At 34.1% G+C, this 71,856-nt stretch overlaps 4 protein-coding genes across 20 annotated transcripts; 2 read left to right on the plus strand and 2 right to left on the minus strand.

Annotated features, from left to right (window-relative positions):
- Positions 1-1,061: 1,061 nt before the first annotated feature.
- Positions 1,062-4,274, plus strand: LOC112283137 (uncharacterized). Of its 7 annotated transcripts, XM_090251133.1 has the most exons (10): positions 1,062-1,387; positions 1,690-1,787; positions 2,027-2,324; positions 2,449-2,511; positions 2,674-2,713; positions 2,906-2,970; positions 3,232-3,348; positions 3,547-3,675; positions 3,863-3,964; positions 4,056-4,274. In XM_090251133.1, the coding sequence occupies exons 2-9, from the start codon at positions 1,720-1,722 to the stop codon at positions 3,923-3,925; spliced, it is 843 nt and encodes a 280-aa protein (XP_090107259.1). In that variant the 5' UTR covers positions 1,062-1,387; positions 1,690-1,719; the 3' UTR covers positions 3,926-3,964; positions 4,056-4,274. The 7 variants fall into 7 exon arrangements, with proteins under 7 accessions (XP_090107259.1, XP_024377259.1, XP_024377264.1 ...); XM_024521491.3 differs by having other exon boundaries at positions 3,863-4,274; XM_024521496.3 differs by lacking the exon at positions 1,690-1,787 and adding an exon at positions 1,601-1,689 and having other exon boundaries at positions 1,116-1,387; positions 3,863-4,274.
- Positions 4,275-6,720: 2,446 nt separating this feature from the next.
- LOC112283085 (phytepsin) lies at positions 6,721-10,047 on the plus strand. 2 transcript variants are annotated; one of them, XM_024521381.3, is made up of 9 exons: positions 6,721-7,187; positions 7,493-7,553; positions 7,669-7,763; positions 7,912-8,024; positions 8,150-8,423; positions 8,543-8,656; positions 8,862-9,068; positions 9,257-9,376; positions 9,619-10,047. In XM_024521381.3, the coding sequence occupies exons 1-9, from the start codon at positions 6,849-6,851 to the stop codon at positions 9,790-9,792; spliced, it is 1,497 nt and encodes a 498-aa protein (XP_024377149.1). In that variant the 5' UTR covers positions 6,721-6,848; the 3' UTR covers positions 9,793-10,047. The 2 variants fall into 2 exon arrangements, with proteins under 2 accessions (XP_024377149.1, XP_073391032.1); XM_073534931.2 differs by lacking the exon at positions 7,669-7,763 and having other exon boundaries at positions 6,727-7,187; positions 7,493-7,564.
- Positions 10,048-22,829: 12,782 nt separating this feature from the next.
- Positions 22,830-25,909, minus strand: LOC112283402 (transcription factor bHLH61). Of its 9 annotated transcripts, none has more exons than XM_024522020.3 (6): positions 25,644-25,909; positions 25,318-25,479; positions 24,522-24,936; positions 24,057-24,164; positions 23,535-23,702; positions 22,830-23,359 (listed from the first exon to the last, which is right to left on the minus strand). In XM_024522020.3, exons 3-6 carry the CDS (start codon positions 24,789-24,791, stop codon positions 23,189-23,191), a joined length of 717 nt encoding a protein of 238 aa, XP_024377788.1. In that variant the 5' UTR covers positions 24,792-24,936; positions 25,318-25,479; positions 25,644-25,909; the 3' UTR covers positions 22,830-23,188. The 9 variants fall into 9 exon arrangements, with proteins under 9 accessions (XP_024377788.1, XP_090107262.1, XP_090107261.1 ...); XM_090251136.1 differs by having other exon boundaries at positions 25,397-25,479; positions 25,644-25,884; XM_090251135.1 differs by lacking the exon at positions 25,644-25,909 and having other exon boundaries at positions 25,397-25,634.
- A 3,438-nt stretch (positions 25,910-29,347) lies between these two features.
- On the minus strand, positions 29,348-32,838 carry LOC112283221 (soluble inorganic pyrophosphatase 6, chloroplastic). 2 transcript variants are annotated; one of them, XM_024521675.3, is made up of 7 exons: positions 32,579-32,838; positions 31,941-32,228; positions 31,053-31,213; positions 30,749-30,849; positions 30,397-30,578; positions 29,932-30,030; positions 29,348-29,791 (listed from the first exon to the last, which is right to left on the minus strand). In XM_024521675.3, exons 1-7 carry the CDS (start codon positions 32,771-32,773, stop codon positions 29,699-29,701), a joined length of 1,119 nt encoding a protein of 372 aa, XP_024377443.1. In that variant the 5' UTR covers positions 32,774-32,838; the 3' UTR covers positions 29,348-29,698. The 2 variants fall into 2 exon arrangements, with proteins under 2 accessions (XP_024377443.1, XP_090107264.1); XM_090251138.1 differs by having other exon boundaries at positions 31,941-32,237; positions 32,579-32,705.
- Between the last annotated feature and the right edge of the window lie 39,018 nt (positions 32,839-71,856).

The raw sequence follows: 71,856 nt of genomic DNA on the forward strand, positions 1-71,856 counted from the left end.
ATCTCCATAAAATATGCCAATTGTTGTAGTCAATCTCAATTTATTTTTATTTGCACTACTTGGTTGGTAACTATAACCTTCAATTCTAAGAGTTTTGTGGATCACTTTCTCAAAGTTGGCTTTTATATAGGGAAGTCCTTTTCAATAATTATGTTTAGAAATATAGAACCATCTATTGATATGTCTCTAAAATTTGTAACAGTTTTTTAAATTGCTTTGCAAATGACAAACTAATCATGAAATACAAATAAGAATATATATATATATATATATATACATTCACATTAAAATAGACTATTTCAATTATTATTGTATTTGTATCTACAACGATAGTATGAAGTTGTATTCTTATTAAAAATCTAATGTAGCTCCTACTATATTTGATTGTTATATTATCCTCCAACAATACCTATGTTAGATACAACCACTCTACAACACTACACTCTCAAAACATTTGTCATTTCTTGTTGTAAATCTTTGTTAGTGGTTGTGAAGCTTATTGTTTGTTTACAAGACCTATTTTTGCTAGGTTCCACCTTCTTGCACTCTAAATGCATATGAATCCATGTAATTAATTGTGTATGATTAAAATAATCTCAAATCCTAAATTAAATGCACCCTTCTAAAAAAATATAGCTTCTATCAATCATTGTGTTGTTTTAAGCATTCATTTATAAATTGTGACATTTTTAATTTTAAAATACAAACATGTTTACTTACATACTTTTAAAGAACAACAATATATGATTCTAAAAAAAATCTATTTAATAATATTTGGCACATATTAACAATTCATAATTTTTTTTGATAAATGAATAATATAAATAAACCCTCATATATTGTGAAATTGTATTTTCAATTTAAAATATACATTAACTTCTGTTCTTAAAAAAGTAAAAAAGTAAAAAATAAAATAAAATAAAATAAATACTTTCTTAAAAAATATCTTCTAAATGAAACATTTAATTGAAATTAAATTTCCACTAATCCGTAGCCAATTCCCACCTCCACAACCCAATTCAACTCATCACATCAAGCATGGTGGAAACCCTGATTTGCGAGCTCCAAACCCTAATTCGTAAGATGTAGCTCCTCACAGCACGTCTTCCTCGTAATTCAATCGTCTGCGATACTTTTGGGTTGCGATCGCTGCCCTGTAATGCAGCCTTGTGAAGCACGGATCTTGTTATATGGCCTCACTGGACATCCTTACATACCTGGAACTGGAGTTTGGGTACAGGCAATGCTGCCCTGGACAATACATGGTGCAAATCCGACAAACGGATTGAAACTTTTTGATTGCTTGAGCTCAATTGTCAAAGCTCTTCTCACGCCGAAGTTGGAGATGGAGTGGATTTTAAAGCAGAGGAGTTGAAGCCTTGGACTCGTAAGACCGAAATTTGGTTCACCTTGGATTCACTAACGCTTCTTCATCTGAACAAATTTAGATTTTCTTGTGTGATTTGATAAGCTGTAACATACTGTAGTATTCTGTATGATTACTAGCACACCTATTTTTTCAAGTTTTCGTCTTTATACATGGATCGGAAGAGCTTGAGATCACTGAACCCGTCGACGGTTGTCATTCTTCCGACGTTAGCATCTTCTCGACTTCCTGCTGCTTGGCGTCAACCTGGTGCGGTGGAATTTCGTATACCGAAGCTTTCATGTGCCGTGTTTCTCACTCAGGTACAGCTACTGGACTGTAAGGAAGCCACCATGGAGGAGATGGAGTGTGTCGAAGCGAAGAAGAGGAATGGATTGAGTCAGACAGACATATGGATTGAGTAATGCTGTCTACTTTTTCTGATCAATCATCTCATTTTTCCTTTGTAAGGTGTGTTAATGAGAGGAATATTCTAGGTTTTATGTTTGTAGAAATCCGATGGACATTTCAGTGGAATCGATGCTCATTGATGAGTAACCAAAATTGGAGATTATCCTGGAGAGACTCAAGAATTTGGTACAATTCTTAGGTTGAAATCTATGATTTGAATTTGCTCACACCTAGCTTTGGTGACAACAGGGAGCAAGATGCGATGAAGGAGAAATTGGTGATGTATGACGATTTTCCATGGCGACTCAACACCACCTCCTCGCAGGAAGGCTCCGCTCCGCTCCCCGAAGACTCAGGTGGAGTTATAGATAGTAGCAAGCTCCGCTATGTTGGAGGCGTGGATCTGAGCTTCGTAAAGGAGAACAGTTCGTTTGCTTGCGGGGCGTTGGTGGTCATGGATTTGGAAACCATGCAAGTAGCGTATGAGGATTATGAAACTGTGAAGCTTACCATGCCCTACGTTGCTGGATTCCTCGCCTTCCGCGAGGTTTTATGCCTCCCTCTTTCCCGTTGCTTTCTCACATCAGGATCTAGATAGCCTGGCTCGCTCTGTCATTGAAACTTGTATACAACTATGCTAATTATGTATTGCCTTGGTTATAATTCACTAGACTCCTGTATTTCTCGGCCTTCTCGAGAGGATGGCAGCAAAGGCACCCCTTCTGTATCCTCAGGTGCATTTCATCCTACTCTAAAATCCCTGAAGTTCTATATATTTTAGGTGTGTGTTTTTCTCCAGTGGTTTTAATTAGGTAGATAACTATTTTTAAAGCTACTGCTCGCCAATTTTGCTGTATCGTGTCTTACTATTGGTTGGATCTCATGTGGGGAGGCAGCTATTGATGGTAGACGGAAATGGCATTCTACATCCTAGAGGTGCTCATTTTCAATATCTCCTTTATGAAAAGTGGTAATCTGATTGCAGATGGTGTGGATGGATGTTTTGGTGGATAAAATTTTAATGCGTAGTCGTGATTCGGGCTTGCTAGGGGCATTCGATAAACCTTACAAGTATAGAGTTTATTTTTAAGGTTTTGATGTTCTAGTTGAATCGTGTCTCTGTTTCAGGTTTTGGGTTAGCCAGTCACTTGGGTGTTTTAGCTGACATCCCAACTATAGGCATCGGAAAAAATGTAAGTCGAATGTCAGTCTCCTCTTAAGCTTGCAATGTCAGCTTATTCAGCAAGGTGTTTAGGTTTACGTCTTTGTGTCGAATTAGGATTGCCGATATGTTCACAGATGCTCTGATGCAGCAAATAAACCACCATCAGTACTTTTCTTAAAGTCCGGATTGAGGATTTCTTTCGGCTTTGCTATGTCGGGTGAGGTAGCAACCTAATAGAGGATGTTAACCTAAATTACTGAGAAGCGCTACATGTGTCTCACCCCTACAGCTGCACCATATAGATGGTTTGACGAATCTTGAAGTTAGGCATATCGTCTCGGAGACCAACTTGCAGCCTGGTGCAGGGATGCCTCTCGTTGGAAGAACCGGTAAAGTCTGGGGAATGGTATAAATCTCTTCTCATAGACCTGTCTTTCGTTTACCTAAGGTTATGCTGCTGGTATATATATAGCTATTGTGGTGCATTTGCTGTTCATGTATTCGCTACAGTTGAAAAGTGGATTATCAGGGTGAAATAACAATAATAAGTTGACAGCAGTTACGCTCTGCTAGAAACAGTGACATTTGTTTCTTCGATTGACAGGCTTTTAGGAGCCATGAAGGCTGTTCAAAACCAGTGTTCATTTCCATCGGACATCGAATTTCGTTGGATACTGCTGTAGAGGTTGTTCGTCGGTGCACTCTGCATCGAGTTCCAGAGCCTGTGCGACAGGTTAGTATTCCATTCCATTCTCTGAAATCTTGTGTAGGATAACTTGGAATGAGCTTATGTCGTACTTTCTTGCCAAAGGTGCAGGCGTCTCACCTACGGGTTTATATCAAATGTAATCTTTCCTTCCTGCTCTAATTCTACTAATTAATTGCATAACTATGCTGACACTTAAACTGGAATGGAGCAGGCAGATTTGAGGTCTCGAGAGTATCTACGTAAACATCCCATATCTGTTTCGCAGCCGACGTGACGTACCTTCAGTTGAATATCAAGTGGTATCTGGCATTGGGTTAGCTCTCAATATTTCAAACTGTTGGAGATATACAGAGTATCCTACATGCGACGGACAGGTGCTCGCTAATTAGTTGCTGCTTGTGCAGGGAGGTCTAAAGAAGGGAATTGGCCAATGAAGATTTGTTGCTATGAATGACAGCTCGCAACCTGGTCCTTGAAGGCCTAAATGCATTAGCCCCAGCGAGGGACGATTGTTTGGTTTCCTGGTTCATTTACTAGATGATTTGCCTTGTAAAATTTCGATGTAGAAATACCAAGTGTAAGATTTGTTGATGCAACAATTGTGTTTCATAATTTGTGGTGAAGTTTGGTGTGGATATTGAAGTACTTCTACAACACAGTACAACTTTTTTCGGTTAACACAGAATTTTTGTTGTCTAGCTGCGTGCCAGCAAACAACTGCACTCATTAGGAGCTTTGTCTAAGTGAAGCTGCAACAGTATACCACGCTCAAACTGAACAGATCAAACTGCTCGAATCCCTGGAATTCCGCAACTCATCCTAACAAATATCTTTTTCCAGAATGGCCTTGAACACTCTAAGAGCTTGGTGTCACAGACAATCAAGATTCGCAGATGACGAACTCATACATGATGGGAAAAAGAGCTGTTGTTCCTACATATCAACCACCTGCAGCTCACAATTTCGAAGTTTCAAAAACAGGGAAAAACTACAGGGCATCCATTTATTGCGAGGCAGCAGTGAAGGGAATGGAATGTAGGAAAGAATTCCCGGAATTCAGCTGGCGAAATTGACAGTTATTGGGATTTTCAAAAGAATGATTGCTCAGGGAGATCAGCAGGAGAAGATAGTGTTAATTAGGTGGTCAAAAACAAAATGATTTAGCTCTACCTAAGCAATGGACACTGCTTCACACAACATGAAAACGAAGTAGAAAACGGTTGTGGATGGCCAATTGTATTGTGTGATTTGTGGTGGTTTGCTATATGAACAGTGCATAGGAAAGGAGGCAGGTTGCATTGCCATGCTCAGTTTTTCTGGAGTAACGTTTAAATTAAGTTTCTAGAACTATCGTATGTGAGGGTTTTGCTAGTGAAGTGTGAGGTATGGAGATGGGCGTTGTACAAGGGTGTTGGCGTGCTACTCAACACATTTATGACTTCTTTAAATAGTGAAAATCTAAATCTATGAGCAATGTATGTGTATTGTAGTGTGCAGTCTTTACACTGGAGATCTGCCATACATGGGTCGTGGTTTAATGTAATTTCATTAATATCTTTAATTTTTGAACATACAAACTTGAATCCTTTAAAAGGATTTTTGTAGTATTGTGTCCTGCTTCACACAGATCTGCTACACGCGGGTTTTTGTTTTGTTTTTAAAAAAAATTAAAATAGTACATTTTTCACATCTTTATAATAATAGAAAGACCGAAGTCACAGTCTAGAGCAGTGTGATAGAGCTTAGGTACCACAATGTGACATTCTCACAAAGGACGTTTCCTACTTAAGAGTGGGGTGTATTATTATATATTTTAAATTTTATATAGATTCAAGAAATTTGAATCCTAATATTCTGTGAAGTTTAAGATACTGCAGTGAGAGAACTTTAGAGGAAGTGCATTATGCAAGGATTTTTTACTTTAGTATTTTTATAATTTTGAATTTTAAACAAAGATTTGTAATTTTCAAACACCGTGTATTTTATTTTATTTTACTGATATTAATATTTCAAAATATTGAGAAGTATGTTTTCAAAAAAAAAAAAAAAAAGAAAAAGAAACTCTTAGTACTTTTCTTATGTTGAAGCAAATTGTGGATGGTTAACAAAATTATAGACTACAAAGAGGGCAACATGGTTAGATGGATTATTGGAATTCTACACAATGGTATTATTACATATGATCAGTCCACTCCATAATTGTCCTAAAAAGACAAGTATATATATTAACATACTCATTTGACTAATCTTTCCAAATGATATCAAAATTTATGGAACTTTTGCACCTCAAACATCATGACCTCAAAAACAAAACACAGCTTAATCTTATTTATCTAATAACAGTTATATTTTTATAACATGTGTCTAACAAAACAACCCAAAAGAATGTTTGATACTGCAGGTAGATCAAATTTTTGAAAACAAACAAATCTAGTCCAAGGTAGAAAACAGAAAACTCAAGAAATGTGCACTACTACCCTCACTGCCTATAGCACTACAACTTCACACATTCAATTCCAACCCTACATCACCCATGATAACCCTTTTTTGTTGACAAGAGTGGTACACTTTTTTACACACAATCAATCACACAAGAAAAAAGTGTGGTGACACTAGATGGGGACCTATACATATTCATTCCTCTGCCAACATGCAAAGTGCAGCCAATATTGCTTTGGCAATGGCCAAGGCATCCTGATCCAAGCAAGAGGGATAAATATAGACCAAAATGGCATGTTATCAGCAGATGAAGAGATAAGAAAAGTCATTTAATTATATATATATATATATATATATATGTACATATACATACACACATAGAGATATATATATCGGGAAATGTTAAAATGACCCACCCATTTATTAACTTGCCGTCTACTCCGTTGGGAGGGGATAAATTAAGTCTGAAGACGCGGTTTCATGCAACAGCTCCAAGAACCGGACGGGATGGCATCCAGCCGTTTCGCGAATCAGGGCCCCGGGAACATGACCGGAAGATTCCGGTAACCCCACCGCATCCGATGACCCACAAGTCATGACCGCCCTTGGCTTGACCGCGATGCTACATAAACGTTTCCAACCACATGGTTTGCTTTGAATAGTGTTTGTTTGCATCAACGGTCAACTAGATGTGAGTTTTACGTGCTGGGATTGTCGAATTTGGTGTGGAGTTGAGTTTTGTGCTGGTGGGAGTGGCGATGGGGGAGATGAAGGGGGTTCGGTTGGCGGTTATGCTGGCCCTTCTGGCGGCTTGTGGTGTCTTTGCTGAGGCAAGCCCTCGCAGGATTCCGTTGAAGAAGAAGTCCATCGATTTGCAGTCGGTGAGGAGCGCCGCGGCGCGCACGCTGCAGAGGGCGAATGCACTGGCGGGGAGTGCCAATTCGCTGAGGGGTGGGGATGCCGTGGATTTGAACAATTACATGGACGCGCAGTATTTCGGAGAGATCGGCATTGGGTCGCCTCCTCAGCCTTTTTCCGTCATTTTTGACACCGGGAGCTCCAACCTCTGGGTCCCCTCTGCCAAGTGCTACTTGTCGGTGCGTTTCTAATTGTGGTTGTTTTGTGGGTTGTCTCGATTGGACTGAGCTACTTTAGGTACTAGTTGTGGCTTTCGTGTGTAATCCTGGGAAAGGGGGTCGACATTCGTGCTGAGGCTTTGGAATTATTGTAAGCTTCATATAATCTAAATTAGGAGTCGGAGTTGCCATATGCTTCGTTGTGCCCATTGTGGAGGTAGTATTCCATAATATTTTTATCTTGTTTTGTTCCATTCGTTTATGTCATCCCCGATTTTCTCAGTGTGTGGTAGTTGGACTGACAAAGCGGTCCATCTGTTATGCAGCTTGCGTGCTACTTCCATCGAAGATACAAATCAAGCAAGTCGAGCACCTACAAGGAAGATGGTATGGAGGAGGTTCCAAACCTTAACTTTGAAGCATTAAGCTTTATATCCTCTCTCCTCTTTGGTAATATATGCAGTTTGCGAATTTGTAGGCGTAATGCTTTCATGTTTTGTAGGAACGTCGTTCGCCATTCAATATGGCACTGGGTCCATGGAAGGTTTCTTGAGCCAAGACGACGTTACTCTTGGTGACCTCACAGTGAAATGGCAGGTGAATTTGGAAGAATGATTCGCAAAAGAGGGTTTTGACCTGGTTTTCACCGTTAAACAATAATGCAGGAGCTTATCTGATCTGTCTATACATCATTTTCAGCAGTTTGTAGCTCGAGGAATACCTGATTTCGTAGTACCTTTTGCAGGTCTTTGCTGAAGCTACGAAGGAGCCTGGTGTCACATTTGTCTCAGCCAAGTTTGATGGCATTCTCGGCCTTGGCTTCAAGGAGATTTCCGTTGATCGAGTAACCCCGGTGTGGTGAGTGAAATTTACATATTTTATGTATATATGTTACTTATTAGGCGGACTTACCTAAGTTGGTTGACCAACATGACTATCGCATTAGGTTTTGGATATCTAAGTTTTCGTTCTTGTTTCATCAGGTACAACATGTTGGATCAGGGGCTTGTGAAGGAACCTGTCTTTTCTTTCTGGTTGAACCGAGACAGCGATGAATCTGACGGAGGAGAGTTGGTATTCGGCGGCGTTGATCCTGACCATTTCAAGGGGGAACACACATACACCCCTGTCACACGAAAGGGTTACTGGCAGTTCGATCTTGGTGATGTGACCATTGCTGGGCGCAGCGTTGGATTCTGTGCACAGGGTTGTTCTGCTATTGCTGATTCTGGCACGTCACTGCTTGCGGGGCCATCTGTGAGTTCCCTTTGGAGCTCTTGCCCTTTTGAGGTGCATAATGTATCAACAATGTTGATTTCAAGAAATATCTTACCTGTACGTTGAACTTTATTAACACTGGAATTGTCGCTTTACAGGGAATTGTGGCTGAAATCAATCAAGCTATTGGTGCAACTGGTATTGTCAGTCAGCAGTGTAAGATGGTCGTTCAACAGTACGGCGAGCAGATTGTCGAGATGCTCGTGGCGCAGGTAACCGAATGCATGTCCATAGTACAAATAAATTGGGTTGTATTGTTAGCATTGCCATAGAGTTTCTAGTCTTATTAGAAGACTGATGGACGATCACATAATAGTATGCTCTTTCCCTCCTGTAAAGATCTAGGGGAGGTTAGTCAGGTCTATGTGTTTGCTTGGAATAGAGGGAATTATATCTGAAGTGATGATTTTGCTCCAGATGAACCCAGGGAAGGTATGTGCTTCGCTTGGTTTATGCCAGCTTGCAGCTGGTGAGCCAGGCATCGCAAGTGTTTTGGAGAAAGAGGAGGTTCATTCCCTGCATGCTGACCCACGGTGCACAGTTTGTGAGATGGCTTTAGTGTGGGCTCAGAATCAGCTGAGAATGAACAGAACCAAGGAGGAGATAGATGCTTACTTGAATCAGGTAGCCGAAAGAAGTCACGAATTTCTTGGTTGTTTGAGCGATGTTGATAATAGTTTAGATCTTGTTTTCTTGCACTAAATTTTATTGCTTTTTACGGTTGTGTTCTCTTATTTTATTTTATTTTATTTTAAGCTCAACTTTTTTCGTTTTACGCTCACTTGCAATTTTCTGTACCTATTATTCTACAGCTTTGTGAGCGATTGCCTAGTCCAAACGGCGAATCAGCTGTGGATTGCAATGCGCTTTCTTATATGCCAAACGTCGGCTTTACCATTGCTGGAAAGTCTTTTGAGCTCACACCAGAGCAGGTTAGTATTTGTACAGCTGTTGCGACTAACATGCAGATGTCTTATGTTCTTTTCAAATGCCAAAGCATGTCAAACTAGATTGAGTTGCACCTCCCTGATTAATAATTATTTTATTTTATTTTTATTTTTATTTTTTAAATAGATTTTTAAATGATTTGCGTTGGCTGTATTAACTCATTCAATTTCTGAACCTTGATTTTCTAAAAATGTTCTAATATTAGTCTTTGTTGTGGTTTTCTTAGTACATTCTAAAAATTGGGGAAGGACCCGAGAAACAGTGCGTCAGTGGTTTCTTGGGACTTGATGTGCCGCCTCCAGCAGGACCCCTCTGGATTTTAGGAGATGTGTTCATGGGAGTCTATCACACGGTTTTCGACTTCGGAAACTCTCGTCTCGGATTTGCGAAGGCAGCCTAAAAGATGACCCGCCCCACTTATCAAGTTGCCATCCCTCTTGTGGAGGAAATGATGGTTGCTGTTGAAGTGGTCGTTCTGTGGCATACTATGTTCTCAAACACCCTCCCAGCTCGATCTATTGTACATTGGTATGGTTAAGGTCGTAGTGTTGACTCGAAAGTTGGGCACGCTGAGACAACAGAGTGAGTGAATTGGTGTGGACATGAAACCAATTTTTATCTTATCTCTTGGGAAATGCATCTTGATTCACCCTGACAGACGATGGTCCTCGTTGGTGCTGTTATTTTCTCTTTGCAGATGCCAGCTCAGTTCATTTGATGGTGTTGAAGGCCGTGGAAAGTTTGCATGGTCATGGCGGCATCTTTTGTCTTCTGCAACTTTTTTTTTTTTTTTTTTTTTTTTTTTTAAATTTTAAAACAATCAATGATGGTTTTGTAGCAATCTCAACCGTTGGATCAAATTTGGTCTCCTAAAGGAATGTGAAGTATGTACTTCATTTAAAAGAAAAATATATTTTAACTAAGTTTTTCTTTGTATTTATCTTTGTATTGCATCTTAAGACAATTGTCTAAGATTATGAATTTACTTGATTTATGTTGATTTACTGTTTCATTACTATTTTTAGAATCTTTTAAATCAATTGGGAATTATTCTCCTTTGTAAGAAGCCTTGGAAAGGTTTTTTTGACAACTCAAGTGCTGTTTGATGATAGCTTTAATTATTAGAATAATATAATCACTCTTTAAACATGTACGTTTTTAGCCAATATGAATTTGTAGAAAAGCAATAGTTATTAATGAAGAAGTTGAAGAAGCTTCAAATATCAACCATTTTGATAAATGATATAAGTGAAACATATTAAGTGTAGATTATTACTATAATACTAAAAAAATAATAAAAAATAATAGGAATCAAAGTAAGAAATTACTTTTATCTATTGGAATTGTTTTGGAATGACAAAAAATATAGTAGAAAAAGAAAAAAGATAGAAACAGAAATAAAAGCAACCAAAAGTCCCTCAAAGCAACTATATCATACATACATTAGATAATTATTAGTTAGATAGAAAATTTTAAAAAAAATTTCTTTTATTTTCTTTTTTCTTCTAATAATTGCTTTGCCAAATCAATGTTGGACATAAAATAAATAGATGCTTCTTGTTTTTATTTTATTTTATTTTGTTTGAATTATTGCAATTAATTTATATTGAATCCTTAAAACATGTATAATTTAAAAATAAAAGGCATTTCCATTCTTTTTTAACTTTTTTGCTTGAAGATGTATTACTTTAAGAAATCCAATTTTTTTTTGAAAGCTTATTAAATTTGAATCTAATTTTAACTATCCAACCTTACAATCATATTAAAAAGTTGTAACTCTTGGCAAGTTTAAAATATGTCTTGATGAATGTAATATTGATTTTGTATTCTGAAAAAAAAAATTATATTTATGAAATTTATTGTATTTTTTTACATGGTCATGAAATTTTATTTTTTCTTTTATATTAATTATTTACACTATTTTTACAATTACTTCCAACTATAAAGAAATTGCAAGTAATACAATCAACTCTTTGAAATTATAATATATGTATTTTTATATTAAAATATTCATTGAAAAACTTCTATTTTTCTAACCACAATAAAAATGTCAAATTTTTGTTTGAAGTTTTTTATTTCTATTTATTTATTTATTTTATTATAATACTTGTAAGAAAATTGAACATCTTATTTGATTGTAATTTCTTGAATGAATATATATTATTCTATTTTAAATTTAACCTAATATAATAAATTTAAAAGTTTATTGGCATTTTTTTCTATTAGACTTGTAAATTATTCTTTTAACTTAACTTTTTTACTTGTTGCGTCTTTAAAAAAAGATGTAGATAAATATATTCTTTTATTTCTAAAAAAATATTCACATATTTAATGAAGATTAGATTTTTTGAATAATAATAATTCAAAGCTTTATTTAATTTTTTTTTCTAAATTATGAATAAAACTCAAATTTTGACAATATTTTCTAAAGTTATTCAAATATATTTTTTAAAAATAAAAAAAGATTACAAATCAATCAAGTTTTTGAAACATTTTTCAAATATTTAAACTAAAATTTGAAATTCTAAATTGTAGCAAAAATAAATTTTAAAATCAAAATAAGAAATATGAGTATTTTTTTTTTGCAAACATATTTAGAATAAAATAAGAATTATATTTTTTATTTTTTAAAATTTTAATTTATCTAAGTATATATTAATTATATATTTTAAGCATTAAGATAATTCTAGCTATTACTTTTTTTTACATGAATTCTTCAATTATTTCTAGTTTTAATTACTTTTTATTTACAAGTAACTTAAGACCATGTCAAGGACATGATTTACAAACAATAAAAACCACAATATATTCTTATGTTATTAGAGAAGAGTAGATATTCATTCAAAGATAATATAATATTAGAACTAAAATTGCTATTACCAAAGACACGAAGATTAGAGACTCTTGAAACAAAAGTAAGAACATGAAAAACATTGACAAGAGTGAAGAAAGTCTCATTCTTGCCTCTACATATACTATCTAAGTGGGAGCAACAACAAGTATATAACTTGTAAGACAAATTTCTTACATATGTGCCACATGTCCAACTTTTATCTTAAGTCACCAACATGTCCAATACATGATTAACTTGTTAGCCAAGTATTCTATCTACGAATTATCTACAAAGGCTTTAAAAAGTCCAATTTGTAAATATCAAGCTTCTAAGAAGCTTTTCTACAATATATTAACAAAGTTACTTCTATTTATTTCTATCTAATTCTTTCAATCTAGATAAATATGTATGTCTATGATATTATTTTTCTATTCTAAGGAGAAGTTCTATAATGTGCAATAATCACATGTTGAAGAAGTCTAAGATGGGAAATATTACTTATACTACATACTTTGATCTTTGTTCCATTTGAAGATAGTTGATAAGTCTTTTTAGCTATTAATAGTGTTTCATATTAAGACAAAAAGACTACTTTGTTATTTAATCATTATTGAGATCTTTCTAACTTCCTTTAAATAAAAAATTTGAAGCATCATTAGAGGTAGTTCTTACCTCTAATAATATCACCAAACATTGAGAGTCTTTTTTAAGGTTGTGATACTAATTATATTATATTTCAACATCTATTCAAGGAAGGACATGTTATTCATGAAGATCTTCATCTCTATTACATTATCTTGAAGATTACAAAAATTTGAATGCTTTATTTAGTACTTTAACAAATGGTAATTTTTAAGTTAAATTTATTAGTTATTAATTATCTATTTTTTTAATATTATAAGTAGATAGAAATAAAAAATATGGATAAAAAATAGATTGCTATCTTCACTAATCTTTATTTCTTTTATAATAAGATTTTTTTTGACTGTTCATCTTGATTTTGATGGATGTTGTTAATAAAAAAATATTGACTTTCTTCCTTGGATATGTAAGATTCTTGGTTGCCTTCTATGTACATTTATTAATATTATATTTATACAATTGTATAAGATATTATAACCTATTTTGGAGCCATCTTGAATTTAAAACTTTAATGACTTTGAACTCTTGATTATTGCCTATTTTTATAAGAAGAAGTGGCATTTGTCTTCTTTTTGGTGTATATATTATCTTGTATGGATTAAAAAGAGCCACATAGAATAAATAATGAATTTTTAAGACTTTAGTAGGTATAATTAATAAGCAATTAGATTGATTTATTTATAAATAGGAATTAGTCAAAGTTTATGATAATCCAACTTATCACAATGGTGGATAGTCTTGATATCATAATAAAGTAACTACACTTTATTACCAATGTCAAATTAAGATTGTTCCTTGTAATAGGCATCTGCATTGATCTTTTGTTGTTATTGAGATTCTTTTAATTGTGTCTTTATTGTTGCATGTAGCTTTGATAAATAATTTTTGAAATCTTTTGCCACAAGATTATCAATTTAAAAAAAATATTAAATATTAAATAATGGATAATAAATATAATTAATAAAAAAATATTTATTTAATAAAATAATATTTATTCAATAAAATAATATTTATTCAATAAAATAATATTTATTTAATAAAAAAATATACTATATTATTATAGACAAAATTTTCCAATGCCAAAAGAGTTGTCTAATCATCTTAATGGTATATTTGAAATATTGCTTTAAAACTAGATTCATCCATTCCATTTGTTTATAAGTTTGAAGATAAAAAGAAAATAATAGTTTTTTTTTTATTGACTTTCAATATTTTGAAAAGGGCTCTTTAAAACCTTGATACAAATTAAGTACTTCTATCAAATATAATATCTCTTGAATATCCTTGATAGCTGTCACGGACACAAAATAGAGACTTGAAATCTAAGAAGAAGTTCAAGAAGAAGTGGCAAAACTAGATTAAACAGATGAGTACAAGAACAACACCAGAAAGGTGAGCTAGAACTCCAAGAGATGTGTTGTCGAGACTGAAGAACCCTTCAGCCTCGACTCCTATATATACTACTGAATAGGAAGCTTCTCGAGCTACTTCCGCTAACTAGGACGCTTCTCCAACAACTTCTACTAATTAGAAAACTTCTCGAGCAACTTCCTAGAATCTATCAGAATATTCTAGAACCTTCTAAGAATATTCTAGAACCTTCTAAGAGAATCTTTAGGGAATATTCTAAGAATCTTCTAGAACCTTCTAAAGGAATCTTTAGAGAATCTTTAGAGAATATTCTAGAAGAATATTCGAAGAATCTTCCAATGTATGTCCATGACATCACCTCCTCTTCTAGCTTCGAGGTCTCCGAGAAGCAATGTTATTATCAGTCAATACCAACGCAAGAAAATGAAAATCTGTCGCATCACATCCGCTATGAATTCCAATTGTTGTTCGCGAGGCAAATGATTCATCGGCCCTTGGAGCCAACGGTAGTGACCAACACCTTCAACCTCTGACCAAGCGTGGACTTCTGTGTCTTCATTGTGAAACTGTCCTCCAAACACACCTTCTGGCTGACCATCGTAGGCAGGCTCGACCTCAAATACAATTACTAGCGATCTGTTGCTCGGTATCCTCCGACGTCGTCGTGGTGCAGGCGGTTCTTCATCTCGCGATCGTCTTCGTGAGCTAGTCGCTTGAGATGACATAACAAGTGTAGTATCTTGACTATCCATGTCTAAAGGCTAAAATGATGAGAGCAAACTATAGTTGCTAACAAAGTTCTACACTATCGAACTATGGGTTTTGGAGGTGCCCTCCTCCCTTTTTATGCTACTTGATGAGCAAGCTTCAGCAAGAAGCTATCGTTGAATCGGCTTAGGTTTATGAGGATATCGTTGATGAAATTCTTGTACCTTTTTTGGCGCATTGGCAAGATTTTCGGCACGCTCCCACGTTCGTTCATTGATGTCGTATCCACTCCAATGCACTAAATACTCCAATTTTCTTCTATTACGTCGTGAATCTAGTACCTTTTCTACCTCGTATTCCTCATGGTTTTCAATTTCGATACTTGGTGGCGGACTTTGTACTCTTTGGGGAAAAGCTGACTCTCGATAAGGTTCCAACAAAGACACGTGAAAGACTGGATGTACCTTCATAGTAGTTGGTAATTCCAGACGATATGCCACCGGATTGATCTGCTTCCCGATAACAAATGGCCCTAATCTCCGATAGTCCAATTTGTCACATGGCCGCTTGGTCTTGATATTCCGTCGAAGAAGCCATACTTTACTTCCAACTTTAAAAGTAGGCGCCTCATTTCGATATTTATCTGCAGATGCCTTGTAACTCTCTTGGGCAGATTGCAATTGAAGCTTCAACATCGCTTGAAGCTCCGATAGTTGCTTCACAAATCCTTCAGCTGCTGGGTTGTTATTTGCTGAAGAACTCAATAAATCGAGCTTGGGGTGGTATCCGTAGTTGGAAAAGAATGAAGTTTGTTGAGTTGACGCATGAAGAGTGTTGTTGTATGCGAACTCAGCAAGTGGTAGATATGCAGTCCAATCATCTTGTTGATAGTTGATGGTGCATCGTAAATATTGCTCCAAAACTTGATTCACCCGCTCCGTTTGACCATCAGTTTGAGGATGAAAAGCCGAAGAGAGCTTAATATCCACCTTCAATATCTCAAAGAGGGACCTCCAAAACTTGGATACAAACTGAGTACCTCGATCCGACACGATATCATCTGGTAGGCCATAATAACGATATATGTTATCAAGAAAGAGTCTTGCGGTGTCTTCACTTGACGATGTTTTCTTGCAAGGCACGAAATGCGCCATCTTTGTAAATCGATCCACCACAACAAAGATGCTGTCAAATGAATTCGATGGCGGTAGGTCCGTAATGAAGTCCATAGAAACTGAAGACCATGGTCGGTGCGGAATAGGCAATGGCTGGAGAAGTCCATGTGGACGATGTCGAGGGATCTTGGATCTTGAACAAACATCACAAGAAAGGACAAATTCCTTCACATCCTTCCACATTTGGGGCCACCAAAAATCTCGTGAAATAAGCTCCAAAGTCTTGTTGAATCCAAAATGTCCCGCAGCTGGAAAGTCGTGCCGAGATTGAAGTACTCGGAGTCGAGTTGGTCCTTTTGGGATATACAACCGCTCTTCAAAATACAGAAGATCTCCTTCCACCTTAAACTTGTCATTATCGACACGTTGTTTGATGTCAAGAGCTATAGAATCCTCAATGGTCGCAGTACGTACCTCGCTGAGGAAGCCGTCATCGATAGTTGCAACAGTAGCAAAAATCCTGAATTTTTCTGGTTTCAACAATGTTGTACATTGTTGGTCAAACGCTGCTTCTCCAGCTTTTGGCGCAAGATACGATCTCCTCGATAATGCGTCAGATAATTCTTGTTGTTTTCCAGGGCGGTAGGTGATAATAAAGTCAAATCGTGATAGAGACATATTCCATCGAGCTTGACGACGATTCAAAATTCGAGCTGTCATGAAGTACTCCAAATTCTTGTGGTCCGTATAAACAGTCACTGGATGTGCAGCTCCTTCGAGGAAGTGACGCCACTCTTGGAAGGCATCCACTATAGCAAGCAACTCTTTGTCGTGGATCTCGTAGTTGATCTCAGCAGCAGAGAACTTTCGTGAATAAAACGCAACTGGGTGAAGCTTCTTGTCTATGCCCATCTGTGAAAGCACAGCTCCCAAAGCAAAATCTGAAGCATCGGTCTCTAAATAGAAAGCCTTTGCAAAGTCAGGGTGTACCAAGATTGGAGCCGTAGTGAATGCCGTCTTGAGATCTTGAAATGCTTTTGCTGCTTGTGATCCCCATTCGAGCTTGTCTTTGCTTGTTAGACGCGTGAGTGGTGCAGCAACTTGAGAATAATTCTTGATGAAGATCCGATAGAAGTTAGCAAATCCAAGAAAACACTGAACATCTCTAACCGTCTTCGGAACTTCCCAAGATATAATTGCTTCTACCTTTTTTGGATCCATCTTCAAGCCCTCTGTAGTCGCAATGAAGCCCAAAAATTCCATCTCATTCTGGTGAAATTGACACTTCTCCAACTTGGCGTAGAGTCCTCGTTCGCGTAGTTTTTCAAGAACCAAACAAACGTGCTTCTCATGTTCTTCTTCATTCTTGGAAAATATCAAAATATCATCCAGATAGATGACAACAAAGTCATCGAGGTACTCCCGAAAGATGTCGTTCATCATATGCTGAAAGACCGCTGGAGCATTGGTAAGACCAAAAGGCATGACATTGTACTCAAAATGGCCATACCTTGTACGAAAGGCTGTCTTCCATTCATCTCCTTCTTTGATTCGCACAAGGTTGTAGGCTCCTCTTAAATCAATCTTTGTAAAAATTCTTGCACGTCCAAGTTGATCTAAGAGGCCGGAGATCAAAGGTAAGGGATAGCGATTTTTCTTGGTCACCTTGTTGAGTCCTCGGTAGTCCACGCACATCCGTAGTGAGCCATCCTTTTTCTTCACGAATAGGATTGGTGCTCCAGCTGGCGACTTTGAATGTCGAATAAAATTCTTGGCTAGATTCTCATCGATGTACTTCCGCAATTCTGCCAACTCAGTCTGCGATAGGTTGTATATTGGACCAAAAGGTGGTTGCGCTCCTTCCTCTAAGTCTATGGCGCAATCATATGGTCGATGTTCCGGCAGTATATCGGCGTTCTTCTTCTGAAACACGTCTTCAAAATCCCTATATTGCTCTGGTATATTCGATGTTGAGATATTCTCGCCGCTAGTTGGAGCTGCATAAATGACAAATGGTGCGCCTTCCTTGGACGATCTTAGGAACGCTCTCGCTCCAATAAACATGGATTTCTTCATATAGGTTCTACCAACAGGTTTATTATTATTTTTTTCAGGAAATGTTATCCTTCGTAGCCTCCAATCAATGGATGGATTATGATCTTCTAACCAAGAAAGACCAAGGATAACAGGGCTTGATGGGGTTCTAATAATATTAAAAATAACGTGACTACTATGGTCCTTAAACACCACTTCTATAGGTTCTGATTCGTGGGTAACGTTGCCTGACAATAAGGGTCGTCCATCTATCACCTCTACGTGAACAGGTTTGGACTTCTGTACTAAACGGATCTTGTGGCGTTTAGCAAACTCTTCATCTAAAAAACAAGTAGATGCCCCTGAATCCAATAAAGCTAAAGTTTTTTGTTTTTGAGGGCCTAAAAACAAAGGAATTGTAAAACAACGGGCAGGTTGGACAGAGAAGGAGGAACCTGATTGTTGTCGTGATATTAGATTGTCCAGCCGCACGGTTCCTACTGTGGCTGGGCATCGTCGTTTTCCGGAATCATCGCACTTCTAGTCTTGACAGGGTGCCAATTTTGCTTCTTTGGGCAATTTCTAACCTTGTGACCTTCTTCTCCACAATACAAACATAACCCTTCCTCCATACGCCGTTTCTTCTCTGTTGGAGTAAGAGATCGGACACGCGCCGTGTCGATTTGCATGTCTGTTGCCTCCGAATGTGAGTTTAAGCTATTTGCAGACATAGTCACGTCGTAACGAGTCATTTGGTGTCTTGGACGTTGGTCTTGGCGACGCTGGAATAGGCGGTTGTCACACTTTACAGCTTGGCTAATAGCTTCGTTGAGCGTTTGAGGATCAGGAAGAGATAACAGCAAGTCCTTCACATCATCCTTCAAGCCCCAATAAAACTGACTCACCAATGCCTCTTCACCCCAATTAATGTCACTTGCCAATTGTCTGAAATCCGAGGCATAGACTGATGCAGAGCGTGTTCCTTGTCGTAGCGATCGAATCTTTGTTGTAGCCCATCGAACTTTATCATGCTCGCCAAATGCTTCTGCAAACGCCTCCAAGAACGTTTCAAAGTTGCTCAGGATTGGCGATCGCTTCTCAAACAAGGGAGTAAACCAAGACAGAGCTTGTGCTGTAAGCAAGGTTCCAACAAGCCCAACACGCGCTTCCTCCGTCGGATAACGTTCGGGCTGTAAAATTGTTATCAACCTGATTTGGTTGACAAAACCTCGAAACTTGGAACGAGTTCCATCAAACTTATCCGGAAGACTAACTCGAGGCTCCTTTCGTTGTAGGACTACTCGATCTTGTTGAAATGGAGGTAGAACTGCTTCTTCTGGCGCAGAAGTTTGAGGTTGATATACTTTAGATGGCGCTATCCCAGATGCTCCATTGTTATGGAGTCCTACCATGACTCCTTCGATCTCTGTTGTCCTATGTGACAACGAGGCAAGAGCATTTATGATGGCGTCTAGTTTGGATTCCAAACTTTCAGCCATTTTAACGTCTTAACCTTCGGCTAACCTTCAGAAAGAAGAAAAAAGAGTTTTGACAAGAGGACAATATTGGTTCAGAGGAGGGTACTCCGCAACCTCTAAAACGCCTTAAGACTCCAAGATGAGGGGTAATCCACTCTCTCCAAGAAGAATAAGGCTCCAATATTGAGAAGAAGAGATATCAGTTTAGAGGAGGGTAATCCGCAACCTCTAAAACACTAGCACACCTTCAAGAAGAGGGGTAATCCACTCTCTAACAAGAAGGAACTAGCTCTGATACCAGTGAAAATGTAGTCTCGACAAACTGTCACGGACACAAAATAGAGACTTGAAATCTAAGAAGAAGTTCAAGAAGAAGTGGCAAAACTAGATTAAACAGATGAGTACAAGAACAACACCAGAAAGGTGAGCTAGAACTCCAAGAGATGTGTTGTCGAGACTGAAGAACCCTTCAGCCTCGACTCCTATATATACTACTGAATAGGAAGCTTCTCGAGCTACTTCCGCTAACTAGGACGCTTCTCCAACAACTTCTACTAATTAGAAAACTTCTCGAGCAACTTCCTAGAATCTATCAGAATATTCTAGAACCTTCTAAGAATATTCTAGAACCTTCTAAGAGAATCTTTAGGGAATATTCTAAGAATCTTCTAGAACCTTCTAAAGGAATCTTTAGAGAATCTTTAGAGAATATTCTAGAAGAATATTCGAAGAATCTTCCAATGTATGTCCATGACAATAGCAATAAGTATTGTAAAGAAAAAATTGAATTGTTTCTTTACATGTGATAGATTTGTATATGATGCAAAACGTACTATCTTAATGAAACAATCTACTATTATAAATGTAAAATCATATGAACTTGAGATTGAAAGTTTCATAATAAAATCAATAGAAATAAAAAACCATACGTGTTTTGGTATAGATAATAGTTGAAAAAGTCTATAAAAGCAATCATGAAGAATTTATGATCTTAAACAAAAATCACATGATTGTAGAAAGTTTTTAACTGTCTTTTACATTTGAAGCCACTAAACCTCTTGATATTAATTCAAAATTCTTATCGTATCCAAAATATTTTATAATTAAAAAATTGTGACAAGCTTAAAGTATACATAGTGGTGCTTCATTTTTTGGAACATATAAGTATTACTTGAAATATATAAGATTTGTTTTGAATTCAAACTTAAAAATATTATGGGATTTTAAAAAATTATATCTAATATTATGAATAAGAAGATCTAAAGACATATTTGATTGAATCTGCTTAATAAAAGTTGAATAAATATTTAATACTTTTTTAATAATTAAATGATAAAATTACTCTAATTTTTATTTTTTTTATTTTTTATTGATCAATTTATTTATTTTTATTTTTATTTTTATTTTGATGCAAGATAAGAATATCTAAAAAAAAAAAATTTGACAAATCTTATTATTTTCTTAATTAATATGTGATCTTAAATTCAAATCTTGACATAGATATATTCTAACAGGCTTAGTGATAATTTAAAATACATAATAACATAAACTACTTGAAGTTCTTTTGATCTATATAAGAAAACTTACATAAATCTTGACTTATTGTAGAAATCATCAAAATTTTAAATTTATACTATCAAATTTCTTTGACATATTAATTCTTGCCTCTCTTATATTTGTAGTAATGAGACTTCTTAGATTCAATTGTAAAGTTGATCTACTTACTTTTCTTAATTTTATAGCTTCTTGGCATAGATATTAAACTTTACTCTTGTCTTTTTCTATAAGCATAGGAATAGTACCTCTATGGTTGACATTAATAATAAGTGAGATTTCTATCCTAAGAGTATTTATAAGTTTATAAAGGTCAATAATAATTAAAAATCTATTCTTGCTTCTAGCAAGTGTAGCAACTGTAATTTTTTCTTCTATCTTTATAATAAATGACTTAAAAAAATCTATAAGTCAAATTAAATAAAGATAATTTACAACCTATAATATGAAATAACAAATTTCAAAAAAAAAGGTAAGGTACTCTCTTTAAGAAAAGAATCAATATTAAAGAATAAAAAATATTAATTTAAATGTAGATAGTATATAAGCTTTCAAGCATAATAAAAGAAGTAAAATAATCTACTTACTTTCAAAACAAAATACGAAAAATAAATTAATGTATTTAAAAAAAATTAAGAACATAATTTAAAATAATTAAAAATTTAACATACTCTTATATCACTAAAAAAGAATAGATATTTTTTCAAAGATAGTTCAATATTATTACTAGAATAGCTATTATCAAAGACAAGAAGACTAAAGACTCTTGAAATAAGATTAAGAATAAGAAAGGCATTGATAAGAATGAAGAAGGCCTCACACTTACCTCCATATATACTATTTAATTAGAAGCTACATAGCAACAATCTATAAGGCCTTCAACAAGTGTCAAAATTGTAAGATAAGTTTCTTACATATGTCCCATATGACTAACTTGTACCATAAGTCATTATAAACATGTGGATTATAAACATGTTATAAGTCAAATCCACATCTATAAAACTTTTCTACAAGATATAATCAAAGTTACTTATTTCTACTTATTTCTATCTAACTTCTTTAATGTAAGTAAATATGTATGTTTGTGACAAAATACCTTAATCTTTTAATTGGTTAAAATTTTTATATCTTTTTGATTTGGCTTATATCTAAAAAATTAAGTCGAAAGGCCCAAAGAACAAAAAATAAAATAGAATATATTTTTTTCTTTCATAGCATAACTAGTATTGTCTTTTAAAATTTCCTTTGAACTTATCTCAAAAAAGTGATTTTTTTAAAAAAAAAACGATTAAAAAATTATATCAAAGAATGCTCAAGATAACTATAAAAATTAGAAATTAGTTTTTGAAATATTTCTTATAATTTTTTTAATCAAGATATAGACCAATATATTTAGATTTATAATAATAAAAGAGTGATTTAATATATTTTATGACCTCTTCCCACTTTACACTAAATCCAAAATATAATGCTTTTAAAATAGGATTTTTATTCACCAAGCTTTTGAACCATGATTTTTCAAAGTGGGCTTTTGGGTATAAAGAACCACTTATTTTACAAAAAGTTTAAATAATACTATTGAACATTACTAAAATAAATATGAATTAATTACTCTATTCTTCAACATTTACAAATGCTATCTTTGTTCTAAGGTACATTGCAAACATATACAACTAATAAAATAATCAATCAAAAGATGTAATAGTAGAATTCAATGTGAATTAGAACTCTTGAACAGCCATTTAGTCTGATCACAGAAGGTGCAATAGAAAACTGGTGAGCATCCATGCAAGTAGACAAACTACATATATAATGAGAGTACTATCCAGAAAGAAAGTCTAGAGCACCCTCAACGAAACAGAATGCTACTCTTTGCTGCTCATTACATGCTTACAACCGAATGCTTGCAAATCACATCGTTGAAGCACTGTCCTAACAATTTAGATACCCAGTTCTGATTCTGATATAAGTATTTTTCGTTTGTTGACTCTCCACTTTTCTAGAGTTTCCATGGAGAAGAAAACAACTGGATTCCAACAACTCAGTCACTTGGGATCATTCTCAGAAAGATCTTGACGGATGGCTCGGAAGATGAGCTCTTTTACTGCCTCCTCTTCTGCTTCCAAAGGTAGGCACTCCGGGCCAGCGTGTAGCAGCATGGTCTCTTTCTAGCATCTCCAACGGTGCCACATTAGGCAATGTCAAGCTCGTACTTCTGTCTGTTCCGATATTCTACGTCAATGTGAACAAAGTTGGAATTCTAGGTGTTGTGGAGCACAGTTTTGATGTTCACGAGAAAAATCAGTAGCTTCAGCCGGGACTCTATTTTTCTGTCTTCATATTAGATGCACGATTCATTCCAGTTTGTTTAAGAAAACGTTGTCTTTAAACCAGTTGGGTAGCTTACCTCCAGGCTGAAAGCTCGGAAGGAAACGTTTTCGCAACACATGATACTGCCTTGCATTACACTGATGCTCTTCGAGTCAAGCGCGGCAAGGATGTCGATCAAAAGCCCTGGCCGGTTTACACAAGCAATGCACAACTCCAATCTCCCATTGACGCGTTTCACTTCCACCTATTTCACAATTCGTTGTCTGTTAAGGTGATCTATCACGAGTGCGATGATTAACGAGTTCAGGGTGGTGCACTAGCCAGTCATTTGAGTTAACTTCATCTTGTCAATCTTGTTGCATTTTGGACTATGGAATCTACCTCAGTATCACCAACAAGCCTTCTACTTCGCATACCAGCTAATCTAATTTAGTCGAGATTAGCTGGTATGCGAAGTAGGCTCCACGAAGGCTTCATAAATAATCAAAATTGTTTGAAACATTTGAATAAAGCAATGCGTCAACTAGCTCATCTAGATCATTTGGGATACTTGGCCGACGAGGTTTTCTTCGCTCTATGCCTTTGGATGAGGACGCACCTGTGGATGCTCATAAAGAACATGGTTTGTGGAACCGATGTCTGTTGTTTGCCCCCCAACCTGCGCATTTGGAGGGAACGCCCCTTTACCTTTGCTTGCAGGGTTATTCTGGAATGAACACGTTCTCTATTAAGATTATCTACATGTTTTTTTAAGACTTTTGCTAAGTGCTGGTAGGTGTTCATCACACGAGTTTCTCTCTCATCCTGAGAATGGGTAGACTTCTCAAACTCAGACTAGAGCCACACAAATCTCAAGGCAGACCAGTGCGTGGACAATATTACACTCTTTCAGCCTGGGCTGACATCCACTTTTCCACAAAGGTTGCACTGTCAGCAACGTGTGATTTTGAATCCTCTGGACAGTCTGAAGCATTGGAAATTGGACGTATGAGCACTTCGAAATCGGTAAGTTCATTCCCAAAATAGCGTTTCTCAAGCTAGATTAGTCGGTATGTATGTGTACCTCTCGACTGCTCGGTAATATTGATTGCAAGATAGCAAGTTGCTCGTCGAGCTTAGCATTCTTGCGTCGACGTTCTATGAGCATATCCTCCACTGGGACGCCGTATGTTCGCTTCCCTGATCGAGAAACGTTTGGCTCCAATGCTCTGATAACCTCACCGGCTTCAGGATCGGATGACATATCTGATGAATTCTCCCCATGTGTATTCTCTCGTGTATACTCTTCATCACCCTCCCCAGCATTGAAAGAGGTACCGATTCCAAAAGCCATCGTGTGCAGGTTTGTAAATGAGTTGGAATAGAAATTAATGCGCGTCACTACAAAAGGTTCTTTTCGAGGATTATCTCTAAGAGGTGCTTGGCAGAGTGCGAGTTTTATCCGCCCTGAGGCTCATACAACTCTGGCCTCCTTGTCACTGGACAATCGTATGACAAATAATTAGCCGGATTCAGTCACTAGATTAACACAGGCATCATCAGAGCATTTGCCTGTGGGTAAGGAGCGTGAATCACCTCCTGACAACTACGCTGATGCAGAATGAAATAGCAATTTTTTTAGTAAGAACCTAATATAAGTTCATGAAAATACATTAGTTTATGTAGAACCTTCTCTTCGCATCACATATATCCGCACTACATGTTTTGATAGAAATGCTTCATCAAAGAATGGGTAGTGAGATATTTTGATAGTTTTAAGGACAGCTTTAAGTTCAGAAAATTGCTAGGAATGTACTGTGAATGCGCAATCTCTAAACCCATATACGAACTGTATGTCTATAGTTTGACTGAGTGCGTACCAAGATATAGTCAAGCTCCCTTAGAAACTTCTCTTCAATTCATCCTAAGTCTGTATATTAAGCTGACCAACACTCTTACATTCAACTGTAACTTAAGGTTGACGATTTATCTTTGTAAGCAATCGGATGCCGGTCGTCAGAGGTCTTTCAGCTTCTCGAGCACTGTAGCATGCAGAAACATTGGAAGTTGGTTAAGCAGAGAAGAAAAACTAACACTAAACGAGCAAATCTTGCCTCTCACAATGCAAACTGAACTAGATCTCCAAGGTCTCCTCAGAAAAACCTGCAGTTGACTGCCTAGCAGAGCCTGCTTCAACACAACCTACCTCAGATCGTTTTGTACTCAGCGACACCGCTCGCTCTCGCCGCCCGGTACATTTTGTTCCCAGCTCAAAAACAAGTTCAGACCAGCAAGTCTGGCGATGAACACAGTATGGCAGACATGGACCTAGGTATCCAGGGAGAGATACGGATAGGCTCGGAAGTATAGAAGACATGCGTGATTCCCCGATTAAGAGGAGAATTTACAACGCGGTATAGGCAATCAACTCCGACGGCCCTTCTAAATTGTTCCCCACCGAAATCAGCTTCAATCGTGACTGTGAACAGTGCTGCTTTCGTGTCCGTGAGCTCATTAAAGACAGTCTGGGCTCTTGGAACTGATTTCGAGCTTCTGCTCCTTCTGTCTAATGAGGTCAACAGGAAAAACGTTGACACAGTAGCCCAGTTGCGCTGGCCAAGTTTAGATGGTCATTGTTCAGATCTAATGAACCATTTCACGATGCCAAGTTTTTTTTTTTTTTTTTTTTTTTTTTCTTTTCCCTTCACTTCAAAGAGTAATCAGGATCCAGTAAAACACTAGAGCCGGTCACAGCTGAAAACTACGACGAAATTACTCACACTCTGACCGACCGTCCCCTCACAAGCTCCTGCTAGCCATCACTGTCCACGGCTTCTACGCAACATTCATCATCTTTCTACACGCAACCGAAGAAAACAAATATATATATATATATATATACATGTGTGTGTGTGTGTTGCATACGGCACTCTTCAATAAGGAAGCTCTGAAAGGAAGACATTGTACCCAAGCCTTTGCTGAAGGTGCTTATTGATGAGCTCCTCAATGGAAAAAAAAGGGGTTCCTCTCAAATGTAGAAGACATCATGTACTTCATTTGTACTAAGTGATGCAGTAGACTACAAAACTTTCCACCACAGTTGAGAAGAACAATCAAAAACTAGAAATTGGGTTGGTTCTAGAAAAAAAAGTTCCAGCCTAATGGAACAACGAAGTCACATAATTTTTTTCCCTGCCACAGGTAATGGTGGCAGAATGTAAATTGAACGCAGCAATAAGTTTTTTTTTTTATATATATATATAGATGATTTTTACTTTTTTTTTTTCTTTCTATCTTTTCCTATGATTTGTGTCATGATGTGGCTGCTTCTGTCTGTGCCAGAGTTGACATGCAAAGACGAGATTGCTCCATGCATGAGACAACCACCACCATGTCCTTTCTTCCAACAAACATATAAAAAATTCAGCTATCCAGACATGTTATGTGGCACCTAGTGCACTAGGAAATAAAAATTTAATCCCATGTCTGCAACAACCCTCCAAATCCATTCTTCAACCAAAAATACATTGTAAATAAAATAGAAATTCTATCATTTTTATAGAAACTTTTTAACAGATCATCTCTGCAAATAACAATGTGAAGAAGTATGGTTAGAGCCTCTATCCATGCAAATAAAAACCAACAGTGGTTAAGCACTAGCTTTCTAGAGTAGTTGAACCAAAGCCCTTGAAACCCAAACAACAAAGCTCACTGTATTACAATCAAAGGCTCTATGGGCACAGCCACACTTTAACAGCAAAGAAAAGATTAATTTTCAACATATACATATATATACATAATTTCACATGAAAAATGAGATGAAGTTCTAATGATGCTTGAGAGTTCTGATGAGATAGCTAACCCCGTGATGATTCTTTTCAAACCTCCTATGCAGAATTGAAATCATCATTTGAAATTCCATGTTAATAATAACAACAACAATAATAAGAAGTAATATATATATATATATATATATATATGTTCCCTTCAAGATGTAGTACTACAAAGGCCATTGAAGAGTGTGGGTGAGAGCCATTAAGCTCTCCACATGTGGGCCGACCACATCATTGAAGGTCAGGGGAAGAAAGTATGTAGAAAACAATTGTGCCTACTCTTGCTATTTGGTGTTGTCCATCCTCCCACTGTCCAGGCATTCTGGGATGGAGTTTTTGGTCTTCACACTCAATGGAGCATCAGCCAGTTGTTGATCTCCCTGCCCTGCCCCTAAATTAAGGCGATTTGCATTTATGCCCACCACCCACTCCTGCCCAGTTTCCTTTTTTACTTTCCTCAAAAAAAAAATTATGTGTAGGATCATGGATGTAATTAGTAGTAGAACCCTAGTTTTATAAGGTTAATTTCTAAGGGATTTCCCCTACTTCATTGCCAACATTTACTAAAAGATTAACTAATACTGAGAATTGAAGTATGACCAATGAAGCCAACAATGACCAAGCTTATTTATTCATTTATTTATGTCCATAAGCTTTGGATATATAAAGCTGTTTGGATATTTATTAAAACCTTTTCACCAATGACATGTATTCAAAATATTTAAAATGGCATGTATACAAGGTCATTGATTATTAAAGAGAATAATAAAATTTAATCATTTTTATCATGATTAAAGGGTAATGATGAATCTTTATTACATTAAAAACTAAATTGAATTGAGGTAGTCCAGTGCCACATGTTAGGCCTTCCAACCGGCACATAAATGGTTGACATGAATTTTAAGCCATTTATGATGCTGATGGAAGTTGTATACATTCACTCCAATGTATGACCATTTTTGGTATGAAATGGGTCATGGGGCAAAATGATATAGCATTAACATAAATTTTATAAAGAATAACTTTAGTGTTGGTAAAAAGATAATCAAAATCAAAATTTAACTGAGTTTCTTTTATGGAAACGCTCTTGGGTTGTCATCCTATCAGTACTATTCCAAGATCAATTAATCAAGATCCTGTTGTAAATTAAAAAATTGATAGAAAAAAAACAAGAAAAAAAGAAGAAAAAGGAACTAACAGACAAATGAACAAAACACATTGTCATACAAGAAGTCATATGGTTTCATCATATACTGTCAATGGGTTTGTTTTTAGATGTAAAGTAAATTTCCGTAATGCAACTTTTACCTTTCCACAAATCTTATTAATTTGTTCATGTACATTCAGAAGTAATGGCACATCCATAGTCCACCAGAACAAGTTGCAAAATCCCTGATAAATGTGATGTCCTACTGGAAGATTCTGCTTGACTAAATAATGGGACCGAGTAATCTCTGAGGGGTTTGACTGGATCCATTTATAGAGCCACCAGTTTGACTAAGCAACAACCATTCATCTCTACAGACGCATTTATGAGGTTTGTAATTTGTAAGGCAGGCAGGTTTAAAAACAAATTCAAAAAACTTTATATTAACATCCTCGTGGAAAAAAAAAAAAACTTTTGTTTACTGGAGAATGATCTGGATGCACGAGCTCTAGTTTTACACACAGATAATACTAGATGATGGTGGATGTGAACATCTGCTCCCAATTTGGCATGAGTGTAAACTAAACCACTTGGGCGACTGAAGTGCAAGTGAGAAATTTAAATGAAGTCCAACAATCGCCTCAGCTGCATGCCCTAACTCAAGATCCCCAATGTTTCGAACTGCAAACGGAAACCATCAAAAGGCTGCAGCAATCTCACCCGTTGTCATGCTGTTGTAATTCAGTTTCACCTGTTGCAAGTAGAGAAACGATAATGCAATGATTTGTTTTTTGTTGACAAATTCGTCAAACATCGCCCAGATGTTATAACTAGCAATACATCAACTTGGACTAAGACTGGCGTTTTGAAGGTGAAGTTCATGTTCCTGTTCCAAAATTGAACAGTAGCTAAAGAACAATGCCACTGAAATTGTATCCACTGCAAAATTCTGCCCTGTTGTATTATTTACTCAAGTACATGGTAGAAGCTGGCTTGTAGTAAAGCACATGTTACCACAACTACACACTTCCAACAGCTCTCATCCTCCTAAAAAGGAAGTCAATACATTTACACAACCTACCGAGGTTGAAAGATGCTACTGCTGCAAATGACTGCATGAAATAACAAATTCCTCGGAGGATAGGAGATACAGAAGTCAAACACCGCAACACTAAACTCTAGCAAAACTGAAGCTTCTGTAAGAGCTAGTAATAGATTACTGTGATGGATCTAATCTGGTTGCAAGATTGAACACCGGGTCCAGAAGGGTGTGAAATGGATCTAAACAAGGGAAAGTTCTCCAGCTGGGACAACCCTCTTCACCAGCTTTGCCCATGCCTCATTGGTTTCCGCAATTACCTTCAGTGCATAGTCCTACAAAATTAAGGGCCAAAGAAGGAATTATGTTAAATGCAAAAACACCAGAAAAAGAGAGAGGAAGCAAGTACTGAAACCAGTGGATTCAAAGTAGATATTCAAAACAATCCACATTTGAGCCCTGATTAAAACTTCACCTTGTCGGCGGGCTTGTTGCAAAGTCCAAACTTGTTGGCGGGCTTTCCGTCTGGGATCTTGTAATCCCTGAACCAGTCCCTGATTGCGGTCAAAGTGCCCTGCATTCCCACACACAAGAACATGAGAAAATTATCACTAGTTAATTAAAGAAAAACTCTATCTACTCGTTCAAATACCCTATCCAAACAATTTTGATGCTGCGGGCACATAGGTTCGTATCATTCCAGGATAACAAATATCTCAAACCTGTTGAAATCAGAGCCTCTCGAGAGACCGATATGATTCACACAACTTAGCACGGGAAAATGTGACTTGATGGATGCCTCCAGTAAAGCACTGTGTGTACAGAATGATATGTCTTCTACTTGGAAAGACAAAATTCATTAACATGATAAGCATGGGGGTCTATGGTCCTATCAGAAATGTTACTCTGAGGGAAGATGGCATAATCACAGAAGACTCACTGGCAAATGCCTCTCGCAATCGGCTACATTATTGATCAGATCAGCCTTGGGGTCGTCGGTGGAGATGGCCACAACTTTCCAGTCGAGCTCACCCTCGTCAATCATGGCCAAGACTGCGATGGGCTTCACCTTAAGGACCTCTCCAATTTTGGCTTGCCTCTCTCCAATCTCAACAACGTCGACTGCAACCGAAAATAGCGTCACAAACAACTAATTAAAAGGGAGAAACTGGATCGACGGAACTAGTAGTTGCACCACCACAAATTGCTGTATACTGCACCCCTTATTGAGATGATACATTACCAAGATCAAAATGTGGGATAGTAGTATACACATGCGCGGATTAACAAACCTGGATCGTTGTCACCAAAAGCATTCTCTACATCAGGGTTGGAGTGAGAAGGGTCCTCCCATGTCTGAGGAAGAAGCCCGTAGTTCCAGTTGATGTTGTAGCTATACCAATTTCCATCCAACAATAGAGGTCAATGATAGAGCCGATTGCGATATAATGTGGAGAATTGGCTATACCAATACCAAAAAGTGCGATATAATGATAATATTGAGACCATACATACCAAAGAAAGAGCACCTCACTGTTCCTCCATGGGTAACATTTAGAGTAAAGGAAGCGACATTTTTGAGCAGCCAAGACTTACGGGTAAAATCGGAGCTTTCCCTTCTTGGTGTCCTGCTTGATGGGAGTATTGGGCTCCTCAGTGGCCACCTCCATCTTCGCACTAGTCTCCTTCGGGATCTCAACAACGAAATTGAAAAGCCCGTCTCCAGCGTAGAGTGGAATGTCGTGCCATGGTGAGATCTGCAGCTCCATAAAAACCATTGATTTCTCAACAATCACCTCAACGCAAGACAGTAGCCAGGTAGTGAGGCTGAACGCAGCATGCTAAACGCCAAGGACACGGAGCACTACCACTTGTTACGCCGCAACCGTAGCCACAAAAAACTTCATCAAGGAACGCATTGCACACATTCAACATGAGAGCGCACACTAACAAAAACTTTTCACCACCTAGATTTTCTATCACCAGCTATAGGAGGTTCAAGTCCAGTCAATGTCTGTTAAAGGCATTCGTAAACTAACACATCAAAATCGTAATAAAAGTTTCGGATATATCGTGCCATAATTGAATGATTCGCAGTAATAAATAACCGATTATTGATCAAGTGATACTCAGCAGTTGCGGACAATTAGTATCATAATTAGACTACGAAAAAGTTACACGATCAACTCTAATAGCAATCCCTGACGACATCAACAAGTTTGATGATACCAAGAATTGACCAAATATATACAGCATTAACTAATTCAATCCCTGGTAAAAAGAGTATATGCATGACTTTCCGACGTGGTTGTGAGTAGTGTTGAGAAATTAATGGCACTTAAGATGATAACTTAATTTGGTTAATGAAATTCCGCTTCTAGACTACACTTGTAAATTACACAATGCAATTGATCGCGCCAAATCATACACTAATTTCAAGGGTGAAAAGCCAAAAACACGAACTCTCGCTAACGTGATACTCACAGTTTTGCCAGATTTGTCACTGAAGAAGACCCTGTACTCCAAGGACCCAGCCGCTCCCTCCTCCACCACTGAGTATTCTGCAGACACAACCCTGCAGCCCTGGTATTTCCGGGTCTGCACAATGGGCCCCTGTACGAAAGACTGCCGCAGCGGTGCTACCTTCAAGCAGAGGGAAGCGGTGGATGACAATGCCGATCTCTGGTACCCCTTAACCACCACTGAACTCGCACATTGTGGCAAGCGGAGGGCGCCTCCTCTTACAATTGCTCTTACTGCCGCCATAGCCACCTACGCACACTACAATTCCGTCACAAATCCTTCGAAATCCACCATCCATGACACTTTAGACATCATTCCCAACCATTAGCTTTACACAATCCCCCCTAACCGCAATCGCATTCCACAAACACACCAAACTCCGGCCAATTCTCCCAAAAGTCCCAGGATTCTTATAACTGCACCAAAGTTCAACGCATTCTTAACTAACCTTCAGATCCCGCACAAATATTCCAAATCAATCCAATTAACACAAAATTCTCCAAAATAAATCACTCAAAAACTCTTCCAGTGCGCAAAAACAAGAAAATAAAATTAAAATAAAATTAAAATTACTGATAAATCCCCCGCCTAACTCGTACCTCGAAAGAGAATATCCGACGCAAATCGCAGAAACTACGCAAAAATCCACCTACCAAAGTGGCCTTGATGTAACCTTGCGATGAAGGCGGGTGTGGATAGGAAAGGGGGGGGGGGGAGGGGTTTAAAGACGCGAGGAAGATCGGTAGGGTGCAACCATGAATCCTCCTCGCCAAGGGTTTAATGAGCTTTAACATGGAATGAAGCTGCGCAAACTGCACACAAAAACTGCCTCTTAACTTAGTATCTTCTTCCTGCTATCGTGTCATTATGATACCCTTAACCCTAACTTAGTGTCTCCATCCTGGTATGTCCAACGTCCACGACAGCAGCTTATGCTGACTAGGATGCCACGCTGTAATTGTTCCCCACGTTCTCTAGAAGGGTTCGAGACGAGAATGTAGGAACCTGGTAAGGAACAAAAGGCGACAAGCTCGACGAGCTTTGACATTTTCATTTCTTTCCCATATTAAATTTCTTAAGTCGTGAATTTTATCATTTTATTGTATCGTTTTTTTCTAGTTTAAAAAATATGTGATTTTGCACCTAAATCTTTTTTTCAAAAATAAATGACATGTTATGTTAAAGGAAGTAAAGAATAAGAAAAAGAAAAAGAAATAGCAGTTAAATTTGAACATGGAGTATCTAAAATCTAATTTTTTTATTTGAGGAGTGTGATAAAATATATATATATATTAGTCATTTAAAAGTATGCATGGTATCAAAGCAAGTTTCTAAACTAGATGGCAACATTGGTACAAGCACATTCTTGTAACTAATAGAAACAACTAGATGGCAAAAAATAAGCTAGTTTTTTTAAAATTATATAAATAGAAAGTAAGGTACAAGAGAGAATAGATTGCCATGACAAACTATTAAAGTTAGCAATCAAAATCCAGAGCAGTCCCTTCAACTAAAGATAGGCAACTTCAAGATAAAAGAAAGAGTTGATTGATGTCTCAAGTGTCATGAACATGGAGTTAATTTCATCAATAATTAAGTTGCACAAGCTAGGAGGAGCCAACAACTTTTTCATATAGAAGGTAAAGATGCATATCCTTTCATGAAAGATAAATTTTGAAACATTGTTGGTCCACAAAACACTAATTCTCAATAAGAAAAGAACACTGCCAAAGTTATCAATGCTACCAACATTTCAGCACATCAACAACACCAGTATGACAAATATAAGGCAATGGCTATGTTAATAATGTCTGTTAAAGATCACATTATTCAGCATGTAGCGAATATTGGTGACTTAATATAAGCATGGTAAACCTTATACAAACTCTTTGACAACAAGAATACCACAAGGACTATGTTGTTACTCAATTAGCTACTTTCAACTAGGATAGACAATGACAAAAGATTAGCAAACTTATAATACAATTGCAATCATCAAGAGAAGACTTTGTTATATAGTGATACGACTATATAGTGAAAGAAGAAAGAAAAAAAATATGTTATAGAGGAGTTTAAATAAAAATAATTTAAGAAATTATTTTAAAATATAGATAATAGATAAGAAGGTAATAAAAATTAATAAATGATAATATTGACTTCTTAAAGAAGATACTTCTATTTACTTTGTAGAGGCTTAAGTAAGTCAAATCAAAATAAATGAGATATATAATTGATATAGGTATTTTTAGGAAGGGATTCAAAATAAATTTTAGCGAAAATCACCTCAAAATATGAAGGATTAATACCCAAAGATGATTGGTTGTGAAAAAGGTCAAAATCAGACCCCAAAGCATAAAATGTATATCTATGGTGACTTTAGGGTTTTTTGGTAGATTAGAGAATAAGATTTGAAAGTAGACTTATGAAAGGATTTTTAAGAGTTAATTTTATGTGATTTGAAGGCATCTTGAGGTTTTAAGGACTTTTCAAAGGGAAAGATATATTCAGCAATTTTGGATTTTAAGAAATAAAAAATAAAAAATAAAAAATCACAAATTTGATGATTTTGTGAATTTTATAGCATATTTATGGATGAAAATTTGTTAGTTTGTCATTGTGTTTATATGATTGTGTGAAAAATTCGATGTCAATCAAATAGTTAGATTGAAGATTATAAGAGTTTTTGTAGATAATAGTCGTGGATAATTGAAATTTAGGATCAATGAGGGTTTTTACTATCTTACAATATTTGCTAGTTTCATAGAAGCTAAAAATAATCAAAAAAAAATTTAGACTTAGATACTTAAATAAAAGCCAATTTTTGAAGTATTTGAATAGTTTAGCAAGAAAAAATCATTATTAGAAGATCAACATTCAAATCAGAGAAAGAGGGTAGTTAACATCTAAGAGGTTTTAAGAGCTTTTCTTTAAATTGATGAGTTTGATTTTCTTCAAATTTTATATGCTTATTAATTACTTGTGGATTGAAGTATAAGTAAAAATTTATTTAAAATCAATGGTTTAATTAATATTTATTAAGGTTTTAAAATAACAATAGTAAATAATTAAAATTTACTTAGAATTTTTTTGAGATTGCTTAGGATTTATTTAAAGATTTAGTTAGGATTTAGGATTTAGGATTTGATTAGAATTTGGTTAGGATTTATTAAGATTTTATTAGAATTGGTCTAAGATTTAAGATTTGATTAAGATTTAATTTGGATTTAATTAGAATTTGATTAAGATTTATTTAGAATTTATTTAGGATTTATTTTAAAAACTTATTTTAAATATTTCTATAAGATTTTTTTAAATATTTTATTTTAAATATTTTTGAAGACTATTTTTATTTTTTTAAGATTTTTATTTTTATTTTTATATTTTATTTTTTTTGAGATTAATTTATGATTTTTTTTTTTTTTTTTTTTTTTTTTTGTAACTTCTTTTAAATTTCTTTTGGATTGGTTAAAATTTGATTGGCATTTTTAAGGATTATTTAAATTTTATTTTAGACTCTATTAGATTTGATAGGATTTTGTTGTTGTATTTTTTCTTATCTTCTACAGTTACATGTCTAGTGTATTTTCAAACAAATATATACATAATACAATAAAGTACCAAAATTAAAGTTAATTCTCATTGCCTTTAATGGCCTATTACAAGAGTACAAAGGTCTTATCCAAGGCCTCTTAGTCTTTAATGAGCTGCCTAATTTTAAAAAACTAATCAAGAAGCTGCTTGTCAAAAAAATACATTGATTAGAAAAATCAACACATTACTAAAAAGTATTATATTATAGAAAATAAAGACAATATCCTATCAAGCAAAGATACAACGGAAGGAAAATCAGACGTCTTAAAGAAATGGACAACATATTGTAACTCAGATTTCATTCAACATACTCATGAGCTACAAACTACAAAAATAAATATTGTAATAATTGTGGCTAATGAAGCTGCTAGATAATAGAGTATACATGCTTGTGCTGACTAAGAAGACCAACCTCAATCTATAAATAAAAATCACACGACAAAAAAAAATTCCAATGGCAATAGAAAAACAAAAAGATGAAGAAATGGAATTCTTTGATACAGCTATGCTTGCCATGAATTTGGACAAAGGTAAAAATTATTGGTATCTTGATAGTAGAGCTTTGATTCATATCAATAAAAATAATATAAACTTTTGAAAAATCATTCTTGCAACAAGAATTATTAAGGTATGTTTTATCAATGGATTCTCTTATCTTCTAGCAAGCTAAGGCTCAATTATAGTAAGTTATAGAAGAATAAATTAGTTGATTTAGAATGTCATCTACATATCTAGTATAAAGAAAAATATGCTATTAATTGGTATGATAGCCAATTTAGGCTACATTGTAATTTTATACTTTAAAAAGTATTGGATTTTGAAAGAATGGTTGCTACCTATTATTGTTGTGAAGAAAATCAAAGATCCACATTTAAGCCTCTACAAACTTGAAACATCAAAAACACATATGAACATGATCAAAGACTCTAGTGAGCAATTCCAACACTAAAGACTTGGCTACATCAACTATAAATCATTAAATACATTGTTTTAAGATGTCATTACTAAAAACTTACTATAAATTTTTATTTTAAAAAGTTATATCAAGAATATATGCTTGCCAAGTGACATTGAACAAAGGGGCTTAAATAAGTGTCACTGGAATGAACAAGAGGCACAAACTCCTACAGACCAATTTATGTGGATCCTTCAAAATAACTTTAGTTGGTGGTTCTAAATATTTCTTTACAATTTCTAATGACTTTAATTATAAAACTTGGATTTTTTTTCAAAGAAAAGAGCAACATATTTAAAAAATTCAAAGAATTCTATTATCAAATCAAAAAGAGTAATAATAAGATACATTTTTTATAAATTAATTAGGGAGGTAATTCATGTCAAACAAGTTCAACAACTTTTGTAAATAAGAAGGAATCACACATTAATTAACAATTCTATACATTCCATATCAAAATAAAATAGTGAAGCATAAGTATTATATTATTATTGATTGTACAAGAAGCATGACCATTAACTAAAACTTACTACATCAACTCTAGCTTGAATTTATTCGAACAACTTATTTGATAAATGTGAGTCTTTCAAGAATAAAGTAAGGATCTTTTTTAATGAAATATGCATTGATAAGCTAATCAATTTAAGAAAATTCAAAATATTTGAATGTGTTATCTATGTTTATATAAAGAAGAAATTTAAATAAAAGATGGATGCAATTATAAAGCTATATATATATTTATTGATTACAATATTTAAATCAAAAGATATCAAATTTTTGATCTAAATAAGGTAAAATTTTTTGTTACAACTTACATAATTTTTTATGAACATATCATGGCAATCTCACTATTCTATCTTAACATTAGTTCTACATCAATACTCACAATTATATCAAGAATTCTATTGAAATTCTCAAATATTGCGGACAAACTAGCACAAACTTATATAAACAAGCAACAATATAAAAGCTCACCAACCACTAAAGACAATCAAAATATCATTGAATTACCAACCTTAATACTTGTATGTAAATTGCATAGCAATATACGAGAATAATCAAAAATCGCAGCTCAAGAGCCCAACTATTTATTTTTGAGATTACGTTGTCATATTATAAATGCTTATAATATGTAAAAATTAGTTAAAATATATAATATATTAATAAATCTAGATTTGTATTAAAATGGTTAATAGATAAAATTAAAAAGAATTGATATAAGAAACTTTAATTTGTTTTGTTTTTTTTTATTTATTTATTTATTTATTTATTTTGATTTTGGCATTAAAAAAAATATAGGACATAAATGTTTAGTATGAAGCCTTGGAAGAAGGTGGAAGCCTAAGGATGAAAATCTAAACAAGTAGGAGGCTAATTGGGAGGGATGAAAGTAAGGCATGCTCGGATGAACGCAAGGAATGGAGAGCTTCATCCCTATTGGTCGAATACTATGCCCAATGGGCTTTGAGGAGGCTGCCTGTGACCTTAACAAGGATTTTGGCGACTTCAAAGAGAGCATTTGAGCTTTTGAGGCTTAAGACAGTAAGTTTAGGTTTTTGGATATGGATTGGATGCAAATTTTGTGTGATTTGGAGTTTTTATGAAGGATTTATTGGTGCTCAAAGTTAAGATATCAATTTCATACCTATTGCCACTCTTTGCAGCATAACATACATTTACAAAGAGCAACAAAGGATCGGCGATTGAAATTGGGGAGAAATTTTTTTTGACTATACTTTTTATATTTTTTTTTGATGAATTTGGAATTTAGATGAAGAATTTATAGAAAGTTGAAGTCAATGCATCCAAATCAAAGGCAATAAGTAAGTGATTTTGTTCATAGTAATGGTTGGAGCCATATCTTGAGTTTCTAGACGAATTTTTGGCTAAAACCTTTTGTAGAAGGTAGATTATTATGTTAAAAAGTTATACATACAAATTTTGTGGCATTTGAGTGTTCAGTTTGTGAAATATGAAGAAAATTGCATGCAAGTGTATAAAAACTAGGATTTGAAGCTACTGTTAGAATTTAGGTCATATCTTAAGATCTGCAATGAATTTGCAATTGAAATTTATTGTAGTAGTTTTTAAAAGTATATTAGTACTTTATATAAAATTTGAATGTATTTGAACAGTCCAATTGGAAGATATAAGTTTTTGAAGTTTGAAAATAGTCTCCTATAAGGATATATAAGGATTTAGAGTTTTTTTTTTCCATATTTTTGGTGTTTTTGGAAACTTAAGACTTATATATTTGGTGTAATTGCTCCTAAAAGTGCTATACATATATACAAATTTGGTCTTCTTTATCTCAAGACTTGATTGAGTAATTAGTGGTAGCGAACAACCCAATGCTTTCTTGAGGCTTAGCTCTGTCTATCCTGATAATGCAAAGCCTTATATTATTCAAAAGACTATATTTAATTGCTAGATGCCACTCCCAAATCAATAGATTTCAACAAGGCTTACAACAATCTACAAAAATAAGTAGCAATGAAAATGGAATATAACTCCTTCATTTAAAACAACACCTAGATTCTTAAAGAATTATCCCTAGAAAAGAAACTTGTCATAAAAAAATGGATTCTTCAAACCAAAATTATCACTAATGATTCATCCAAGCAACTTAAAATGTAGTTGATTGTATGCAGATTTCAACAAAACTAAGCTTTAGATTATTAAGAAGCTTTCTCATTGATGGTAAAGATATGCACAATTCAAATAATAATCTTTGTAGCATCAAAGAAATGGACCATATTATATTTCAATATCAAGGCTACGTATTTAAATGATATTGTATAATAATATATTGATTAGGTAAAAGAAGAAAGAAAGTATTTTATTATAGAAGAGCCTAATAAAAAGATATAAAAAAAAAATAAGGATAAATAATAAAAGGTAATAAAAAATTTAATCTTAATGCTGTTTTTTTGTAGAAGAGACTTCTATTTACTTTGTAGAAGCATAAATGAGCCAAATCAAAGAAAATAAAATAAATAATTGATATGAATATATTTAAAAAGATTAAAAATAGGTTTTAATAAATATTATCTCATAATATGAAGAATTGATATTTGAAGACGACCAATTGTGAATCAAGATCAAAATTATATTTCAAGGCATAAAATTACATATCTACGGTAATTCTAAGATTCTTTGATTGATTGGAGAATGGAATTTGAAGTGAAATAAAAAAAATATTTTTTTAGCATTGATTTAAGGTGATTTGAATATGTAACAACTTTGCAAATACTTTGCAAAATTAAGGTTGTTTTTAAGTGACTTTGGATTTTGAGAAATTTAAAGAGTTGGTACTTTGGACCATTATGTGAGATTTATAGATGATCTATTGGTGAAATTTTGTGATTAGTATTTATTATTATGCAAAATTTGTATTATAAATTACACCTTAATTTAATAGTTTATTCATAGTTTATTGAAGCTCAAATATATTGAAGTCTTAAAAATTGGGGTTTAAAAGATTAATGAGGGTTTTTAAGATATCTATCAATCTATCATTTAGATTAAAGTAAATTTTTTCATGTAAGTAGTGAACTTCATTTTTAAATTTTTTTTCAAGGTTTGAAAAATTTTGAATGGTGAAATTAAGAGATTTGGCTATAGAATATCAGTATTAAGGTTGGAAAAGGAGGCCAGTCAATACCTTAGTAAATTTTAGAAATTATCTTCTATCAAGTAAGTTTGATCTTCTTCAAAGTTTTTGTGCTTGTTTTCTACTTATTTAATAAGTAGTATAAATTTTTTGAAATGAAATCAACAATTTAAACATTAGTTATTGATATTTCAGTTTGCTATAGTATTTTGAGTTGGTTTAAGCCTTGATTAAGATTGATTTAGGATTTCAATAGAATTTGGTCTAGGATTTATTTAAGATTTTATTAGAATTTATTTAGAATTTGATTAGGATTTATTTAGGATTTGATTAAGATTGGTTTAGAATTTAATTAGAATTTATTAAAGGTTATATTAGGATTTAATTAAGATTAAATTAGAATTTTTATTTTTAATATTTATTTAAAAAAATTCTGATATTTTTCAATAATTTTTTTATTATATTTATTTTATTAAGGTTAATTTATGATTTCTTTATGTTTCTTTTGTAAGTTCTTTAAAATTCTTTTATAATTTAATTAAAGGTTGATTAGTATTGTTATAATTTAATTAGAATTTATTTAGGATTCTATTAGACTTTTTAAGATCTTTCTTTTGGAAGTTCTATTTTACTTTCTACGGCCAAGTGTCTAGTGCATTTTCAAGCAAATTTCACAAAATATGATAATGACACTCTAACTGATAAGATATACACGACATATCCTAAAGGCTTTAAATATAAGAAATATAGCCATTTTGTTTTTAGATTTTAAAGAATTTTATATGGCCTATGCTAATTTGGATGCATTTGATACATTAATATTGACTTATATATTATAAATCAAGGCTTTTATTGTAGAAATGTCAATTATAATCTTTACATTATAATGACCACCTTAGGGCTCTATACTTTGTTGGTCCTTTATATTAATGATATAATGCTTACTAGAGATGATACCATCAAACTTTGATACATTAAAAAAGCCTTAGAAAAAAATACAAGATGTCAAATTTAAATTAGATAAAACTTTATGTAGGATTATTATATCACATATATATTTTTAAAAAATATTTCTACTAATAAAATACATGTATGTACTAATTTATTCAAAAAAATTGGCTCATAAAAATCAAACCACTACTCCTCGTTGATAGAAGAGTCATTTCAATTCTACTCTAATATGGACTTAAAAAAATTGATTGCAAAAATATATCAAAATTTTATTAACAATCTCGTTTTTACTAAGCATATAATACATGATTTATCTTATGTTGTTAACTTACTTAATAAGTTAATAATAAACTTGCTTCAAGTCCATATAAGAATCATAAAGTAAGTTTTGAGGTACTTGTAAGAATCTATTAATATAGAAATAATAATCTTCTACCAAAATGAAGTGCAAGTTATCACTTTTTTTGACTTAGATTAGATGTTCCACATCAATGGAAGAAAATCAACTCTATAAATTTTTATAAAGACAAAAGCTATACTACTTATATAAAAAAATGAAACACAATAAATATGAAGTTTATACTCCTCTATATTCTTAGAGTAGATTAAAATATTGTCTTAATAATAGATGATAAAATCATTAAGAAATTACCAAAAAACATCATTTATTAGTTTTTGAAAAGGAATTGGTATATTCATGAGTTCAAAATGTATGATATTATATTTAAAATATCTATTTTTAGTTTAAAACATAGTCTTTTATTTATTTATTTTTTTTAATGGATACTAAGTTCTATACTCTTTATAGATCTATTTTTGTATAGATCTTTCTTTAATTGAATTAATCAAGAAGTCTTGAAATCAAAGATAAAGGATATTTATTTTTAATAGTGAACTTATTGAGTCTTTGATAGTCCATACACATCCACAATAATTTTTCTTTCTTCTTTACAAATAAGTTAGAAGTACTTGTTGGAGATTTTGAATAGTATATGAAATTCTTAGCCTAGTTCTTGTCAATGTATTCCTTAAGTGCATCCAATTTGTTTTACAATAAGCTATAGATTGGTCTAAATAGTAGTTGAGTTCCTACTCAAAGAAAATTGAACAATCATAAAGACAATGCTCTAAAAAGATATCTACATTCTTCTTCTCAAAAAAATCTTGATAATCTTAATACTCACTTGGAATATTGATTGTAATCTTTCTATCATAAAAAATGGATGTGGCATATATAACAAAAAGTAATATTTTTTTTGTAGCATGCATGAAAGTTCTTGGTTTACCAATAAAGATTTGAATATATTGGATTTATGAATTTTTAGTAGACTAAAAAAATCTTGGATTATACTATAGAAAAAATCAAGGTTATAAGAAATATAGTCTATTTGAGGATTGTACTTTTCTAGCCATGATAATTGTAAAATGACTAAATTGAAAGGATATTTAATCACATTAAATATTATTAAACTATCATAACCATTATTTGTGTCACGGACCAAAAATACAAACAAGAAATCTAAACAAGAAGTTCAAGAAAAAATGACAAGAACTAGATTATCAGATGAGTATAAGAACAACGCCAAGAGAATTGAGCTAGAGCTTCAAGAGATGCGTTGTCGAGACTGAAGAACTCTTCAGCCTTGACTTCTATATATACTACTGGCCTATGGTTCTAAGGAAGCGCATCAAGAAGCTTCCCAAGAACTATGAAGCTTCTCGAGCAACTACCCAAGAGCTAGGAAGCTTCTCAAGTAACTTCTTAGAATCTACTAGAATATTCTAAGAATCTTCTAGAGTCTTCTAAGGGAATCTTTAGGGAATCTTCAAAGAATCTTTAGGGAATCTTTGAAGAATATTCTAAGAGAATATTCAAGGAATCTTCTGGAAGTTTCTAGAGACTTCTTCCTAGAAAGTTCTAGAAACTTGTCTCTAGAAAGGTCTAAGGACTATGTCCCTAACATCACCTCCTCTTTTAGCTTCGAGGTCTCCGAGAAGCAATGTTATCATCAGTCAATATCAATGCAAGAAAATGAAGATCTGTCGCATAACCTCTGCTATGAACTCCAATTGTTGTTCACGAGGCAAGTGATTCAATGGTCTTTGAAGCCAACGGTATTGGCCCACGCCTTCAACTTCTGACCAAGCATGAACCTCCGTGTCTTCATTGTGAAATTGTCCTGCAAACACTCCTTTTGGCTAACCATTGTAGGCAGGCTCGACCTCAAATACAATCACTAGCGATCTGTTGCTCGGAATCCTTCGACATCGTCGTGGTGCAGGCGGTTCTTCATCTCGCGGTCGTCTTCGTGAGCTAGTTGCTTGAGATGACATGACAAGTGTAGTATCTTGGCTATCTATATTCAAAGACTAAAACAATAAGAACAAACTTGGGCTACTAACAAAGCTCTACGCTATCTTGGAGAGAATGACTACATCAACTATGGATTTTGGTGGTGCTCTCTCCTCTTTTCTGTTTTCTGGATGAGCAAGCTTCAGTAAGAAGCTATCATCGAACCGGCTTGGGTTTCTCAGGATATCGTCGATGAAACTCCTGTACCTTTTGCGGCGCATTCGCGAGATTTTTGGCCGGCTCCCATGTTCGTTCATTAATATCGTAACCGCTCCAATGCACAAAGTATTCTAATTTACCCCGTCTTTGCCGTGAATCCAAGACCTTTTCCACCTCGTATTCTTCGTGGTTCTCTATTTCTATGCTAGGTGGTGGACATTGTACTCTTCTAGGAAAAGACGATTCTCGATAAGGCTCCAACAAAGAAACATGAAAGACAGGATGTACCTTCATAGTAGCTGGTAACTCCAGACGATACGCTACAGGATTGATCTGCTTCTGGATAACAAATGGTCCCAATCTCCGATAGTCCAATTTGTCACATGGCCGCTTGGTCTTAATATTTCATCGAAGCAGCCAAACTTTGTCTCCAATCCTGAATTTAGGTGCCTGATTCCGAAATTTGTCCGCGGACGCCTTGTAAGATTCTTGGGCAGTTTGCAATTGAAGCTTCAATGTAGTTTGAAGCTGCGAAAGCTCCTTCACCAATCCTTCAGCTGCCGAATTGTTAATCGTTGACGAACTCCATAAGTCAAGCTTCGGATGGTATTCATAATTGGAAAAGAATGGCATTTGTTGAATTGACGCATGAAGGGTGTTGTTATATGCGAACTCGGCTAGCGGTAGATATGCGGCCCAATCATCTTGTTGATAGTTGATGGTGCAATGTAAATATTGCTCTAAAACTTGATTCACCCGTTCGGTTTGGCCGTCCGTTTGAGGATGAAATGTCGAAGAAAGCTTGATATCCACCTTCAATATCTCAAAAAGAGATTTCCAAAACTTTGACACAAACTGGGTTCCTCGATCCGATACAATATCATCTGGTAGACTATGATATCGATACACATTATCAAGAAAGAGTCTTGCTGTGTCTTCGCTTGACGATGTCTTCTTGCAAGGGACAAAATGCGCCATCTTTGTAAGCCGGTCTACGACAACAAAAATGCTGTCAAATGAATTCGATGGTAGTAGATCCGTAATAAAGTCCATGGAAACCGAAGACCATGGTCTGCGCGGAATAGGCAATGGCTGTAGAAGTCCATAAGGCCGATGTCGAGGGTTTTTGGATCTTGAACAAATGTCACAAGATACAACAAAATCTTTCACATCCTTCCACATTTGAGGCCACTAGAAATCGCGGGAAATAAGTTCCAAGGTCTTATTGAATCCAAAATGTCCCGCAGCTGGAAAGTCATGATGAGATTGAAGAACTCGGAGTCGTGCTAGCCCTTTTGGGATATACAACCGCTCTTCAAAATATACTAGATCTCTTTCCATCTTGAATTTATCATCACTAGCATGTTGCTTGATATCAAGGGCTAGAGAATCTTCAATGGTTGCGGCCCGTACCTGGTCGAGGAAGTCAACATCAATTGATACAATAGTTGCGTTGAGCTAAAATTTCTCTGGCTTCAACAATGTCGTGCACTATTGATCAAATGCTGCATCTCCAACCTTTGGCACGAGATATGATCTCCTTGATAATGCATCGGACAACCCTTGTTGCTTCCCAGGCCGATAAGTAATAACAAAGTCGAACCTGGATAGCGACATACTCCACCGAGCTTGACGCCGATTCAAAATCCGAGCCGACATAAAATACTCCAAATTCTTGTGATCTGTATATACGGTCACTGGATGTGCAGTTCCTTCGAGAAAGTGGCGCCACTCTTGGAAAGAATCTAATATAGCAAGGAGTTCCTTATTGTGGATCTAATAGTTGATCTCAGCAGCAGAGAATTTTCGAGAATAGAACGCAACTGGATGGAGCTTCTCATCTACGCCCATCTGTGAAAGTACAGCTCCCAAAGAAAAATCCGAAGCATCTGTCTCCAAATAAAAGGCCTTTGTAAAGTTTGGATGTACCAAGATTAGAGCTGTAGTAAATACCATCTTCAAATCTTGAAATGCTTTTTCTGCGATAGGTCCCCATTCGAGCTTGTCCTTGCATGTTAACCGAGTGAGGGGGGCAGCAACTTGAGAATAATTCTTGATGAAGATCCGATAGTAGTTAGCAAATCCAAGAAAACATTGTACGTCCCTAACTGTCTTCGGAACTTCCCAAGACATGATTGCTTCTACCTTCTTTGGATCCATCTTCAAGCCTTCCGTAGTCACGATGAATCCCAAAACTCCATCTCAGTTTGGTGAAATAAGCACTTCTCCAATTTGGCATAGAGTCCTCGCTCCCGTAGTTTTTTGAGTACCAGACGAACGTGCTTCTCATGTTCTTCCTCGTTTTTAGAAAATATCAAAATATCATTTAGATAGATGACAACAAAATCGTCTAGATGCTCTCGAAAGATGTCATTCATCATGTGTTGAAAGACCGCTAGAGCATTAGTAAGACCAAATGGCATGACATTGTATTCAAAATGGCCATACCTTGTTCGGAAAGCTATCTTCCATTCATCTCCTTCCTTGATTCGCACAAGGTTGTAAGCTCCCCTTAGGTCAATCTTTGTAAAGATCCTTGCACGCGCAAGTTGTTCTAGAAGACCAGAGATCAAAGGCAGTGGGTAGCGATTCTTTTTTGTCACCTTGTTGAGACCTCGATAGTCCACGCACATCTGTAGTGAGCCATCCTTCTTCTTCATAAATAAGATTGGTGCCCCAACTGGCGACTTCGAATGACGGATGAAGTTCTTGGCTAGATTCTCGTCAATGTACTTCCGCAACTCAGTCAACTCCGTCTGCGATAAATTGTAGATTGGTCCAAAAGGTGGTTGTGCTCCTTCTTGCAATTCAATGGCACAGTCATAGGGTCGATGCTCTGGCAGCATATCAGCATTTTTCTTTTCAAAGACATCTTTGAATTCTTCATACTGCTTTGGAATAACCAAAGTCGGAGTTGCATCTTCTCGAGTCGGAGTTGCAAAGATGACAAGAGGTGTATTTTGCTTGGCTTCCTTCATGAAAGCCCTTGCACCTATAAACAAGGATTTGTTTCTAGACATTTTCTTGGCAGATTCCACCTTCAAGGAGTTTGTTGGAAATGTCACTTTCCGCAACTTCCAATCTATCAATGGATTATATCTATCAAGCCAAGATAGTTCCAAAATGATAGGACATGAAGGGGTCTTGATAACATTAAACACAATATTGCTCTCATGGTTTTCAAGACGTACCTTCAATGGTTTAGTTTCATGGATAACATTGCCCGAAGACAATGGTCGTCCGTCTATGACTTCTACATGGACAGGCTTAAGTTTCTTTACAAGAGAAATATTGTAAAGCTTGGCAAACTCTTCATCTATAAAGCAAGCGGATGCACCCGAGTCTAATAAAGCATCGACTTGTAGTTCTTGAATATCCAGATGTAAAGATACAATAAACCAATCTGAAGGTTGAGCTGAGAGAAAGGGACCTTGATTAATTTTGGATGTTGAGATGTCCAGCCGCACGGTCCCTATTGTGGCTGGGCGTCCTTGTTTTCCTGCATGCTTGTACTCCTGAGTCTTGTTGTTTGAGGCTTCTGTTTCTTCTGACAATCTACAGCTTTATGGCCCGCTTCTCCGCAATATAAACACAAGTTTTGTTCAAACCGTCGCTTCCTTTCCTCAGCTGTGAGGGGTTTGAAACGTACCGCATCAATTTGCATGGGTTCAGGATCTGTGGAGTGATTCTCTGGAACTTTTGAAAATGTAGCAAATGCTCCATCATTTCTCCAGCCTGATCGTCTTTCTTATCGTAATTCAAAGAGGCGGTTGTCACAAATAATTGCTTGAGATATAAGTTCTTCTAAAGTATCCGCCTTAGGCATGGTGATCAATAAGTTCTTGACATCATCTCTCAGTCCATATCGAAATCGTGTCATGAACGCCTTATCATTCCAATCAAGATCACATGTAAGCTGTTGAAATTCTGCAGCATAGATTGCAGCAGAACGTGATCCTTGTCGTAGATTTTGTATCTTTCTTTCAGCCACTCTTTCTCGATCGCTATCTCCAAACGCAGCAGTAAGTCTCTCTATGAAAGCCTCTAGGTCGTACAATATTGGAGAATCCTTCTCCAATAGTGGAGCAAGCCAAGAGCGAGCATTTCCTGATAGAAGAGTACCTATGAAAGCAACCTGGGTAAATCCATTCGAATAACGAGAAGGGTATAGGCGTAGGTAAAGTCGTACTTATTGCACAAAACCTCGGAAGTTGGCTCTTGTTCCGTCAAACTTGTCTGGCATACTCGCTTTTGGTTCTTTCGTACTAATCCTTGAAGTATCTATAGGGGTCGTATGTGACACATGTCTTGCTTCTCTCAGTCGAATAATCTCTTGTTGTAGGCTATGAATTTCGCGTCTAGCTTCTTCGGTCACTAGATCAATTTGAGGTTCTTTACTTGGATTGCGAAGAAATGTAATCTCCTTTCGTACACTATTCATAAGAGCTTGAAGATCTGCAAGAGTTGCCACTCTATTGTCTACTTGTGGAGATGCACTGTCTATGACCTGGTCTACTTCCATATTTAGAGAATAGATGGATTAAAATTTTGAGAGAAGAAGAAATTGCTAAGTCTCTTAGAGAAAATTGTAGCACTACCTGTCACTAAAACCTACTCGGAGAAAAGAAGAAAAAAAAACACTAAACGATTTCAGTTTTAGAGGAGGGTAATCCGCAACCTCTAAAAATGTCTCAATGCTTTCGAGAAGAGGGGTAATCCGCACTCTATCAAGAAGGCAAAGCTCTGAAATCGATGTTAACAGTCTTTTCTACTAGCTATGCTTAAACAAAAAGAAGGAATTAATATCAGTCCAAGAGAGGGTAATCCACAACCCTTAAAACGCTCAAGTATCTCCAAGGAAAGGGGTAGTCCACTCTCTGCCTCAAAGAACTAAGCTCTGATATTGTGATTGAGAAAATATCAGTTTAGAGGAAGGTAATCCGCAACTCCTAAAGCGCTAGAACACCTTCAAGAAGAGCGGTAATCCGCTCTCAAACAAGAAGGATTCAGCTCTGATATTAAGATAAAGGCAGTCTCGACAAACTGTCATGGACCAAAAATACAAATAAGAAATCTAAACAAGAAGTTCAAGAAGAAATGACAAGAACTAGATTATCAGATGAGTACAAGAGCAACGCCAAGAGAATTGAGCTAGAGCTTGAAGAGATGCGTTGTCGAGACTGAAGAACTCTTCAGCCTCCACTCCTATATATACTACTGGCCTATGGTTCTAAGGAAGCGCATCAAGAAGCTTTCCAAGAACTATGAAGCTTCTCGAGCAACTACCCAAGAGCTAGGAAGCTTTTCAAGTAACTTCTTAGAATCTACTAGAATATTCTAAGAATCTTCTAGAGTCTTCTAAGAGAATCTTTAGGGAATCTTCAAAGAATCTTTAGGGAATCTTTGAAGAATATTCTAAGAGAATATTCAAGGAATCTTTTGGAAGTTTCTAGAGACTTCTTTCTAGAAGGTTCTAGAAACTTGTCTCTAGAAAGGTCTAAGTACTATGTCCCTAACATTTTGTTACATCTAAAGGAATATTTTCATAGATAATATCTTTAAAAGACAACAAATGACCATCTATTACTTCTACATGTATAGGTTTGATTTTCGTAACTAAAAATATTTCTTATTTTTTTGACAAAGTATTTATTTATAAAATAGGTTAAGAATTTTGAATCTAATAAGATAAAGAATTTGTGGTTTTTTGGTCTTAAACAATTTTCTATTGTAAAAAAAAGAAGAATTTGAGGAAAAAATATGATCTTTATTAGATATCACACAAGATTCTAATTGCAAGGTCCTTATTGTAGTTAAAAAAACATGCTCTTTGGCAACCATGCTCTTTATTTTGTGATTGTATTGCTTTTTTGAATAATATTAAGTAATATATTTATGTTCTCTATAATATAAGCACAAATCTTTTTGATGATGTAGTCTTTTTTTGCTTAATAAGAGATTTGAAATATATTGTATTAATTTGCATAGGTTTTAATTTTGATAAATAAACTTATGTGAACTTGGAAGTTGTTGCTATGATTAATTTATACCTCTCTAATGAAATCTTTGTTCTTGCCATCTTTCTAAGAATCAATTGTTGCATGCAATTAATTAAGCAATAAATTATTCTAATAAGTTTTCTCTTGGAATTGTCATAAGTAAATCTTTGACATTATTATATAGTAATATGGCCATTAAGTGAAAAAAAAAGTATTTTATTATAGAAGAGCCCAATTAAAAATATATATTAAAAAAATATTGATAAATGATAGGTAGGTAATAAAATCTATTGATATTAGAATTACTTTTTATAAAAATAAATTCTATCTACTTTGTAGAACCATAAATAATATAAAATAAGATAGATCAAAAAGATGAAAAAATATAGACATATGTAAGAAGAAATTAGGAGTTAATTTTAGCAAAAATTACCTCAAAATGACAAGAATTGATACTTGAAGACGACCAATTGCCAACCAAGATCAAAATTAAACCCCAAGGTACAAAACTACGCACCTATGACAACTTTGGAATTCTTTTGTAAATCAAAAAGTGAAATTTGAAATCAAACTTAAAGAAAGTTTTTTGAATATTAATTTCATATCATTTAAATTAATATTAAAAATTTAAGGGATTTTTAAAGTTAATAATATACTCACTAGGTTTAGATTTTAAAAAATAAAAATAAGTTTATAAATTTTAGGATTTTGTGAGTTTTGTAATATGTATATGAGTGAAAATTGACCTATTTGTTTTTTTACTTTTTATAAATATGTGTAAAAAATTTGAGGTCAATCAAGTAGTTAAATTGAAGCATATGAGGGTTTTTTTAGATTATAGTTTCAAAAATTTGAAATTTAAGATTAGTGAATGATTATAAGATCTAATAATATTTTTTAATAAAATTATGAAAAATATAGCAAGGGCAACTAAGACTTAAATATCTACATACAATTCAATTTTTGGAGCAATTGAATAATTCAGTAAAAAAAAATTGATGTTGAAAGATCAATATTTAAGTTAAAAAAGGAGGGCGGTTAGCAACCAAGAGGTTTCGGGAGCTTTTTTTGTAATTGGTAAGTTTGATTCTTTTCAAAATTTGTATGCTTATTAATTATTTATTGATTGAATTCCATGTAAAATTTTAGTCAAGATCTATAATTCAATTAATATTTATTAAGGTTTCAAATAACTAAAGTAATTAATTAAAAATTATTTAAGATTTTTTTGAGATTATTTAGGATTTAGAATTTTATTAGGGTTTGATTTAGAATTAAGATTTAGAATTTTATTAAGATTTATTTAGGATTTATTTAGGATTTATTTAGGATTTATTTAGGATTTATTTAGGATTTATTTAGGATTTATTTAGAATTTCATAGGAATTTATTAGGATTTAAGATTTTATTGGAATTTGATCTAAGATTAAGTTTTGGCCTAAGATTAGAATTTAAGATTTTATTAAGATTTAATTAATTTTTTTTAAAAAATTTAGGCTTTCATTAAGATTTGGTTGGAATTGATTTAAGATTTTATTAAGGTTTGTTGAAAGTTATATTAAGATTTCATTAAGATTCAATTAAATTTTTTATTTTTGATATTTTTTAAAGATTTTATTATTAAATATATTTTATCAAGATTAATTTATGATTTCTTTATATTTCTTTTGTAAGTTATTAAGACTTCTTTTGGATTTAATTAAAGATTAATTAGTATTATTGTAATTTAATTGAAGTTTGTTTAAGATTCTATTAGAGTTGTTAAATTCATTTTGTTGCAAGTTCCATATTTTCTTCTATAGCTAGGTGTCCAATACATTCTCAAGTAGACTTTATATAATAGGACAGAAATATCTCTTAATCTATATTGAAATTGATTGATAAGGGCTTTGTCATTCTAATCCACATTGCAGGTGAGGTTTTGGAATATAGTAGCATATATGGTATCTAAATATGATTCTTATTATAAAGATACAAATTTGGTTTCTACTATCCTTTCTAATCACTTTTTTTCAAAAGTTACTATAAATACTTCTAAAAATAGATTAAAATTATAAAAAAGTTATGAATCTTTTTTTATAAAAGGTACAAATAAAAAGAAAGCATTTCTAAAAATAAATGCATCTATGAATCTAACTCGAGTAAATCCATCAAAGAATTGACATAGATGCAACCTTAGATAGAGCTTTATTTATTGTAGAAATCCTCAAAATTTTAATCTTGTTCCATTGAAATTTTCTTACATACTTATCCTTGCTTCTTTTATACTTGTAGTAGCAAGATTCTTTAGATTTAGTTGTGAATTTGATCTACTTACTTCTTTCAATTACATAACTTCTTAGTATAGACTTTGAACTTCATTATTGATATCTTCCATAGGCATCAAAATACTACTATGGTTGACATTAGAGATATATGAGATCTTAAGAATGTTGATAAACTTATAAAGATTTTTAATAGTTGCAAATCTATTCTTATTTCCTTTAAAAGTAGCATATATAATTTTTCCTTTTATAGACAACTCAAACAAATCTACAAGTCAAATTAGAGGAAAGTAATTTGTAACCACTAATATCAAAAGAAAGTTTCTACAAAGAATGATAGACCACTTTTTTTAAGGAAAATAATCAATGTTAAAAAATTAAAATATCAATTTAAAGATGGATAGTCAATATCCTTCAAAATACATTAATAAAAATAAAGTAGTCCATTTATTTTTAAAACAAGATAAGAATAATAAATTACTACTTTTAATGAACTATTAAGGATATAAATAGTAAAGAATTAATAGATCAATATATTCTTATATAATTCAAAAAATAATAGATTTTCATTTAAAGATAGTATAATATTAAATTAAAATGGCTACTACCAAAGACAAGAAGAGTAGAAAGTCTTGAAATAAGACTAAGGACTAGAAAGGCATTGTCAAGAATGAAGAAGGCTTCATTCTTATTTCTACATATATTATCTAACTAGGAGCTATATGGCAATATTCTATAGGACCTCTAATATGTGATCAATTTGTAAGACAGATGTCTTAACTTACAAGATAAGTTTTTTATATATTTGCCACATTGTTAGCTTGTATCATAAGCTATCAATACATGCAATACATGGCTAATTATTTGACTAAGTTTCGAATCTATTAATGAATTACAAACATATATAAAATCAAATATATGTCTATGAAGCTTTTAAGAAGCTATGCTAGAAGATAATATCAAATCTATTTATATTAATATTTTAATTAATATTTTATATTTAGATAAATATGTATGTCTTTAATAGATATCCAATTTGATTAAGTCTTGTAAATTTTACTACTATCCACTCAAATGATGACTCAAAATTTTCATACCATTACATGTTAATTCCATAAAGATGAAACAATAAGAATAAGTCTTTGTTGATTTTCAACCTTGTTCATATATGAACTTTAATAAATATACTTGATAATCTAGATAATAAATTAACTTTATTTAAAATTATATCTTTAATCTCTATTTCTTCTAAAGAAAGAATTATATTTAAGAAGAAATAAAATGTAGACTTTAGAAGCCGATGAAAAAACAATCAAAGCACCCTTGCAAGAATTCCAAGCAATTCAATAGAAGTTAATTTCTCAACTTCAAAAATTAGTAACATCATGATTATAGAAAGAATATAAAATATTTATGATGATAAAGAATGTTAGAATATACTATATTTTTGTAAGCAATACATTAGCAAGAATATTCATTACACTATATGAGCATCAATGCATAAGATACATAGGCCACAACTTTTCAAGAGACAAATCAATAGACTTAAGACATAATTATATTACTATACCATTAATCAAATACAATGATGATAATATATAATAATTATAGAGATAATAATAACCATTGTTTCAAGTAGCAACCTCATATAAATAAGTGTGCTTTGATAATACACAACAATGAAAGTAAAGGTTTTATTCTATACTTACATTTAGCACTTTGATCTAGTATATGTAATATAAGAGAATTACAAATAAAAACTATTTAATCTTTTAGATGTATTGGTGAATTTACTTGAACTTATAGTGACTCAAAAAACTATTTAAATGTTGACATATTTTAAAAAGAATGGTGTAACAGGGTATAGATAAGATAATTATGTAGATAGTTAGAACCATAGAAGTTTTTAGAATTAGAGTTAGGTTATTAGACCATGTAAGATCTACCATGGAGCATTCTAAAAAGAGTTTAGGACAATTATCTAGGTGGAGCCTATCACCTAAGAACATTCTCAAAAGTCCAAGGTGATAGGATAAGATATAAATAGGATTAGCCAAGGCCTTTTGAAGCATCTAGTCAGGTATGGCTTTGGACCCTTTCTCTTATTAAAGTTTGGATTTGCATCTTTTTGCATCCTAGATAAATGATCTACACGCTTGTGCATCCTTCCTGGCTTATATTCTACTGTATAATCAAATTCTTCTAGTAGAAGTATCCATCTTGTAAGTCTACCACTTAAATCAGCCTTATTCACAAGATATTTAATTGCCATGTGGTCTATAAAAAACACCACTGGATTTAAGAGAAGATAATATCTAAACTTCTTAATGGAAAAAACCATGGCAAAGCGTTTTCGTTCCATGGTAGTATAATTCCTCTATGTAGGATTCAATTGCCTACTAGCAAAGGCTATAGGATAATCTTTGCTTTTTTCTCCACTTGCTTCATACAATGTGCTTCCTATGGCTACCGATGAAGCGTCACAAAGTATATGGAAGGAAAATGACTAATTGGGAGGTCTTAAGATAGAAAAAGTACTAAATTTTTTTTTAAAGATATCAAATGCTTCTTGGCATTTTTTACCCCATTCAAACTTCACCTCTTTTTGTATTAGTCGAGTTATGGACATGGAAAGTGTAGCGTAATCTTGTATGACTTTCCAATACCACCTTATGTGTTCTAACGTCCTTTGTACCTCTTTTACTGTAGAAGGGGATTTTAAGTCTACAATAACTTTGATCTTTTGTGGATCAGATTCTCTACCCTTTTTTGACACCACATATTCTAGTAGAACTCACTTTTGAATTGTTAGGAATATTTTGTCAAGATTTAGTATAATCTTAGTCCTCTGACACCATTGAAGACTAACCCTCTTACATTCTAAATGGTTTGTCTTAGAAGATTGGGTGCTAAAGTCGTCAATAAATACCATCATTGATTTGTATAAAAGGTCAAAGAAAGCATAGGACATAGCCCTTTGAAATGTCGCCATTGCATTACAAAGTCCAAAAGGCATTACTACATAAATAAAAGTATCCCATGGTGTAATGAAAGCGGTTTTGTGGTGATCCTCTTAAGTTATAGATATTTGATTATATCCTGAATATCCATCCATAAATGTATAAAATTCATGACCTGCTACTTCTTCTAAAATGGTATTAATGAAAGGCAATGGAAAGTGATCCTTTTGAGTACATTTACTAAGTTTTCTATAATCAATGTACACTCAAAGTTTTTCATTCTTCTTTTTGACTAAAACTATTGATAAAAATCAATCCATAATCTCCATAGGTTGAATGAATCAAGCTTGGAGGAGTTTTTCTAATTTTGTCTTGATAATTAATTGAAGATTAGGATTCATTCTTTTTTCTTTTTGTCTCAGTGGAATTGAATTAGGAAGGAGAAAGATTCTATGTTGAGCTACTTCTAGAGATATACTCTTAAGGTCTTTATAAGACCATGCAAATACATCCCTATATTCCATAATTAATGTTTTATAATTTGTCAGTTCCTCCTCTATCAATTGAATCCCTACTTTGATGAGTTTTGAATCGTCATTTTTCAAAGATACATCCATAAATTTATAATCAAGGTTGTGTACTTGAGATTGCTCCGTGGCGCCTCTATACCAATCATTTGGGATTTGAAGGTAGATTGCTACATCATTTCTAGCTATAAGACCACTAGAAGTTTGTTTAAATTATAGGTAAGGATTAAGGTCAATTTCTTCAATTAAATCTTCCAACTCTTGACTTTGAATGCCATCAAAATTCACCCCAAAGCCATCTTCAATTTTAATGTCATCTACCAAGGTTGCTAAATCTACTTCCACTTCATTGTCTTGCCAAGTAGCAAAACCATCTATGAAGTTAATATTCATTACTTCATCTGCACTTGAAGTAGGGTGTTCTGGTAACCATTGGGTGAATTCTCCATCATCTTTTCAATCATATAATCGTAGGCCCATACAACTTAATGGGGTAGTTTGGACAACACTAGAATGAATTATCTCCTTTGGTACCAAATCAACAAATTTAACCTTTTTTTTGAATTCTTTCTGTGGTTGTGGACTTAAAATTTTATCTTCTGAAGAATAAGATGAGGTTTTGGTTGAAAACAATCCTTGGATTTGAATAAGGATTTTTGTCAAGTTTTCTAGTGGCCCATAAATAATATGAGGCTTTTTACCTCTCTAATCAATTTTTGCATTAGTTGTCGTTAATCAAGGTCTGCCTAAAAGTAATGGATACGAATTCTTACTTGGATGCATATGAATAACATGAAAAGTGAGAGAATACTCGTCACCACCGATTATCATCCTACATCCACTAATTTGGCCTAAGGGGGTGTCTTGGCTTTGATTAGTCATATTAATTACATATAGAGAAGGGTCAGTGATACTAAGACCCAACTTCTCCATTGTTCGTATAGGCATGATGTTTAATCCACTACCTCCATCTATAATAGTATAAGGTATGATTTTATCCACTATAGAGACTTCTAACTCAATTGCCTTTACTTCTTTTATTCCTTGAATTATTCTCACATGAGCTTGGATTTTTGCCTTAGTCCTTTGGTGTCTCTTAATGGAAAGGCCTATTTTAAAGTTCTTTCTCATTATCGGAAAAACCTCAAATAATTGAGCAATTATAATATTTGCCTTGATTTTTTTTAAGTCCTCTTATAAATCATACGATCTAACTTGATTCTCTTTTTCAAATGGAAGTGAATTATTATCTTCAAGATTGGAAACTTTTGGCCCTTCTCATTCTTCTGTAGAAGAAAATTCTTCTATATGGATTTTTTCATTTACTGATTTGGATTTCTGAAGGATGTTAGGTTCAAAATTTAGAAGAAATATTTTTGACTTCTTTACATTATCTATGGCTTTTCTTGTGGCTTTTTTTAGATCAGAGAAGTGAGGAGAATCCTCTGTGCTATTCTTACTATCTATTGAGATAGGAAGAAAAGGACTGGTATACCTAGACCTTGTCATAACTGCTAAGGCTGGCATATTAGGAAGTTCTTTATGCTTACTAGGTGCTCCTTCATGAGAGATGTAATGGGTGTGAGAAGACGATGGTTGGTTTCTAAGGATTTGAGAACCTTATTCTTTAGTTGATATTTCCAAATATCTTATATCTTATGAATTTCTTCCCTCATTTTGTTGGCCATATTGAGGTTGATCTCCATTTAATGAAATAAATCCTCTCTATATATTTAAATCTAAAGGAGGATGTTGGGTTTGACGATTATTATTATAATCATAAAATAAGTTAGAAGGTCTTAGGGTATTGTCCGGATTTGGATTTCTTGCCCCCTTCAATTGAACTTGGACTTACTATTGATTATTTCTTCATGGAAATTTTAAAGGAATCACCTTACTTGATTATCTACACACATCTATAGGATGGTTTTTTCCACAATTTCCACATACTATCCTATTTTCTATCCAATAATTTCCTGGCAGATATTTTTTTCCGCAAAGATGGTACACCTCATATTATTGTCGTTGTAGGTTCTTAAAGCCTTGGGTAGAATTTTCTCGAGATTGGAATTAAAAATTGAAACTTCTCATACTATGATTTTTATGGAATAGAGCATAGAATTGTGGCCTTCCTTGATTTTGCTAATAATTTTGCTGGTTTGAACAAAATTAACTTGTATGCCTTGATTGGCCGCATTGAGTGCACCAAAGCCCTAAGATGTGTCTACCAGATTTTATAGGAGGTGGGGCTTGGTTTGGATTTTGACTCTTAATTAAAAAATTCATTTGTTCTTGCATAGCTTTCATTTGTTGGACAAGTTCATTTTGAAACCTCCGTTGGCTTTGAAGGACTTCATTCTTAAAGTCCTCCTTCTATCTATTCCTATCTTTTGGATATGTCAATTCAGAAAGGTTGGGAGGCAATCTAACCTCTAAAGGTATTGGATAGTGGTGCATAGGTTGAAATTGAGTTCTCTCAGTCTCATATGAATGTCTTTGGAAATTTCTTAAGTTTTGAGCATGTATTGGAATAAAGTTGGATATTCTATGATCTTCCTTCATCCACATTTGTTCTTGTTGCTTATCAATATTTTCAATTACTTGAGCTAACTTTTTGGCCTCTTTTAAATTATGTGGTCTTTCCTTGAGGATTTCACGAATTATTTCCTCACTATTAAATCCTTGAATAAAGAAATGGGTGAAGGTATCATCTGTGAGAAGAGTTTCCATGAATCTAGTTACTACAAGCTCAAATCATTGAATGTATTTCGTGATTTCTTCCCCCTTTCATTGTTTCAAAGAAGAAAGGGCTCTGAGAGTGTTACTTTGCCCTATTTCTGGCTTGAACTTTTCTAAGAATGCTCTCATAAGCATGTCCCAGTTCTTAAAGGTTTTGGAGAGGTGGTTTCTATATCATTCATAAGCCCCATCTTTTAGGATACTTGAAAACCATACCAGATAATAACCCAGATTGGTTATTAAATACGTCGTGAGAAGTTCCATGAATCTCTTCACATGTATCGATGGATCATCATATCTAGTTCTTTTAAATATAGGAAAGTTGTGGAGTATAGGAGCTGCTTGTAAATCCTTAGGGATTATTATTAATAAGTCTCTTAATTCAAGCAAAGGATTGATGGAAAAAGGAGTAGATATAGATTCTCCTTCACATTCTATTGGAAGAAAAAGAGGTGTTGACCCTTCTCTCTCTTGATTTATCCTTAGAACTAAGTTAGAAGAGTTAAGATTCAATCTTTTCTCTCTTATTTCCTTGCCCAGAATTGATTCAATTAGATTTGATATAAAAATATCTTCTAATATTGGAGGTGAAGATTTCTTGACCAATGATTGAATCTCTACTTGTTTGAGCTTTGATTTGTTTTTTTTTCTAAGAGATTCAAGATTTCCTATAAGTGAAGATAAGTTGGATTGCTTAGATCTAGTAGAACGATGCATCTACATGACTTTAGACATACCATTGTCGTATTACGTGCTTTCCTGCTCGAGAACGTGCGAGGCGTCTGGCTATAGAAGGTAGTATGGAGATTCGCTAATATTCAAGCAGTCTATCGGTTTTTGACTGTTGAAATATAAACAATTATAAGAATATATCGTAAATCTATACGGATGTCCTTCGACTAGTCGCCGAAATCCTTTTTGTCCCAGCCGGTAGGTCTCTAGACGTTACAGAGAACCCCGAACAACCCAACTGCTAATCTTCGATACCGCTTTATACTCACGATCTTGTATCCACTGACAGTCTTGTTAGATTAATCCAAAAATTTTCATTCACTCCGCATACTCAATCCTATAGACACCCTTTTAATTCTTCAATCACAGACGTAACTTTGATTTCACAAAACAATCAAGAGTAATTACACCCACTTCATTAAAACCCCGATTCACTAGTATAGCACTGACTTCAACAACGATTGCCTCAGTCTTTCCAAAATCTTATGAAAAAAAAAACCCCAATTCTCTATCTTTCCCCTCCCCCCCCCCCAAGCATGAAGCTAGCTCTTTGACCCTTCTAAAAATCCTTATTCTCTCCCCTTCATTTCTTAACCTATCCTCCCCTTTAACCCTAATTCTCCCCTCTTTCAAACCCTAGCCTCTGAATTTCTTCAATCTTCCGGTTTGGATCCTGAATTGGCTCCACCGTCAGAGCTTTCTCCTTCATTTTTACCTTTAAGAGATCCTTTTACCAAAAGGACGTTCCCGGAACGGCACAAAGGATGGAATAGCCTGAAATAGAATCAGAGCCCCGTAATTGGGATCACATTGAGTCGCCCGACCAATTCAGGTCTCATATTGGTTAAGAGGCCAGTAGTAAGACCTGGATGTTCTCATAATTGGATCAAATTGGTCCTTCACATCAGATTGGCTAAGAGGCCTGTAGTAAGACCTAGATTAGATGTCTTGAAATTGGATCCAATTGGCTCTTCGAACCACGCTCACCCGTCGTTGAATTGGTCCTTTCCCTTCCTGTTGACTCCCGTTATTGGAATTGAATGGAGCATTTTAGTATGCCCCGGCTGATTGTAACGGGGTGACTGAACCTGACTTCTCAGTATTTACACTAGAATTGGTCGTTGCTCTCAATATTCGAGGTAATTAAATATTAATAAAAGTCCCCTTTCTATATATTTTCACAGTATATTCGTATTACAATATGACATCCACCCCCTCTGAACCTGTGCATCCTCCAATATGTACCAATTTATCTAATTGCTCTTTGATTTATAATATATTCTCTACGTCTTCGCCCAGTTCGTCTTCGTCACCTTCATTATCCAAATCACTTTCATCTTCTTACTGCGTACCTAACTTGAGTAATTCTCCTTTAATATCATATAATCTTTTTCTTTCTTTTCTTTTAAAATCATCAACTTTCTTATACATAATATTTCCATTCTCCAAAATACTAATAAAACTTGCATCAAAGGCGCGTTCATCTCGCGAAAGTACCTCCTCTTTTGTACCTCCATAATCTTGCTTTATAGTAGTACCTCCCGAAAATCCTTAAATCCTTCAACAATCTTTGGCAATGGTTTCTCCCTCAACCTATCTCGATTCCGTTCATGGTTAGGAAGTACTGTTAGAAATTGTACAGCTTTCCTCCCATCTTCGCTACGTATCCTTGCATAAGCAGAACCATCATCAAGTACTTTTGTTTCCATCCATGTTGCCGTAATATAAGGTTGTCCTAAAATCAACGGATAAGACGTTGTATCTTGAACAAAGAAATGTTGCTCCGTCGCAACATTCCCAATCCGAATTTTGACATCTGGACAAGCTCTATACAATTCACCCCGTGTGTTATTAGCTGCTCGTATTGCCCATCCATGTTCCATATCAATTGGCCATTTTTGCTTCTTATAAAGATCTTTAGACATAAGATTTATTTCTAAACTATGGTCGACTAAAGTAACAATTGGTTCTTCTATATTTCCTACTTTCACCAATACCTCAGTAGTTGCCATTGTCCAATGCTTTCGAGTATAATGGCTCAAAGTTCCCATTTCCTTATCACTATAATCTTCGAAACGTACTCGTTGATTATACCCATTTTTTTCATTTGTTGGTTGCTTGTAACCAATATCAACCTCTTCTTCATCTTTATATATTCTTACATCAATAGCATGATTCATTCCAATTTCGCCCATTAATTGCCTCTTTCACTTAATGCTGTCAATGATGACATCATGAAACTCCTTCTTTACAATTTCCAAAACTTCTTTCAATGTGAATTCCACCTTAGCGTTTAATATACGTTCTTCCAACACCCCTTTCAAATTTATTGCCGCTTCAATGTCAGAAAGTAGCTTATAAGCAATTGATTTGCCCTTATCTTTTATCTCCCTTGTTTTTTCTTCCAATGATACTGAGGTATCCTTTACATGTAATTTTTGTGAAGCTGCCTCCTGAGCCTTGTCTCCTCGAGTTTGCGACTTAGAAGAATTTCCTTCTCTCGTATTATCAAAATTTCTTCATCTCTTTTCTTCCATCAAAGCTTCATGTTGGCTCTTAACAATATATGCATGAACTGAAAGAGACTCAATAGGATCCTTCCAATCTGTTGCACCTTGTATTATAGCTGCAGTCCTCAATAACGCTTCTTGAGGTAATTTTCCTTCTTGTATTGTAGAAATGGCAGAAGTCCAAAACTCACTAGTTTCCGTACTTCCACTAAGGTCATCATCTACTCTAGCACCATAACTTGCACTTTCTCGTGCTGCTATTTCATGCTCTTTTAAGTAATCTTGAACCAATGCTCTCATTTCTCCCTTGCCAAAATTAGTTTGAAGAAGATCCTCCCTATCTTTTAATGCTATCTTCCCATCTTTCTAGCAAAGAATTCCTTGTCGTATCATATTATTAAATTCATTGCAATCTTTCCTATTGTGTGAAGCGTCATCACACCAAATGCATCTTTGTACATATCCTTATTTTGAAACATTCTTCGAATTATTTGTAGAAGTATTCTCTTCAAGTCTTGCCAATTTGATTTGAAGATCTTGCATTTCTCGCATAATTTCTTCCATCCCCATATCTGCTTTCTTTGATAAGGATGTCGAAGGTTGAACTGTAGGCATTGTTGGTGGTGTTGTACGTACTGGAGCTTTGGGTGCTTGTACTGTTTTCAGAATATTGCTCCTATCCTTCCTCCTTTCTCTTTTTGTAAGCAATTCCACCGCATCTTCAACGTTATTCTACTTTGTTGTCAATCCTTCATCTTCTTCTTTGTCTTCAAGAAGGAGTTAAAATTTTCCTTGCAATTCTCCATCAGCAGCTTGAAGAAATAGATCAACTTTGTTCGGTTCCAATGTCAATTTTTCTACCTTCGATAATTGAGAGTACTGCCTCTCAAATTCCCTTAGTAGCTCTGTTGCTTGTAAATTCTTATTAGGCCGTTCAATCCATTCCAGAAACAGCTTTTTAGTAACGCGATCAGCATCTTCCAAGAAATATTTGTCTTTCAATGCATGTGAAAAAACCTCCCATGAATTCCCATAACGATTTGTAATCGATGTAATATGGTCTCTTATCTCCGGTATCGTGGCAAGTCCAAATAATTCAACCATTTTCTTCTCAGAAATTCGATTTAATTCCATTTCACGAATATAACATCTTAAATACTTTGAAATATTCCTTCCATCAAATTGATCAATTTTATTGACCACTGCTTGTAATGCTTTGGTTGCCAAAGCTTCCTTTCAATCATTGCTTTGTTGTTGCTGCATTGATAATGAAAAGGCTTGAAACATACTAGCAATAGATAGATCCATGTGCATACCTTGTCCTTTAAAAGAACTCTACCAGAAACTCCTTCCAAAAATCCTTCAAAATTTTTATTTTTGTTTTCCACAAAAATAAAAATAAAATCAAACAAAATCAAATACCTTCCACCTCAAGCTTTCATGTCGGGTTCACCACTTGTTGTCGTATTACGTGCTTTCTTGCTCGAGAATGCGCTGGACATCGGCCTGTAGAAGGTAGTATGGAGATTTGCTAATATTCAAGCAGTCTATCAGTTTTTGACTGTTGGAATATAAATAATTACAAGAATATATCGTAAATCTATACGGATGTCCTTCGACTGCTCGTCAAAACCCTTTTTGCCCCAGCCGGTAGGTCTCTAGATGTTACAAAGAACCCCGAAAAATCCAACTGCTAATCTTCGATACCACTTTATACTCAGGATCTTGTATCTACTAACTGTCTTGTTAGATTAATCCAAAAATTTTCATTCACTCCGCATACTCAATCCTATAGACATCCTTTTAATTCTTCAATCATAGACGTAACTTCGATTTCACAAAACAGTCAAGAATTATCACACCCACTTCATTAAAACCCCGATTCACTAGTACAACCCTGACTTCAGCAACGATTGCCTCAGTCTTCCCAAAACCCTATGAAGAAAAAAATCCCAATTCTTTGTCTTTTTTCCCCTCTCCCCCTCCCCCCCCCAAAGCATGAAGTTAGCTCTCTAATCCTTCTAAAAACCCTTATTCTCTCTCCTTCATTTCTTAATCTATCCTCTCTTTTAACCCTTCTAAAAATCCTTATTCTCTCTCATTCATTTCTTAACCTATCCTCTCGTTTAACCCTTCTAAAAACCCTTATTCTTTCTCCTTCATTTCTTAACCTATTCTCTCTTTTAACCCTAATTCTCTCCTCTTTCAAACCCTAGCCTCTGAATTTCTTCAATCTTCCGTCTTGGATTCAAAATTGGCTCCGCCGTCAGAGCTTTCTCTTTCATTTTTACCTTTAAGAGATCTTTTTACTGAAAGGACGTTCCCGGAAAGGCACAAAGGATGGAATAGCCTGAAACGAAATTGGAGCCCCGTAATTGGGATCACATTGAGTCGCCCGACCAATTCAGGTCTCATATTAGCTAAGAGGCCCGTAGTAAGACCTGGATGTTCCCATAATTGGATCAAATTGGTCCTTCGCATCAGATTGGCTAAGAGGCCCGTAGTAAGACCTGGATTGGATGTCTTGAAATTGGATCCAATTGGCTCTTCGAACCAGGCTCATCTGTCGTTGAATTGGTCTTTTCCCTTCTTGTTAACTCTCGTTATTGGAATCGAACGGAGCATTTCACTATGCCCCAGCTGACTGTAATGGGGTGACTGAACCTAGCCTCTCAGTATTTGTACTGGAATTGGTCGTTGCTCCCAATATTCGAGGTAACTAAATATTAATAAAAGTTCCCTTCTTTATATTTTCATGGTATACTCGTGTTACAACACGACACCGTTCAACTTAGCATGACTTTTAATCTACTCAATTCTCCAACAATTTAAATGTTTGGCTCTTCCACTTACAACCTACTTAAGTATCTTTCGATAGGGAAGGAAAACAAAAAAGAAACAACTAAAGGAGGAATGCTTGCTAAAGTATTATCTCAAGCAAGACTATTTCCGATTTTAATTGTTATACAAAACTACTATTGTATAAGAATGATCCTAAGTAATCTTAATTGTAAAAAATAATTCTATATCGGAACGGCAAGGAATCCAAGCTCTCCATTTTTCTTGCTTTTTCTCAATAAGATATTTAAAAAATTACCTATTATAACAGTTATCAACAAAATTTACGTTACAGAAATAATTCTTTGCAAACAATTCACACCACATTGAAGAAGAATTCATCTAGTTGCATCTCCAGCCAACTTGTCACTTGTTAACAAACTTTCAAAATATGTGACTTCTCCCTAAGCCGATCTCGAACTAAACGGTCTAGGTAAGGATTTAAGGTTTAAGGATAATAGATTAAAGGTTCTATCTACCTTCTCCCATCTACAACTACAAGAGAGATTGGAGACTTACCTCTCTCTTGTCTTCTTCCTAGATTCTATCCTCCAACTCTTAGCTTCCACTCCTTGTGTTCAAGCAGTTTGTTAAAATTTTAAGAAAGAAATAATTGAAAAAATTTCATGAACTTACTTGTTTGCAAGATATTAGTGCCCTTCTTCTTTCTTCTTGTGCTCTTTTTTTTTCAAATCACAATCTGTGTTAATAAGATAAATTTAAAATTAAATAAATTTTGTTACAAATATACTCACCTTGGATTATGTTTTGAATTGATTGATTTTTTTTTTTTTTTTTTTTTTTATTCTTTTTTTTTTTCAAATACCTTCTATCTAATTTTTCTACCTATTTCTTCTTCTTAAATTTTTCTTCTTTTGTTGATGAAGCATTCACTTAAATTCCTCTAAATTTTCTTCTACACTACTCCTATGAATAGAAGGGGTATAGCAGTTGGAAAAGGTGATTAAATCCCTCTCCCAATAGAGAATTGCTGCCAACAAGGAATTTACAAATAGATGAAAAGAGAGTATATGAGGAGTGGAGAGGGTGATTAAATCCCTCTACTCACTAGAGATGGGCCCTCAATTAGAAAAATTACAAGGAGAGAGAGAGTGATGAAACCTTGAAGACGAGCTCCACTCCTTATGCTTTTGAAAGTGACAACCAACTTAAAAAAACCACTAAGTTATGCACATATTAACGTTAAACTATTCAACTATTATTTAAGGTTAAAAATAATAATATGCATAACACTCAACCCATGAATAAATAGAAAATATATTAAAACTTACTTCAATACAAAAACTTATCATGCATGAAAAAATTAAAATAAAATAAAAATAAATAAAAATAAATAAAAATAAAATAAAATTCAAAATAAAATTTAAAAATATATTAAAATTACTAATTAAATTTATTTTTTATCAATTTAATAATTTATTTAATTCAATATTTTTATTATAATTATTTTTTAATTCTTATTATTATTAATTTATATTTAATTTAATTTAATATTAATATATATATATATATATTTTATTATTTTTCTTTTTATTTTTACTACAATTTAATATTGTTAAGAAATAAAAACTTTTAAATACAAAATTAAAAAGTCTAACATAAAATCAAAAATATAAATGATTGAAGAATTAGAAATTACTCACCTCAATTGTATTCCGCTTAAGGCAGCAACTTCTCTCCACTCCAAACATCGCCACAAATTCAATTCTGATTCAATTGCATTGAATTTTACACCACTACAACCTCAACTCTAAGGTGCTCGTACCTCTAAATTTTCAGTATTAAATTGTCACCAGGCACTAAGAAACGCCTTTCCAAATATGGGGTACACAAACTGCCAAGGCAGTGAACCTCTTTCTAATCAAAGACTCACTAAAAATTCAAATCAACTTCAATTTTGACATAAGATAGCTTTATAGAAAGCTAACATCACGATACACAAACTCAAAAATTTTCAACTTAAAAGATGAAGCCAGTAAAAACTGATTGATGAAAATCCGAGAGCAATTTTGGAGTACACAAAATTGCCAAGGAAGTGAACCCCCTTCTAATCAAAAATCCTCTAAAAATTTAGTTTTAGTCCAATTTCAACGTATAATATCTTTTTAGAAAGTTAACATCAAAAAACACAATCTCAGAAAGTTTCAACTTAAAAGATTAAATGAGTAAAAACTGATTGATGAAAACCCGAGAGAAAATCAACATTCAACTAAAAAAAATGAAATTCTTGACTATCTATAAAGTGAGAATTTGAATTGCTTTGTTTACACCAATAAGGAAGAGATGTAGAACACTTACCAAAGATGAAGACCTATTTGAGGTTCTCACTTCAACAAAACCAAGCAAAATCAATCACAAGTAGCAAACTTCACATTCACACACACCATTAGAAGCACCATCTCCCCGTAAACGCACCAAAATGTGAATATAAAATTCCACCCCTCAACCCAAATTACAAGATGGCCTCAATTGAGAGTTGCTTGTAATGGGTGGTATGAAGTGGAAGTAACAAACAACAAGAACTAAAGAAGAATAACACAAAACAAGTGAAACAAGTGCAATCAAGCAATTGTACACTACAAAACGAGTCATAGTCTACTCACTGGATTCTCACCCAATAAAAAGTAAAAAGTAAAAGTAAAAAGTATATTTTTAGAAAGTTGATTATTTTTTCTTTTCAATGATGTAAAAAACATGTAAATCCGAGTTACTATGAATAAGTTATGAAGGATTGAAAATAACAAGTTACAAATGGAAAGTTAAGTGAAAAATATTTTATCTCAAGGATAACTTATTAATAGATCAAGGGTTCGAACCTTACCAAGGCTCACATGTAGTGTATATGGATTGCCCAAAGAGGTCTTGAGACCTTAGTCTTATCTTCCTACCTACATCCAAGGTGCTACAACCCATATGGGACTTGTGTACCTTCCTTCTTACAAGGATTATACTAGCTGCTGGTCCTCCTATTTTCTGCTAGTAGAATTAATATTTTTGCATTTTTGACTTCATCATGGTGTTCAAAAACATCCAATTAGCCTTAGAACTGTATGTGGCCTTCAAAAATTGCTCCATGTCTTCATAATGACTCCCCAAGTGGTAAAACTCAATTTTACCAAGGTCTTGAAAATTATCCTAAAAATTCATAGAAAATTCTAAATAAATTCTAAATAAATTCTAAAAATTCCTAAAATATTTCTATAATTCTAATATCCATTCAAAGATATAATTATCTATATTAATAATTTTTTATAGTAATAAAAAACAATTTGAATCTATTAAAAATTCTAAATAATTTCTAAATAAATTCTAAAAATTCCTATAATGTTTTTATAATGCTAATAGCAATTTAAGGATATAATTTCCTATATTATTGATTTTTTATAGTAATGGAATCAATTTAAATCTACTATAAATTCTACTTTCTATATAAATAACTAAAAAGACATAAGTTTCTTTCTCATGCTTCTTTTAACTACTAACTAATATTTATAGTTTTTGTATAAGTAATACATATAGATATAAGATCAATATAAATATTGATTTTAGTAACTAATCTTTATTCCTCAATAATAAGTAAAAATACTAAATCAAATAAAATAATTACCTCCAAGATTTATTAAGACTCCATTTTTTTTCCACTAATACTATTCTTCTTTCTTTAACATCTTCTAAGGACATCTTTACCTAATAATTGTAATTTTGGTACTCTACATATATTCTTTTGTCCTAAAATAATTAGTGAATCAATTTGATGACTCACAGAAAGTACTTGTATTCTTTGCATCTAAGAAAGATGGTCGACTTTGCCTTTGCATCAACTATTAAGGCCTTAGTAAGCAGACTGTTAAAAATACATATTCACTTTTATGCATGGATGATCTTCTTGACTGACTTCAAGATGTCACCATCTTTAGTAAATTAGATCTTTGGAGTGACTATTGCAAGAATGGATGTAAAAAAGATGACATTTCATACATACTAGGAATATTTTGAATAACTAATTTTATCTTTTGGCCTCACCAATGCTTCAACCTCTTTCATGGGTCAGATGAATAGATTATTTGAAGACCTTTTAGATAAGTATGTAGTCATCTTCATTGATGATATCTTCATATACAGTAAAATCCATAAAGAGCATGAGCAATACCTATGAAAAGTACTACACCAGCTATAAAATAGTTGCTTCTATTATAAGCAATCAAAATATGAACTTTGAAAGTTGAAAGTTACCTTTTTGGAGCATGTAGTGTCCTCAAAAGGCATGCATATGGAATAAGATAAGGTGAAAGTAGTAGGAGATTGGCCAATACTCAAAGATGCTTCTAAAGTTTGCTCATTTTTAGGCCTTGCTGGATACTATCACCATTTTATTCAGTGATTTGCTCATACTACTATCTCATTGAAAAACCTATTGGAGAAAGATGTCTCATTTGAATAAAAATTGGAGCAGCAAAACACCTTTGAAAGAGTTAAAAGAGGCACTTATTATTGCTCTAATATTACAAGTGTATGATCATAAACTCCCTTGTATACTTGACATTGATGCTTTTGACTTTGCTATTGGAGCAGTCCTTCAATAAGACTTTAATAAGGACCTTCAACCTATGGCATATGAATTACATAAGCTTAGAAGAGTAGAGTACATTTTTTTTGTAGGTGATTGAGAGCAATTAGCTATTGTATATGCTACAAAGATGTGGCAATATTATTTATTGGAAAAGCAAGTAGTTGTTTGGATAGACCATTGATGCTTGCTACATGATTTGCATCTAAAAAATATGAAATCACGACCTCATTGTTGAGAAGAATAATTACAACTTTTTGATATCTATCTTAAGTACATGCAAGGGTAACAACATACTATACCAAACAGCTTATTACAGAGACCAAACTTGAAGGTCAAATTAAAAAGCAAGGCAAAAGTCGCTACCATTAGTAGTATCATTTCAAATCTAATCCAAGACGTAAGATGAAAAGAAGCTACGCATTGAGATATTTATTTTAAGATGATTAGCAATTAACTAAAGGTAGGTGATATACAATATCTAGATTATATTCTTAATAATGGCTTACTCTATTTTAAAAAGTAAATTTATGTACCTAACAATGCTAAATTTTAAATGCATATACTTCAAGAGGGACATGACATCGGAATATTTGGATATATGAGATAAAAGAAGATCCTAGAATGGATCTCAAGGACATAGTTTTGGACAAGTTTGGATTATGATGTTCAAGCCTTTCTATGCTCTTATAAGTCATGTCAATATAACAAAGTATGTAATGTAACATCTTTTAAACTATTGCAACTAATTCTACTACCTACAACACATTGGAAGCAAGTGACTATGGATTTCATTACGTATTTGCTACATATGCTTTATAATCATACTGTGCTTTTCATCGTTGTGGATCAATTCTAGAAGCAACTTCTTTTAGCCATGGTGCATTTGGATATTGATGCCCTAACGCTTATACAAGTCTTCTTTAATACCATTTTTTGTCACTATGGATTATTTTGTGTCATGATTTTAGATGAAGATCCATGCTTCATGGAAAGCTTTTGGCAAGCTTTATTTAAGCTACTAGGTACACAATTTGCCATATCTACAGCCTTCTATTTTCAAATAGATGGACAAACAAAGAGTATAAATCAAACCTTAGAGGATATATTATCGATATTTATAGCGATTCATCATAATGATTAGGATGAATACTTGATGTCTTTAGAGTTCACTTATGATGATAATATTCAAAAAAGTATTGATCATTCACCATTTTTCTTTAATATTGGTCAATATCTGATTATGCCAACAACTCTCTATTGTTCCATCGGCATCAACAATCTGACAACAAAAGAATTTATACAACAACTTATAACAACCTTACAAGAGGCATGATACCACCTCTTTACTTCACAAACTTGATAGAAGCAATATACAGATAACCATTGGCAATACAAGACCTTTTGAGAGAGTGATCAGGTATTACTCTCCAATCCCAACTTACCACTTGCTATGTCAATCCAAATCTATAAACTAGCACCTCCGTAGCTTGGACCTTTTTACATTTTTGTAATGATTTTTGATGTCATATACCACTTCAAGCTTTTGCCACATATTTGGATCTTTGTAGTCTTCTATATTTTACAACAAAAAGAATTTTATATCAAGCCAAAGCACTTTTTGGATTGATACCAACCACCACCACTACTAGTTGTAATTGATGATAAACAAAAATATGAAGTGGATGACATTTTGGAACATTGCTACTTTTTTTGTGGGAGTGGATGTCGACAACTTCAATACAAAGTTCTCTGAAAAGGTTATTTCATTTACAATGCAATGTAGAAATTTGCACAAAACTTTACTTATTGTTAATAAATAATTTGGAAATACCATCAGGAAGAAAACAAGGATGTTTTGCATTAGAGGAGGTGTCACGAACACAAAATACAGACTTGAAATCTGACAAGAAGTTCAAGAAGAAGTGGTAGAACTAGATTAAACAGATGAGTACAAGAACAATACCAGAAAGGTGAGCTAGAACTCCAAGAGATGTGTTGTCGAGACTGAAGAACTCTTCAGCCTCGATCCCTATATATACTCCTATTTAGGAAGCTTCTCGAGCTACTTCTATTAACTAGGAAGCTTCTAGAAGGTTCCAGAGGCTTCCTTTCTAGAAGGTTCTAGAAACTTCTCGAGCTACTTCTATTAACTAGGAAGCTTCTAGAAAGTTCCAGGGGATTCCTTTCTAAAAGCTTCTAGAAACTTCTCTTCTAGAAGGTTCTAGAGACTTCTTTTCTAGAAGCTTCTAGAAACTTCTCTCTAAAAGGTTCCAGAGGCTTCTCTTTTTTATAAGGTTCTAAAGGCTTGTTTTCTAGAAGGTTCTAGAAACTTCTCTCCAGAAAGTTCTAAGGAATATGTCCCTAACATCACCCCCTCCTTTAGCTTCGAGGTCTCTGAGAAGCAATGTTATTGATCAGTACCAACGCAAGAAAATGAAGATCTGTCGCATAACTTCTACTATGAACTCCAACTGTTGTTCACGAGGCAAGTGGTTCATCGATCCTTGAAGTCAATGGTAGTGGCCCACGCCTTTGACTTCTGACCAAGCATGAACTTCCATGTCCTCATTGTAAAATTGTCCTGCAAACACGCCTTCTGGTTGACCATCGTAAGCAGGCTCGATCTCAAATACGATTACCAGTGATCGGTTACTCGGTATCCTCCGTCATCGTCGTGATACATGTAGTTCTTCATCTCGGGGTCGCCTTCGTGAGCTACTCGGTTGCGATACTCTGACTGGCATAGTATCTATCTCTTGGCTATCCATATCAAAAGACCAAACTACGATCTATCTTGGAGAAAATAACTACATCAACTATGAATTTTGCTGGTGCTCTCTCCTTTTCTTATATTGTTGGGAGAACAAGCTTCAGAAAGAAGCTATCATCGAATTGATTTAGGTTTATCGGGATGTCGTTGATGAAACTCCTGTACCTTTTGTGGCGCATTCGCAAGATTTTTAGCTGGCTCCCACGTTCGCTCATTAATGTCATAGCCGCACCAATGAACAAGATATTCTAACTTTCCCCACCTTCGCCGTGAATTCAATACCTTTTCAACCTCGTATTCTTCGTGGTTCTCAATTTCAATACTA

This window comes from Physcomitrium patens, chromosome 6, assembly GCF_059467195.1.
Source record: "Physcomitrium patens ecotype Gransden chromosome 6, ASM5946719v1, whole genome shotgun sequence".
In the NCBI taxonomy this organism is placed as follows: Eukaryota; Viridiplantae; Streptophyta; class Bryopsida; order Funariales; family Funariaceae; genus Physcomitrium; species Physcomitrium patens.

Excerpts from the sequence above, each read along its gene's own strand:
- LOC112283085 (XM_024521381.3), top strand. The coding sequence starts at position 6,849 with ATGGGGGAGATGAAGGGGGTTCGGTTGGCGGTTATGCTGGCCCTTCTG. Across the intron at positions 8,424-8,542 it reads CACTGCTTGCGGGGCCATCT|GGAATTGTGGCTGAAATCAA; the intron begins GTGAGTTCCCTT and ends GTCGCTTTACAG. Across the intron at positions 9,069-9,256 it reads TAGATGCTTACTTGAATCAG|CTTTGTGAGCGATTGCCTAG; the intron begins GTAGCCGAAAGA and ends ATTATTCTACAG.
- LOC112283221 (XM_024521675.3), bottom strand. The coding sequence starts at position 32,773 with ATGTTAAAGCTCATTAAACCCTTGGCGAGGAGGATTCATGGTTGCACC. Across the intron at positions 32,229-32,578 it reads GTCGGATATTCTCTTTCGAG|GTGGCTATGGCGGCAGTAAG; the intron begins GTACGAGTTAGG and ends TAGTGTGCGTAG. Across the intron at positions 30,850-31,052 it reads GGAAAGCTCCGATTTTACCC|CTACAACATCAACTGGAACT; the intron begins GTAAGTCTTGGC and ends AAATTGGTATAG.
- LOC112283137 (XM_090251131.1), top strand. The coding sequence starts at position 1,540 with ATGGATCGGAAGAGCTTGAGATCACTGAACCCGTCGACGGTTGTCATT. Across the intron at positions 2,714-2,905 it reads TGGCATTCTACATCCTAGAG|GTTTTGGGTTAGCCAGTCAC; the intron begins GTGCTCATTTTC and ends TCTCTGTTTCAG. Across the intron at positions 2,971-3,231 it reads CTATAGGCATCGGAAAAAAT|CTGCACCATATAGATGGTTT; the intron begins GTAAGTCGAATG and ends TCACCCCTACAG.
- LOC112283402 (XM_024522020.3), bottom strand. The coding sequence starts at position 24,791 with ATGGCTTTTGGAATCGGTACCTCTTTCAATGCTGGGGAGGGTGATGAA. Across the intron at positions 23,703-24,056 it reads TTCTTTATGAGCATCCACAG|GTGGAAGTGAAACGCGTCAA; the intron begins GTGCGTCCTCAT and ends ATTGTGAAATAG. Across the intron at positions 23,360-23,534 it reads TCCGAGCTTTCAGCCTGGAG|AATATCGGAACAGACAGAAG; the intron begins GTAAGCTACCCA and ends ACATTGACGTAG.